Here is a 69,023-nt window from a genome sequence, read left to right on the forward strand (position 1 = left end):
TATATTTAACAGCCCACCCAGCGAAGAAGCTCAAGGCAGAAAAGCAAATGCACTACATATTTGATCTGGAATTTTTGTCGCTGCATGACCAAAATATTTACGAAAAAAAATCACAATTTTCACTTAATTTCTTGTCACAAATGATCATTCATCCCAAAAATTCATTAAGGCGTGTTATAGTTTGAAACATATTAATCTTTTTAATTACCTTTCATTCCTTTCCGCTGTTCAAAGCGCGGTGCAAAACGTATCATGTTATAATACTTTTCATTTTACGCACCCCTCATGACCGATTTCAAGCGATAACTAATAATTCTATATTTTATTTTTTCTGCAGATGGGAAGGAATAAGAACAAAAATAAGAATGTGGGCGCTTCCAAGAATAAGGGCGGCAATTCAAAAAAGCGTGAGCAGCAGGAAGAATGGGAGGACGAAGAAATGATGTCGCATGACAGAGTGGACGATCGCGTCGTGAACACCGGCTTATCCTGTGTAAGAAACTCGTATTTTTAATATTACATAGACTTGCTATTCAACGCGCGTGGTTGGAACCACAGGAGGACGTTTTGGAAGCACCAGCTTCCACTGAACGGCAGGAGGAGGACGTTTTGAATGCTTCAGAATCGCAGGCGGAGCCGCCCCTCATTCCCGAGACTGACGAGCATGACGTTACAATCAGTCAGCAGAGTAATAGCAAAGAGAAGGATGAGGGTATGGGGACCGCCGTGCAGAGTACCTTTGCTCCGCAGGTAACATACGCAGGTACCCTGCAGCGGCCGAGCAGCCACAAGGGCAAAAAACTTTCTCAGCAGCAGAAACAAGAGGAAGGAGTAGAAGTGGAGGCTGCTACCGAACCACAGAAGACGCATGACAAAGTGGAAGGTCGCGTGGTGGCCAACGCGGTAAAAAACGTGTGGAATTTTGATCTTAGATTTTCTTCTAATATTTGAACTGTGTGTTTGTAATCGTAGGAGGACTCTTTGCAGAATGCTTCTAAATCGCAGGAGAAGCCGCCCCTCATTCCCAAGACTGACGAGCATGACGTTACAATCAGTCAGCAGATGGGCAAGAGTAATAGTAAAAAGAAGGAGGGTATGGGGACCGCCGTGCAGAGTGAGCAACCTACTCGGCGGGTTACCTTTGCTCCGCAGGTAACATACGCAGGTACCCTGCAGCGGCCGAGCAGCAACAAGGGCAACAAACAGCCTCAGCAGCAGAAACAAGAGGAAAAAGTGGAGGCTACTTCTGAACCACAGAAGACGCATGACAAAGTGGAAGGTCGCGTCTTGGACAGCGGCTCATCCTGTGTAAGAAACCCGCATTTTTAATCTTATAGAGTTTGCTTTTCAACGCGCGTGGTTGGAACCACAGGAGGACGTTTTGGAAGTACCAGCCTCCACTGAACGGCAGGAGGAGGACGTTTTAAATGCTTCTAAATCGCAGGACGAGCCACCCCTCACTCCCAAGACTGTCGAGCCGCCTCCCAGTTCCGCGCATGGTTTGGCCAACCAGCGTGTCATTAAATCCGACGAACCATCAGTAATTCAATAATATTTATCACATATTAAGTGTTTTCCTCCAGTCAAGTCTATGTAGTTATTCTGTGATATTAATGTGTTCTATTTTTTATGAGAAACAGGAGGAAGAACCTCATTCTGGAGAATCGCAAACGCCAACATCAGAAGGCGAGGAATTGACTTTAGCTCATCTTCAGTCGAATCTACATCACTTGTTGCATGCGTTTATGTGTCGGCACAGAGACATCAACAGGATAGTAGCCGATCCAGCCAAGGTAAAACTGCCGCTGGGCGCACCTATAATATTATAAACTGGACAAAATTTAACTTTTTTATTTGCGCAGTGCGTGCACCGATGCCGCGAATTGAAGATGCTGTTGAAGCACATCATAACGCAATGCGAAGCGAAGAAGGACGAGCGTTGTGATTATTGGGTATACTGCTTGGATTATCGCAATTTGTTACGTCACTGGATTATGTGCAACTATTCAGAGTGTGCATTATGTTGGTCTGAGCAAGTAAGGCAAATAACTGACAAATACGACTTGGCGACAAAGGATATTTTGGCTGCCAATAAGTAATTTTAATTTTAATGCTATTTTTCTTAAAGACTCACTGAAACTACGTTTTTTCCAATCAATTCCTGACGGACGAAATAGGTGATTTAAATAATTATTCTCATCGAAAAATTTGTTGTGACGTGCGAGCAGTGGCTACTGCGCAAGCGTTACTCCTCAAATGTCACAGCTGCCAATGCTTTGCATCTGAGAGGGGGTGACGCTTGCGCAGTAGCAATCAAAAGGTTCACGCGCTGCGCGCACTTAAGAAACCTGCGCGTTTTGCTTTGCGCCTCTGCTCGATATATTTGCTCGAAATATTACTTACCCCACCCATTCGACCCTCACGAATCGATTGGAATAAACGAAAAGCTAGGTTTTAGTTGCTCTTTAAAAGGGTTTTTCCTTAGTGACTGGAAATAATCTTGTTGATTATGTTCGTGGCGTAATTTTGTTGATCTTTTGATTAAAACGACCTGGCTCCCATACTACCTTTTATATTATATTTTCAATTATATATTGTGTGCAGTCAAATAAAATTTTACACTATGTGAACTGCATTTATTTTGTTTTATTTGTTGATTATTATAACTCGATCCTTATCCTTTATATATATGCTCTTAAAATTCACTACTTCGTGTGCTTTAAACGAAAATCAAGTCCAGCCAATCGCTGTGAAGTATCGGGAAAGCTTTTTCATAAAATTGATTTTCACGTTCCTATAATATGTAATTTGGCTGGTCCAAACACAGTTTTAACACACAAAAGAAATTATTTCAAGCAGCAGAGGAATGCTCTAAATTGCAACGGTAATGCCGTAAAATTGAGAGGATACGTTGGCCGCTTCGAACACCAATGGCTTTCGCAAAAAAGATGGTGAAGTTCAAAGCCACCAACAGATGGCGCCACACCATTAGCTCTAATAATAAATTTAATTTTAAGGCACTTTCGCTGCCATTTCAAGACTAAATCCTGTCATCGTGAGTTCTTCACTTAATATAATATTTATTTTTCTTTCGACGTGCCGCAACCCCAAATCAATTTAGCCAATCGCTGTAGAAACGTTGGTAAATATTTTTCATGTTTGAAAAAGTAGTTTTTCACGCCAGCTCAACAAAAGACTGGTATCAGAAATTTCCAAAATCCTAAATTTCACCCTGATTTTCCGGGAAAATGGCCACGCACATACCAAAAAGTCAAAATGGTGCCGATCAAAAATTTTAAAGCTCTCGTGCGTGTTTCTCTATATCTGATGTCTAATTAAATCTTTGCAAAACTCAAAACAAACAAAATTGCAACGTCCAAAGGTTGAAGATCGAAATATTCCCGATTTTCCCATCGCGCCGCTGAAGCCAAACGGTACACGCAGTGCGAAGTGGTTGCAGCGGCAGCGGTGAGATGGCGTGCGCGTCTCTACCGGCACCGGAGGCGCCGTCAGTCAGAGCGGGAGTGCGACCAGCACGAACCACGAGCAGACCGACAGCAGGATGAGGATGGTGTTTTCGCCGGCGCTGCAGCCACAGCACCACCAGCAACAGCAGCAGTCGCAGTCGCAGTGCCGAGGCAGTGTTTTGGCACGAGTCAGCGCAGGACGACGCATGCCGGACATAGTGGCCGCGAGCAACTCGCTGGTGGACGAACGGGCGTGCAACAAACCCAAGGAAAGGGTGAGTCGGACAGCAGCCACCCCCTCGCCCCGACATGCATGCGTTCGAATGAGTCATCGCTGCCCGCACGGGGGGTGTGTAGGGGTGTGTTTTGATTTTATTTTCATTCGATGGATAGCTGCCAGTATGCATTTTTTAAATTATGTAAGGGCAGAAAAGAAGGGGTTTTAAAGGCCGATGAAGTGGGCGATAATCAGCTCTCGTATCGGCATTCTTGAACGCATTTCGTTATCAGTTAATTAGGTATATTGTCATGCTCCGTCACGTAGTTCTCAAGAAAAGGGAATTTTTTAAATTTAATTTCTCACTTTGAAAATGAAGGAAAACACAAAAATGTAAATTTATTTATGTACTGATTTAAATGGGTAATTGAATAATTAATTTTCGCCTTTAAACGGATAATAATGAGAATTAATTATTAAGGCTCGTTGCTCTTGTCTGCGATTTTCGTGCGAAATTCGTCGCTCGCACCCAGCGAACGAGCGCATTAATTCAAAGAATGGAAAGAATGAAAAGGTTTCGCTCCAGCGAAGCATGCTGTTGCCCCGCCAGATCGAAAAATAAAGATGCTGTCAGCCTTGCCTGCGCCTGCCAATGCACTCGCAAATCATCTGTCCTCCAACCCGTACGCTCCAAGTTTATTTACTCACTAAAAGCCTTTCCGATTTTTATATTTGCAATCAAATAGGAATTCAGTTTCAAAATAAGTCACTGCATCGCTCTGGTTGTGTCAAATTCGATCGTGTTTTTACGTGTCTGCGTCTCGAATTACTATCAAAATAATTTTTGTCGTCAAACAAGTGGCATTGTGTCGAATTTGTCAAAATTTTCATGCTAATTAAGCGACGAGCACTGGCCTCGTATTGTAAAATCACCATTTATTACAAATTTTTGGAAATTTTATCTCAAAATTCGCTCACCTTTGGATAGATCGCGATGAGAGGAATCTAAAATAACCAAAAAGATCGTTTATTTTTTCCAGAAATTTGGCTAATTCTGCAGTGTGCCGAGTTGACTTATATATCTAGAGGTGTCAGCCGCGAGATTTAAGGCGGCGGCTGGCGGGACCGGCTTAACCGAATATTTTCACCGGCGGCTCGTGGCTCGCGCGGCTGGCAACATTTTAAACGTCAAGTTTTTTATAGTGCTTTACCACCCGAAGGGCCGCAAGACATTTTGACCCTTTTTCACCGGCGGCTGGCACAGCTTAGCCAGATTCACGGCGGCTGGCGGCTGCCCACGTGACCCAAAATTTGCCAGCTGGCGCGGCGCTGCGCGGCTGGCTGACACATCTAATTAATTCCGAGTGAAATTTTGAATCAATCGAAATTTTACAATGGCCAATTGTGTTCTGAATCGCTTCGCGTGTGAAAAGCTCATTGGTTGCTCATTAGCAGGGCTCTTACTTTTTATTTCCAGCATCTGATATGTATCCCTCGGCTAAAAGTTTGCCTCTTTTTGCTCGGCTGGCCACTTTGCGTGCAAAACCTCCGTCATCGCAGTGCTCTCTGCCATGTGGTGAGAAAACAATGAAATGAACTGCGCTTTGTTGTTTCAACGCTTCAAATTTCACTCAGCCGCGGTGCGAATGAACACGTGCAATCACTTCTACGCCATGCAAATAAAATTCTGCACAACCACTCAATGAATTATTTATGAATGGAAAGGGATGTGCTAAAAATTGGCTTTTTGCTGGTGTCTTGGAAAAAATCAATCAATTTCTAACAGCTCAACGTTTAAATTATTTGATGAAAAATCCGCTCGTTTCTTTTCGGCTGCAAACGGCAAACATTCTGTTGTACACTTCTTAGAAAATATAGCTGTTTTTTATTAAAAAAAAAAACTATACAACTTTACACTGAAAAGCCAGTCTCTGTGAAAAGTGACCAGTAAGTCGCGGGATTTTAAAAAAGAAGGTGTGGCACGTGTCATTTTGCGCGGGAAAATAATAAAATATGGCTCTTTTTCAAGAAGAATTCCCAAGAATTTTGAAATTGAGGCGTAGTTCCCTAGAAAATTACAAAAAGGCGTGGCATGTGTTGAAAAGCGCGGGGAAATCGCAAAATATGACTTATCTTTTCTGAGAACTTGAAGGAATTTTAGAACGGGGACCTGGTTCCCTTTATTTTACAAAAGAAGGCGTGGCATCGTGGCATGGTGTCTTTAAACGCAGGAAAATCGTAAAATTTGACAGACCAGCAGGAATTTTTAAATTGAGGTACTTGGTAAATTTCAAAAGAAGGCGCCGCAAAGTGAAAGAAAATTGTAATATTTGACTTTTTTTATTAAATATCCAGGTTGTTAAATCCTGATTAAAATATAAATTTATTAGTTGTTTAAATAATTGGATTTTGAAACTTGTTAAAAACTTATTTGATGGCCATTTGACAGCGCATATCCGGTAGCAGAAAAAAAAATCAACGATGGGTTTTGCACGTCTCTGAAGAATTGACTGTTTCTCATGGCAAAGTTTCAATTCCATTTCAAAAATCAATTAATTTTACAATCCAAATTTAAAATTTTAAATGATTCAATGTTGCTTAGGGACAGTAAAATTGTTTATTTACTTTTCAAGAGTGATAAACAATTGGTAAATATTTTTTTTATTTAACCCAAACAGTCCATTTTTCGGTATAATCAGGTATAATGAAATCTAGAAAAAGATTTAGTATTCGCTTCAGATTAATTTGAAATGGCTTTCTGACACTTTCAGTTCCTCTTATCTTAAAAAGTTCAACAACTAAAAGAGAAAAAAGCTGAACAGTTTTATTGTTTTCGTCTGGGCTTGACGAATGAGTGGTTGAGTGCCTTCGAGTCAAATAAAGAGAACAATAATTCTTTGTAGTTTCTGTTGAGCGTTATTTCAACGTAAACTCGGCAATTTCAACAATTCAATTTGAATATCTGCTGAGAGCCACGGCAGCAGTGAGCAAATTCACAGCTTTGCACTGCTTTCGCAACAAACAAGTACTCAAACTCGTCTCTTTCGGGTGGGTGACTTTGATTAAAGGAAGCAGAAGCAACAGAATCACCGAGAATAAACTCCTTTCTGGTTTCCCGAGTGACGTGCACACTGAGTTGAAAGGAGAGTGTAGTGAACCTGGAGCGTGTCGCGCGGCGTCTCCTGTTTGTGCTCCCAGCCTCCGGAGCGCAGCGCTGCCAAGCGAAAAAAGGTTCATCCGCCTCACTGCCGGATTATTCGCAATTAGAATCGACCAGCTGTCGTCTGAAAGAGCAGCAAATCGGACAAAAAGCAACGGCATAATTGCTGCTGACGTGCGAGTTGAGCTTTTTGTCCGTGTTGCGAGCGAAAATTGTGCTGGTAACCCGAAACTCTCGGCCGCAGAGAGAGCATGCTAATGCTAATGCACCCGAATTAAGTCTAAAAGCCAGACAGAAGTGCCGAGAAGTGGTGCGTCTGCCAGCCTGGTGCATGATGTAACCGTTCGAGTCTGACTCACTGTTTCTTTTCTTCTTTAGAGGGCAACATGTTGCTTTGAACCCCAACACTCAGCACTTGAAACATAACTGGAAAAGTAAATTCAGTCTCGCGCGTGTTCAAAGGCGACACAAATTTGGTTCCCTCTATAAAGAAACATTTTGGGTGCTTATAAAGACAGCGACTTGTAACTTAACATCCGCATTATTGAGATTTCTGGTTTCCTCCGCTGTGTAGCTCTACCTTATTTGAACCATTTTTCCACTTAAAACCACTTAAATCGTCGACTTCCACGAGTTAAATTTTGGAAACATTACCAAGTTACAAAATTAATTTTAAAAAGAAGGCGTAGCACATGTTGCAAAGCTCAGGAAAATCGTTAAATTGGACGTTTTTACATAGAACTCACTGGAATTTTGGAATGGGGGCGTTGGGGGCGTTTGTTCCCCGGAAAATTATAAATAAAGGCGCAGCACCTGAAAATTCGACAGTTTCCTAAAAAAAATTGCAGGTGAAACAGGGACCTGGTTTTCAAAATAAAAAAAGTGTTAAATAGAAGCCATTATGGCACGTCTCGCAAAGTGCGGGAAATTTGAAGCTTTTACTGAGAACTTGTGGGAATTTTAAAATGGGGGCGTGATTTAAGATATATTTATTTATTTATTTATTTTATTTCTATCTGGAGTTCTCTGTTTCCTTATTTAAAGATATTATTTAACAACCATCAAGAATTTCCTATCCTTCTCATCTGTTGAAAAAATATCGGCTATTAGGCTTCCTTTATGAGCGTGAGTTATGCGCTTATCTCAGCTGAATGTGGTTTTTCCGCATTCGACAACAATACTTATAGTAATGAAAGGGCGCGGGCCATTACTTAACTAATCCACATGGCCGCTATAATTAATTTGCTTTGACTACACGAGGAACGAACACATAGTCAGATCCTTATCTCGAATAACTTCTGTGAAACAAACAGAAAGAGGGAAAGTTAACGCGCTGGGAGCATAGATAAACACTATACTGATGTTATCACCACGCTACACACGTGGTTAAGCTGCGAAGGAAATCTAAAAATTTATCTCTCGCCCGGTGAGTTCTACTGCAGTCAAGGGCCAAATTATCAGAGTTCACACAGTTGTTTTGTCAGGCTTTCAAAAACTTCAATATATACATATTTTTGTTAAACAAACGTCAGTTTTAAATATTCTGCAGCGGGTTTTAAAATTTTCGGCTTCTTACGTAGGGCGCAGGGTGTTAAATTCAAACTCAAATGGACGGTTATTTGCGAAAAAAGGCTCCGGACAGTCTTTGTGTCAATTACCCAGCCATTTGTCAAGCCCTGCAAAGTTTTTTTCGAGTGGGCATCAAGGGAAGAGCTAATAAGGCGCCACTAACTCACGCAATTCGCCTCAAGCACGTACTTACGCCGCCCTCTCATTCCTTTTGTTCATCTGCGTGAGAGGAAGTTTGCGTAAAAAAATGCATTCCCTGTTTTTGGCGCTGATCTCATTTAGTTTATTGTTGCACCTGGGCGCTGCCCCTGCCACCCTGCCACGACGGTGTCGTAAAAATGAAAATTGCCGGCGTCGTGCCGTCTGCGTGTGTCGCCCGCCGGCCGGCCGGCGCCGCCGAATCGATAGCCGAGGCGCCTTTGCCGGCTGCTGTCTGTTCCTCACCGTCGTCACCACACTCAGCGAATCGAGAACAATCGACCTTGAACCTGCCTCACACAAGTGAGTGGCCCCCGTCGGGTCTCGGGTGGTGGGTGATTATTTTTGCTCAACAATCGGGATGAAAAGTGGACGGTCGTTAGTCGCAACGGTCGCGCTTACGCGCACTTTTCCTGAGCGAGCTCTCGTGAATTATTTCTCTGCCCCAGATTAAAACAGGGTTCGCACAACTCTCCGTCAGGTTTAAAAAGAAATAAAAGAAAAAATTCCGCCAGAGCCACAAAATCAGGCAACGTGGAACAAAATCCATGGAAACGGTCATTATTAGGGTTGGGTCAGTATAACACCCCCAAAAACCCTTCAGTGCACTAGGGCAGATTAATCCGAGTCAAATGGTGGGCGCTTTTTCATTTCTGACACTTAGAAGCCAAGATTTGGTGTTTACAAAATTTTCCGAGTTTGCAAGGAAGTGCAAAAACGGGAAAAATGACCGCAAATGATTTGTTATGTTCTTTTTTCACCTTGATTTTGGTGTTCACTCGATTTTGTTTGACAAAAGGAATGCAATGGACCACAAGGAGGTGAGAATGAGAAATGGCGTTTGCAAATTGTCCAAATGAACAATTTCAATAATTTTCCCTCAGCACAAGCGTCGCGTTGACATTAACGATTTTCCGCAGGCTGGATCGACGCTGCTTGAATCGTGATTAAATTAGGTGAATGCAGTGCTGGCTGTATCCATGCCGCATATAAATTAAGTAAAACACCGTGCGGTGTTAGACGGTGGCGAGCAGAAATAATAATGCTGTTGCAGGTTTGTCTTTATTTCTCTCTTCTCCTATTCTTCTGCTTCTTCTGCGGCGGTGGCGGCGGCACGGCACCGTAAAATAAACACACGTGAAATTACACTCGCGTGTTCTTCGTTACTCGTTACACTGGGTAATTTCCTTGAGTTTCGACCCGCCACAATACACTGGCTGCCTGCTCCACTGCTCGGGCATGCACCAAACTCGCAAAGCTTTTTATGACAGACACATTGTCGCTGTTTCATGCGCGGTTAAAGCCATGAAAAAATAGAAAAAGAAAAATTGTGCTGTTTTGGCTCGATAAAATTGTCATTCACGACACCATTTAACTAATTATTCAAAAAATAAAATCTTGGTGAAAGCCTTTTTGAACAGATCGAAAATTGATGTTTGAATTAGCACTAGAAATTAAATATTTAACCGTGCCAAACGATTCCTGGGGTCGAATTAGGTTGGGCAGCCGTATCACTTAGGCGACAATTCGATAAACGTCAATTGATTAACGTTAAAACCGATACTTTGGCGGTTTTCGGTCTGACGTAACTAAGAAAACGAAATCAGAGAAGAAAGCGGATCTCTGATTGGTTCCTTGTCGCAGTGCTGGCAGCGCCACAGCGACAGCGAGTCAAGTGACAGCCAGCTTTTTGTAGTTTCCGCTGGCTTTCATTGTGGCGCTGCTGTCTCGCAACTTCCAATCAGAGAACCACTTCCATCTCTGATTGGTCGCCGGCGTTCTTATTCAAATGAAAAACCCGCCAAAGAAACGGTTTTTACATTTTCTTCGAATATCGGCACGTCGTGTCGAATTGTCGACCGAGTGATTCGACTTTCTAGCCTAATTCGACCCTCATTAGCACTGTCAAAAATGAAATTCCAGTGCTTCTTAGAGAAATAACCACGTTTCGAAGATTGTTCCTCATATCCTACAAAGGGTCCAAAAAGATGTAGGACGGTGACGGTTCTTATCACGTGCTTTGCTCTTTTTAATCAAGCTGCAATTCGACCCAGTGACGACGTAAGCTCGTTGCGTGGATTCCAATCAGCCGTGTCGTCGAATCGCAGGACGTCGTTCGTGGGGGGGTATTAAGTGTCCGGACGAACATAAAAATGTTTTCCGTGCTTGGCCAAACACGGATTAGTCCCAGCCAGGACGCATTATCGGCGCCTTATTATCGATCCGACCGATCTCGGATGTCAAATATGCATATCCATGTCAATCGCAGCCACGCCGCCGCCGCCGCTGCTGGGAGACAGACGTATGCCGCCTACGAGACCTAATTTCCCATCTTTGAATTGCACCGGACATGAGGCAGGGCTATATAAAGTGAGCTTCAATTTATTGTTTGCTCATTGGAAATAGTCAATCACTTATTCCTGCTATAAGAATTATAGTTTTTTCATATCGAAAATCACGTCCACTTGCAAACAGCAACCACAAAAGAGGGCGTAACTCACGGGAATTTTGAATGGGGGCTTGGTTAACTAGAAATTAAAAAGAATTGAGCGCGGAAAATTCGTAAAATGCGTCGTTCTTCACCTAAAATCCTGATTTACTGGTTTTCGAAATGCGTCTTCGTAGAAAATGTAAATAAACGTTTGGTCGTTCATACCATTGCGCATGGATATTTTATTTGCACCATCTCCGAGACTTTGGCATGAAACTTATCAGGATATTAGTTTTTATTGCGGTATTTTACGTTTTCTTCGCAGTCATAAAAGAGTGATCTCATCGGCTGCAGAGCACGAGTAAAAATTAAAATATCATTTTTAGTGCGCGTTATTGCTTCCTTCACTCCTCTATCGGTGTTATTTATCCTGCGATAAGAAGGGTAAACGTAAACATCCTGAGCACGCCTAAAAGATGCAGTCTTGAAGAGGAATAAAATTTCAAATTTAAAAAAAACGTGAGCTTTTAACAAATGCTATTGGCGAATAATTTCTAAATACAAAATAAAAGAAGAATTTGTGGCAAACCACATTAGAAATTTCTTTGATCGCATTTACGAGCTATCGAAGAGCAATCTAAGAAATGAAAAGAAAGTTGCCGTTCGTTCCTCTTTCAACGTGTACTTAAGCAAATTGCGCTAAATGCATGCGCGTAGAACAGGTCAAAACAAGAGTCTAACGAAGGAAAGGAAAAACGGAGCAAATTTGGCATCGCATCTCGCGTGCCGACAGCTTCCCGAATTTCTAGTCGGCTGTTCCGCTCGAGTTACGTTTCGCAATGTTGATTGATCACGCCGAGCAACGAGCCAAGAGCTGCACGGACCAAAATTAATCAGGTTCCGTTAGGGCACGTTGCAACTGGTGGAATAATTTAAATATAATTAGCCAGCAGCGGTGTGTCCGGCTGTTTGATTTGAAAACGAATCATCGCACGCTCGGTGCACTCGGCGGTGTGCGTATACGAATACGAACTGAGGAGTCAACGAACTCTTTTTTTCTCTCTCTCGCTCTCCGCACGCTGCTGCTGCTTGCTTGCTTTTTGGGCAGACGCGGCGCAACGGGGATGACTCACCCCTGGCTGCTGGTGCTTTCCCGAGAAAACACCCCGGAGCACTGCAGTATACGCGGAGGTGGGCGGAACTGCCAGCATCGCAGCCGCTCGTTAAACTTGCCCTTTTCGCGACGGGAATTCGCAATGAGCACTGCCAATTTCGCAGCCGGATTTTTTTTACGATTCGCAGCGTGCAAAAAGTAATTTCGTTTTAAGTGCGCGCGCGGGGTACTGTTATGAAGGGCGTGAAAAACTGAGAAGATGCGATCACGAATGTCCTGCTTAATTATCGCTGATCTTGAACAGTCAAAACAACATCATAATACAGTTGAAAACAACTTGCGCAAAATAATAGTCATCTTTACTATTAACTGAAAAATTAAACTGAAGTTTCATAGGAATAATCCAAAAATTTTCGGGGAATTTTCTAAATAACCTAGAAAAATTAAAACTCTAACAAGCCGTCACTTTTTTTTAAGAAACAATTTTCCCATAACACATTTCCATCTGAAATTTTGGAAAATTTGGAAGGAACACATCATTTGATTCATCTCGCTCAACAGTTTCCAAAAATATAAAGTTTTTAGACATCCAACTACTTTTCAAGCAATTTTGGCAGTTTGAATTTCGACCCAACCAAAACTATTCCTTTGCAGATTGTCACCTTTCGCAATGAACTAATTATTTATTAATTATAATGGGAACAAGAGAAATCGATGGCTTGCACAAGCACTGCGTAACTCGTATGACCGTTTTTCCCACGTGATTATTACATTTTGCGCGCTGCAGTGGTAATTGGAGAACGAAAATCGATGCCGACTTTGACTCGGCGGTGTCCATAATGTTGACATTGAACCGTTTCAAAACATTCGTGCGTGCATAATAATCTACGCGGCATATTATGGACGGCGCTGATATGCGTAATTGCCGTTAGGTAAATAGGCGGGTCGAATTTCGTTTCGGTTTGTTATATACCAATCGCGGTAAAACGAAGGAAATCTCATTCCATAATATCCTTGATAAATGTGAAGTAAACATCAATGTATCAATAAATCACCACACAGGTAAAAAATGATAATTCCGAGATTGTGGATAATTTTTTCTAGGAATTCGCTTGCAGCCTATTTAATTGCACTAATTTCACGCTTGGATCTTATTTTAATTAATGCTTTTCTGATTCAAATCTTGGAACTTAATCGTAGACCCATTTTATTCTATGCTACATTTTTCTACTGTTAAATTTTAATTAGTCTTAAAGATTTTAGATTTGTTGGCCAATGCATAACCCTTTGGGTTCAATTCAGGCCTAAATTTTTGAGAAAAATGACTTTTTAAATGGTATGGGGACTGCCTCCCTACTTGAAATCTAATTTATTTCACAAAAAAAGAGTCTCCCCGACAATCTGCCAAGAAAATATGGTCAAGTGTCGGAAATTTTGGATGAAATTGGAAATATTTGAATTTTAGTAGGGGCAAAGTCCTACTAGCTCACACATTTTAGAGCAAATATTTAAAACTAATAATTTGATCAACTTCTTGGTCCCCTGCATCAATCCACTCCAAAGCTAATTATCTGGATGGATTGATTTTTTTCATGGGATTTTGTGGAAAAATTTTTGTTGGTCTGAAATTTAGATTTAGATGGTAGATAAAACACGCCAACTCAACACACGTCAGTCCGTTGTTGAGTTCTTTTGGTCGCGCATCTATAAAAAAATGGAACGGAAATTATAACATATTTTACACGTTTTTAGTTCCCACAAATGAAAATAATTCACATTTTTTACCATAATATTTATGTATCTATTTCGTTCTTTCATGGTGAATTCCAACTTGTAAACAACCTCAATAAAGACAAATAATAACAAATTGCTGGTTAACTCCAATAATTCAGGTTGGAGGCATTTCATTTTATCCTGTTGCCGATACAATCAGCGAGAGCAGTCCCTTTGTGACTTTTTCGCTCAACTTTTCCGCTCTCGTGCATGACACAGCGGCGCATTTCTATTTTTTCCCCCTGGGGTAAGCGATGGCATATCGCACACACACACGGAACACACATCACACGCTACAACAATTATTATGAAATATCGTAAAACAATAAACTGCCAGTAAAAATTTGAAAACAAAGAGGGCACGAACGGTATAATGAACAATGCACGCGTGTATGTAACCCTAGATCGGTCTTTGATTTGACTAAAATTACGCTCCCACGGACGCGGAAACACAAGCCTTTCCAAGCGATACATATGAAAGTCCCCGATGGCACAGACTTTTTTGATTTACGCGCGCGCGAAACGCTGGATGAATTATTCACACAGCCCACTTTGATGCTGGGAAAACACACACACGAGAGACGCTTTTGCTGCTGAACATGCAGCAGTGTCCCTTTGAGAAACCTCATCTGCGGCGCACAACACCTGTTAAATTAACCTTTGAGATTTTGGTCTCTTTGTGTGTGTTTCTTTTCATTTCATCTCACCACTCGGCCAACTATATTATGTCTCAAAAACCTCGAAAGACGCGGGTTACTTTCATGTGGGATGGGAATCATAATCTGGAGGTAGAAAGCTGCAGCTCTGGATTTCACCAGTTAGATGATGAGCATCTCTTGACGAGGCTGATAACATCTCGCTTAAAACTCATGAATGATAATAATAAGCGTTTCAAGATTACTTAAGACTTCCTGATAATAATTTGAAAGTAATTTTGTTAAAGTGCACTATTGATTCTCATAAAATATAAATATTTTCCAAGCATAATTCGAAATCTACCTCTAGCAGGTACTAATTTAACACTAATTAAAAAATCAAGATTTAACACAAAATGGAAAGTACAAAAAATTAGCTTTGAAACCAAACATGCCGCTGGACACAAATAACCGTATTCCGCGAGTTGGTCGAGCGTTGGAAAAATTGCTGAATTCCCGAAACACTCATCTAGAGGGTTCTCTGAACACTGGAGTTGGCTTATCTCGCGGGTATTTTCAAATTGGGGCGTTTTTCCGGGAAATTAAATGAAAATACGGGGAAAGCGTTAAATTTGCTGTTTTATTTACTTAGATTTTCTGTTTGATCGATTTACTGATGTTGCATAAATTATCAAAATACGTCTGAGTGCTTTAAAACTTATAATTCGTGCTCGTTTGATGGCACATACATCAGTTTTGCACATCCTAAGCAATAAATTTCAAATTCACCATTTACTTAAAAAATGAAGTTTTTGAATTTAAGCCCTTAGTGTCCAAAGTTGCCAGGAGATGACGCCACCGGTTACTTGCTATTATAAGGCACGAAATCCTGCCACTGCGCATTCTTCTCTGAAAATACTTTTTTTTATGTGCGAAAAACAACAATCAGTCCAGCCAATCGCAGTGAAAGTGTCTGCAAAGAATATTTAATTGAAAAAAAAAATGATTTTACGTAAATCATTTTGGTGTTGAAACTTTTGCGTCCAAAATCGCAGTGGACGTGCGTTAAAATCTTAATTATTTTGTGCGGTGCCGTCTGTTGGCGGCTTCAAACAATAATTGCTCTCGCCAGTGGTGATTTTTATAAAGCAGGTGCAAGATTAAACTGTCTCCCAGCTTGAGCAGAAAGCACAAGATATACGGCATAAAACACGAAGGATTTGTGGTATTTTTCGTCTTTGTCATTAGATCGGCTGATATTCGGCGCCGCCGCAGCCGCCACGCACAAATCAACCGTAACAATAAAGACATCGCAGCTGATGAACAAACGAGGCAAAAGGGCGTAGTTCCGCGTTCGCATGCAATTCGTGATTCAACAGGATCAGCCTGAAAACTTTTTGTGCCCGTGAAGCCGCACGCACACGCAGGGAACAAAAAACGAAGTAACCTCGCGATAAAAATTATCGCCGAACGAAAGGCGACACTCTCGTGTCTCGGCATAGCCAGAGGTGACGCTTTTGACATACAATCTCAAACAAAGAAATAACCTGAGAAATCGAGACTCGTTTGAACAATCTCGGGCAGAAATAATATGCAAATGGGCCTGGAGGAAGCAGCGCGCATGGAATTTTGGCGTGACACAAACGCACAAGGTTGCGATGGATTTATTCATCCGTCGTGCAAGGCAATTAGATAGAGAAAAGCTTGCAGTGATTTCATTATCCGCTCTGGCTCGTTCTCTGAATGCGCATTCTGTGTTTCCAGCCCAATTATTGCGTCACCGGTCGGTGTGAGTGCGAGCGCCACTCCACCCGCGAAATGCTCATACCCACCCACCCACCAAGCCAGCCAGCCAGCCGCACGGCACGCCAAACGCGCTGAATGGGATGCTGCCTCTGCCGTGCTGCTCCAAAATCGATTGCAACTCGCCCTCGTGGCTCGCAAACAATCCGCCGCATTGCATTCCGCCAGCCACGTCTGCGTATTGGCTAAAAACGCCCTTTGCCAAAGGGGTTTTTGGCTCGAGGTCCCCATAAAAGTGAGGGGATAATGCGAGCTTTAAAATGCCCATTTAAAGATTTGCCAATTTAACACACGGTCCGAATTTCCGATTTTCATTTGGGCATCAAATAATCACGAATTACGTAATTTTAAGATTGCTTTCTTCACTTAAAAACGGCTCTGACCGATTACAAAGTCCAAAACCGTCTGAATATAACGGCCAAAAATTTAAAATTCACTTAAATGTATATATTTTATCTACAAAATAAGATCCTATTTGTATTGAAAAATAAAAACTATAAAAAGTTTTTTTTCAGGATTTTGAAAAATGCTCTCACGCCCAAATTTCAGCTCCTAACGGTCGGATTTTCAAAAACCACACACCACTAGACTATTCTAGACCTCCTCTACCTGAACGAGGTAGTTTAAGGTTTAATCCCTTCAAATCCTTTTTTGCACCCTAAAAATCGGTAAATTGTACAATTTTTGTTGTCGTTCGCACCTCTCTATATACCGAAATTAAGTGTGTATCGCCCTGAAACTACTACAGTACATCATGGAACGTGAAGACGAGTCGAGCAAAATGCAGTTTTAGTAAATACGACTCTTGTAAACCGAGATTTAGCTGTCGCAGTGTTATTGATTATGCAGGTCTTCACAAGAAAACACGTTTTATCCAAATCTAAGTTTCTAAAAGCATCAGATTTAATAAAAATTTGACTCTTCATAATCTCCCCTAGATAGCTGAAGCAGTCAAAATATGTCATCTATTTTTCAACCCCTAAAGGCCAACCCCATGCAGTGAGGTGCAAACGACAAAATATTTGTAAAATTTTACGCATATTTTTTGTGCAAGTAGGAGGTTCAAGGGTTGGCACCCGACATTCTAGATAAGGTTATTGAGACTAGTCTAGTTGTGTGCGGTTTTTCAAAATCCGATCGACAGTTAAATCTGAGATTTAAACCGTTTTTTGGAGGACGCAAATAATACTACACGGTCTTATTTTAAATAACAAAATTCTGCATCGTCGACTACCGCAATACACGATTTTAACGGCGTTTCTAAGTTATCTGCATTCTTTTAAGGCAAGGCAAATTTAACCTATTAATATTCAGTACGTACAACAATTGCATTCATATTCAAAGTAGGATGATTGCAATCTATTGCAAAACTTGACTATTTGCGGAAAACAAACCGAAAATTCCCCGTGCGGCCGCCATACCAATTTCTGAGCATGACGCATTATTTCCAATTCCAATTATTATATTCTTGTGATATTGTATTTTGTAGAAAAGCGTTTAATTTGATTATTTGTTTTTCACTTTTAGTTGTGAGAGTTTTGCTGTTTTAGACACCAGAAGGCATGACCAACCTGCAGGTATCTGTCCATTTTATTTTTTGTTCTGTGTTGAGATTTGTGCTGTACGTTGTCCCGTGTGCTGGTTTATTTTTTGTCCACCCTCTCTTCCAGCTGGCATTCCGAGGGGTCCGCAGCTCCAAGTTCCGCCATGTGTACGGTCAGCCTGTGCGAAGGGAGCGCAGCTACGACAACATCAAAATCACGCGCAATGCGCACGACGCGCTTTTCTGCGCCGTGAACCCAAAATTCGTGGCCATTGTCACAGAGGTTGCCGGCGGAGGAGCCTTTGTTGTCCTCCCCCTTTCTCAGGTGACCTCAGCATTTATTCCAAATTAAACCAATTTAATTATAGGAATATCGGTCATTCTTGACAGCTTCAATCGATTACTGAGGGTCAAATTGGGTTAGACAGCCGCATTTGGTGGTTTTTCGTGTCTAATTAGACCCTTAAGAACCGATTGGCAGTGTCAAAATAAAGTTGCAGTGCTAATTTAACGTGTATTGTGGCCGCAAAATTTCAGACTGGCCGTCAGGAGTTCAACGCAGGCCGGGTTGTTGGACACTCTGGACCTGTTCTGGACGTCAAATGGGACCCTTTCAACGACAACATTATCGCTTCAGCTTCGGAAGACTGTTCGGTGAGTGCTTTTTGCTTTTCAGATAAATCTAAGGATTCGACCCTTAAATTTTTTTATTTGACAATTTTAGCGATTTACCCAAACTAAAAATCTCAAAGTTTAGGTTTGGATTTAGGTTTATGCACATACCTAATGAATGAACAAAAAATTGCTTCAAAATTCTCATGTTTGGAGCTTCAGAACTCTTTTTTTGTTGCATTAAACCAGAAGAAATTTTTCGCCAAAATATTTATCTCATGAGTTTGTAGAGGAAAATTTATTAGGGTTCATAAGTGAAGAAATTTCAAAGAAATTAAGAATCAAGGACTGCACCATACTAGAACGAGTGTGGGGAAGCAGTATTTTTAATTCAATTAATTTCGCAAAAGTCAAAATCACAAAATTATCTCACTTTGTAGTACAAAATTTATTGCGTGTCCATTTCTCATTGGCTAAGTCCATCACGTTTGCACTACAACTGATCTCCGGCCGACGCTGGAGCTTTCTTTGAGTCACTTAAGCCGTACAAGTCTTTTAACCCGCTCTTCTCCTTTTTGTACACGGCCAGTTCGTCCTTGAACTGTTCAAAGAGCGTTTTGAGCTGATCCAGTTTGTCCTTGAGCTTCTGCTTTTGGAGCCTGACGATGGGGCCAAAGGTGGAAGGGTAGTCACCCGACTCCATGCCGTGCAGCTGCACGCCCAGGTACTCGAGCTCCAATTTGCCTTTCATCACGGCGGCAGTCAGTTTTTCTCTTCGCATTTCCAGGATGCGAATTTTTTCACTTGCGCGCATCGACTTTACAAGCGCTCTTTGTTTATCGATGCGACGACGTTTGTTGTTGTTGAAAGTCTTAAACTCCTGAAAATCAAATCAAATTCAAGTGAGTCTCAAATTAAAAATGTAGAACCTGGTGTCGAGTGCAAATCGACCATTTTCTTCCAAGTGAACAGCCTATTTTCATGCCAGCGATTATTTTGTACATATAGAGAAACAAAAAGGCTTCAAACCTCCCAAGGAACTTTCTGTCGGGCAGCAATAGAGGAGGTCACCGAATTTTGAGGGGCAGGGTTGGTTGAAGGCACGGTCGGCTCAGCTGCAGCTGGCGCCGTACTTTGTGCGGCAGCTGTTGGTTGGGTCGGTTGGGGGGTTCGGCTGATGACAGTCTCGTTGGGACGAATATACATGTTGAGGTTGGGCACCGGTGGGTCCTCCGAGTCACGGACCACCATGAGAAGTCTGTTAACATTGCCCATCCTTGGCGGCTGGCCATCCCCCCTTTCCTCGAGGCGCTGAACCGAAAGAATGGGCACCAACCGGACCTGGTTTGGTGCGTTCGCTCTCTGGAGAAAGAAAATCACATAATACATACACTTTCCAGGAAATAATTTTAAATGTACACTCACCATCAGTAGGGGTCTCAGTGGTCGATGCAGCAGTTCCTCAACTTCTTCGTCCATGCCGCTGGCTTTTAAGTGACCACGAATTCTGCGTGTGGCGCGAAATGCTGGAGAAAAAGGGCAAATTAGTGTTGATAAACGGGAAAAATTAAAGCCGGTTACTTTTGGTTTGAGAGCTGCCGTAGATGTAAACATTCAAGCGCCGTGGTCACGTTCTGTCAGTTTCGGAAACTCTACTGAATTCTGTTTGCTGTTTGAGGCGTCAGGTGATTGGATTGGCTCTTTGTAATAGTTTGTTTGCTCACCGCTAGAGGCCAGTGTTCCCCTGATGGTAAAATAGGCAGGCAATGGATGGGGGAGTGGGGGTAAGGCGGGAGGGAATCTTGGAGCTGGGAATGAACGAGATTCATAACATTATCTTGTTCTGCAGCTCCTGAAATCTTTTGACAAAACTTCCATCACATATGTATTATTAATTTTCTTGCTATGCAGACCAAATTAATCAAACCAACAGTTCTTCAACTCGAGGGTAGTGAATTTTAGACGAGTTTTTCTCAGTGTAATGTGATTATTGTAGCAAAATACCCAAAATACTTCAGTTTCGCCATGATAACATAATCCTAATATAGGTCGCTCACTGCCCAGTTGCCTCTTGGCACGGGTCTTAAGATTTCGATGAAATTTGGTGGATGTGTTGCCTTATAGTGAACCTGTGAATATACGGTCAAAATACAAAAAATTGCATAAATATTTTATAGGGGCTCAAAGATTGCTACGTTCGCGTGATTTTAAATAAAGGTGAATTTTTTACTTTAGTTGTGAGTGAGATGAATTGAAAAAAATTGGCGTTATAATTTAAACGCCAAGCAACTTGGCCAGGTTGAAAAACTGCCTAAGACAAGAGGTCAAGGTCCTTAAAATCAGTTCAAATATTTCAAAAAATTACTGGAATTTTTTAGGTCGTTCCTCATTTTTAGATAGTATTTCTAATTAAGGTAAAAAATATTTTCACAAATTGTATTTTTCAAAGAATAATTGTGCCTTTTAAGAACTTATTTCTTATCTCATTATTTGTTAATAAGAAAATCTCGCACTTTTTATTTCTTACGTCATGTTTTTTTTTTTAATTTCAGGTGAAGCTGTGGCACATCAAGGACGAAGGTTTTTCCGACCACCTTGAGGACTGGTTGGCCGAGCTGAGAGGCCACCGGCGACGCGTCACACAGGTTTTACATGCCCAGATCGTTCGGCAGTTTGTATATCAACCTGTTTTGCCAGATTGAGTGGCACCCGGTGGCGCAGTCGGTCTTGTTCAGCGCCGGAGCCGATGGTTTGGTGGTCGTGTGGACAGTGGCCAACGGAGGGGCCATCCTCAACGTCATCGACTGCCACCCAGAGGCCATCCAGTGCCTCTCTTTGAACCGCGATGGAAGTCTTATTGCCACCACTTGTCGAGACAGAAAGCTGAGGTATAATTTGAAAAAAAAAAAATCAATTTTTTTTAAATATAATTCTGCTCTCAGAGTGATTGAGCCGAGGACGGGTGCTGTGGTGTCATCTGGCGAGTGCCACGAAGGCATCAAACCGTGCAAAGTAGTTTTCCTCGGCGATTCCGGCCGGCTTCTCACCACCGGATTTTCGAGACACTCGGATAGACAGTATGCCGTTTGGGACCAAGACGACTTAAGCGAGCCTCTGACCAAGGAAATCATCGATTCATCTTCAGGCGTGCTTTTCCCTTACTACGACCACGACACTCAGATCGTATACCTTGCCGGAAAAGTGAGATAATATAGTGTTTCAATCATTAATAAATTCATATTTACGGGTTTTGGAAAACTTTGATAAGACTGTATTGCACTTCACGTGTGGTAATTTAAAAAAATGATGCGTGATTTGGATTCTTTTCGCCATGCCTGATCGAACTGACACCAAATTTGATGTCCTAGGTCGAGGTCAAAGGTCTCTTTTATTAATTTTATGTTCTAATATTGAAATTCCGGAATTTTAAAAGTTTACCTTAAATTTATCCCATGGTATGCGTGATATTGCGTGAAAATTTCATAGTTTTATTTAGCTATGAAAAATTTCCACTAAAAAACTCGAAACCCCCCGAATATTTCTACTTTTTCGTGTTTTGCATTCATTTGTTCTCGGATTCGAACCATCAGGAATGCAAAAACTAGCCACCGTTAAACTTGTCTCGGCCTTTCCCTCATCAGCCAAAGGGTTAAGGAGGTTCTTTGCCTACCCTTTACCCCAAAAATTGCTATATTTCTACCCCCTTGAAAAAAGTAAAAAGTTTTGGATTTTTTATTAATGATATTGTGGGACTGCTTTAATATTGAAATAAGGAATGGGAGTTTTGGATAGTTTAAAACATTTTCAAGCCCTGAGAAAGAACATTTTTGCTACTTTTGTGGTAGGAGTGTCCAAAGGGGTGAACCCTTTAGCTGGTCAGGGGAGATCAATAGGAGTCTAAAGGTGGGTAGTTTTTGCAATGGAGTTGCCAATATTTGCAAACTGGAAAAAAGTACGGAAATTCGTGTTTTTCAAAATTAACAGTGGTGAGACCTTTTAGGTCACCAAATTTCGATTTGGCTTGGCGAGAGGAATCCAAGGCACATTTTGTTTTTTAAATTGCACCGGGAGTAGAGGAGATTTCAAAAGGTCGTCTCTAAAATTGTCTCGTATAACCTGAAAAATTAATATTTTATTGGCCTGATGCTTATTTTGTCCTCTTACCCGTGGCATTTTTTATTCGATAGGCATTGATCGTCATTTAATTAAACACTGAACCCAAAATAAAAATAATTCCTAGGGTGATGGCAACATCCGCTACTACGAAGTGACCCCAAACGCGCCGTACCTGCATTACCTGAACCAGTTTCTGTCCGGCTACCCTCAAAGGGGTCTGGGCGTGATGCCAAAGCGCGGCCTGGACGTGCGTCAGTGCGAAATCTTTCGGTTCTACAAGCTGCACGCGACGAAAAACCTGTGCGAGCCCGTCTCGATGATTGTGCCTCGAAAAGTAAGTTCTGTAAGTGTGCACTCGTTTCGTTTCGTCCGCTTTTCGTTTCTGCTTTTACATTCGAGGGGTCGGGATGCCGGAATTCTTTCAAATGACGCCTCTGTTTGTTCCAACAGAGCGAGCAGTTCCAAGAGGACTTGTTCCCTGACACCGCAGCTGCCAAACCGGGTCTCACGGCCGACGAATGGGCGTCGGGCAGGAACAAGCAGCCCATTTTGATGTCCATGAAGACTGGAGACGTCAAGGGAGGGCCCGTGCAGCACACGCAGAATAACAAGGTGTCGCCGAGTAAAAATAACAAGAAGCCTGTTCTTGAGGAGAAGACTAACTCGGCCAACAACGTAATTTCCAACAACAAAAAGAAATTCGCATTCCTCTCACAAGAGACCATTCCCGACTATAGACCAATTGAGGTGAGATCATGCTGCCTTTATTTTCGTTTTGAAATGTAGTAAACCGTTTTTGAATTTCCACTCCAAAGAAGGAAAGATTTAATTCAAGTACAAACAAGTCCAGTTGATTCTGGATAACTTATTTTCTGCTTGAAATAAACTGCATTTTCAACGCATTGTTGGCATGGGGGTATTGGTATACTCAGAATTGGCCGAAATTTGTTGGAGCAGGGGTTGAATTGAATTTCTCAAGAGGTCTCAGCCACGCCAACCGCTGGTGAAAAGAGTAAAAAATTAAAAAGTGCAGGAGAAAAAAACATTAGATTGACATTTGATATTGTCAGCCGCCGGTAAAAATGGCCAGCGGCCACCGGGTAAAAAATTTGGCTGATTGTAAGCTAGTCCCACCAGCCGCCGCCGTAAATCTCGCGGCTGATACCTCTGTGTTTCTCGAAGCGAAAGAACGCTCGCTTTTGACCAAATTGTTTATCTAAAATATTCCGCCCCCGGGAGACAGCTAGGGGGTGGGTCTCAGCCCCCAACCATGACCTTGATAAGAAAAATTATCCATGAGATCAATCTAATTAGGGTCAAATCCCTTCAAAATCTGCACAATAATGGACTTAAAAAAAAACTTGATTTTTGCCAAAAAAAACATGTTTTTTTATTGGTGCTTTGATTTTCTCGATTTTCTCAAAAAATAAATGAATAAATAATAATAAAATAAAATAAAAAAGCCCATCACCAATATATTATGATATGTTGTTGCCAGGTGTGGGCCCTTTTTGGTTGAAATTTTTTTCCAGATTTTTTTGTCATTTTAAACACCATTTTTTATTTTCCCAATCTAAACAAGTTGAAAATTTTCGAACAAATAAACTATCCTTTTTCAAAAACCGCAATCTTTGGGCCCGTGTAAAACGGGCGATTTTACGGATTTTATTTTATTATACCCTCAACCAAATTTCGCCCAAATCGGAGAACCCATGCCGACAGAATGTTCGTTTCAAATCCCCGAAAAATTAAAAATATAAACTGAAATTCACAGCCCTACAAAATGATGAAACTGGACGCTGTTTATACCACTGGTGGCTTGTTGGATGACATTGTAAACTTGTGTAGGGTCGGTGGACGATACTGGTTGGCGGCGCAGGTTTCAGTGTCGTCAGGGCCACCCTGGCCGTGCTGCTGCATGTTGTCCATTTCTTGATCCGCCCTGGTCCGCCACTTTTGGCCCAAAATGATCAACACCTAATCACTTTCTTTAACAGGGTTTGTCGTTTTTCTGTTGCAACAAACAGCTTGGAAAATAATTGCGCCAGATAACAATAATTCATCTTTGCATATAAAATTCTTAGCTTTAGATTCCCAAGAGGTAAATTGTAAATATAGTATATAAAATACTCAATTCATATGTTCTGCTATGATTTGCTTTGCCCGCTTTTGTCTTTTTGTCGCAACGCAGATTTTAACTTTTCATTTCCTCTCAAGAAGATGCGGGATAACGAAAAGCACAAGGAAAACGAGGAGATGAACGAGAAAAGCCAAAAAACGAGCCAAAACGCCAGGTTCCAGCAGATCCAACAAATGTTTGGCAGCAAACCAAACAGCAACTCCATTTTGGTACCTTTTGCGCAGAGGGAAGGTTTCAAAGAAAAGAAAAGCATTTTCTTGCAGAAGGACCAAAGCATCATGGAAGCGCTTCAGCCAGAAAAGGAAGTCCTTATCATCGACGCGCCCAAGGGGGAGCTTGAGGTGATTTTCATTCAAATATTTAAAAAAAAACAGCTGAGTGCTTCGATTAAAAATGTGTAAAATGAAATAATTGTTGCTGAAATTAACTGATTTTGTTTTCAGCTGAGGAAAGAGTTTCTGCTGAAGTGCGAAGAGGTGGTGCGACTGAAACAGCAAATCGCATCCAGAGACAAGATCATCAAGGAGCTCGAGTCGAAAGTGCACCAACTGAAACTCGCCAAGCTGATCAACTAAAATCTGAAATTACAAACAAAAATATTGCATGTTGCTAGATGATTACAATCATCCAAACTATGAAACCACCAGAGTCGAAGGAATTTCGCTGCCTGTATCCTCACCTTAAGAAAATTGCCTTTTGAACAATTTTTATTTTTTTTCCATTGCTAAGTTTAATTTGTGATGAGCATGTTCGTATTGTATAGGCACACTGCTTCCATGAAATGGCATTTATAGTGAAATCCGGGAATCCTATTTTACTTTTACATATTATAGAGAGCGCACATTATCAGAATTTTGGATAATTTTTTGTAACAATGGATGATGACTTTTATTATATATATAACGATCTAATTGACATGAATAGAATTATTTATAGCTCGTCTTTATTGTATTTTTAAGATCACAAACGATGTGCTTGATAGCAGCTTGTGTATTCTATGTGAAAAGCTTCAAGCTTATTATATAAATTGTGCCGACAAACTAACCCGTGTTTCTGTTACAAAAAAATTATCCCTCAGGAAAATAACTAGTATTTTATAAAAAAAATTTAAAAGTTGTCTGGAATTATTTATGGCGTTTGAAATACTTTTTTTCTACCAAATTAAAGATATTTCTGGTTTCTTCCCGGCGAAAGATTGTAATTTAAGATATTTTTAAATTATTCAATGATCAAGCACCTCTTTCATGCAGCAGGAATATAGCAGAGGAGAAATTTGTTTTTCAGGTTGCTAAAATGGTTCCCTACCATTTAAACCTCCTATATTAAAACAACTCAATTTTTCCGCCCTTTGGTGAAACACTGGGTTTTATAATCTATTAAAATAAATTGAGCAGTTAAATGATTGCAACCAAATGTTTAGTAATTTCACCTTTCTAAACTTTTAGCTAAGTACAACTTGGTTCTTGTAAAATGTTTGCAATTCGATGAAATACAAAGTCATATTATACATTTGCTCCATTCATTGGACTGTACAAGTGCATCAAAAATGTTTTGAGCAGGAAACAGAACATGAAATATGATAGAATTTCCAAGGCAAGCAATAAGAATATGAATGGTAGTTAACAAAAGATAATCGGTTAATTGAGCCACCAAAAAAATGTTCGCAATAATAATAGGAGAGATCGACTCGACCTGCGGACACTAGAATTCACTGCTACTGCGCACTTTTAGTCAGCGACTGCAGCTTCAGTCTGTACTTTTCGGCTTCTTGCTCCTTCTGCTGCAACTGCAGTCTGTATTTATCCGCCTCGCGCTGCGCCTCGGCAAGTTTTTTATGCACCATTTGCAGGTCATCGTCATTGCACTCTTTCCGCAACACCACTTTGTTTGGCTTCATCAACCGCAGCGTCTTGGGCAAACTCGCCTCCGAGCTCGAACTGTCCGCCTGCAAATGGGTGAATTTTAATTCAGAAAACTCAGCAGATTGATTAGTTTGATGCTCACATTCAGTCGCTTTACGTTTGTTGTCGTTGTACTAATTATTTTCGGTATCGTGATTGTGGTTGGCGCGTTTCTACCCTTTTGCCCTCCTTGGGACAAGATGTTGATCACCTTTTTCCCTGAAAATTTAAAAAATAGACAACGTTTGATGAGACATATCGATCAGTGGCTCAGTTTTGACATTCAGAGATTAATTTTTGTCCTGGCCTTTGCAATTTATTAACATGGTTAACCATACCAAAAGGAAATAATCAAATCTGATGGAATTTCCAGTGTTGTGCGTGTAAATTTAAAACGTTTCTGAAAAAATAGATAGAATTAATTAAAAAAAAGTTGGGGTTTTCGCGGTTTTCATTTGAAATTCTGCGAAAAAAAATTGAAAAAATGTAACGCAAAAATATTTACCTCAAAAAATAAATTATTTTTATTAAGGAATGATTCTTGAGCAAACACCGACCACAATGTTAAATTCAAACTCCTTAACGCCCCCCCCCCCTATTACAGTAAATCTATATAGTTTTCACTCACTGTGATCTGGTTTATCAGTTTTTATGAGCTAAAACGAGTAGTTTCTGGATTTAGCATAATCAATTAAACCATTATCCCTTGACTACTCTTTAACTCAACCTTTAAATCGCATTGGTTCCTTTTAGCATTAGTTATTTGAACCATTTAATCCTCAAAATTAATGCAACGTACGAAATTTTTCACCATTTCCTCTTTCAACGCTAATCCACCACCTTCAAACCACCCCTTTGTCAAAATTTCTTGGTTTTTATTCAAAATATAGTCGACAGGGTACCAAATTGCTTAGAGGGTGGTTTTGAGGTTGATGTATCAAATAGTTGAATAAAATCAGTCCAGCCTATCAATGCAATGTTTTGTTTGCAGAAAATCTGCTGAGATTTTGATGGAAATTAAGAAAATAAATTCTTGTGAAGGATTTATGGATTGTTATGAACATAGGCATGATTATATAGAAATTGAGGCGAAGAAATGGCACAAATTACATTCTAGGTCCCAAATATGCTTTAAGGGTTGTTTAGGTGTTGAAGAAACAACTGATGATGCTAATTTACTATTCAACACTGCTGACTGGATGCTTCATTTCAAAAAATGCATTATAAAACTGAAAAGAAATTCTGGGTGGCTTTTGTTTTGAAAGGGTTGTAATAAATTAAAAATTGATCCCTTAGGTTAAAATATATGTCATGTATCGATGATTAGAATTGAAAATCAATTTTTTTCTTTAGAAAACTAATCAAATGCCATCATTCCTGATTGAAAATGGGTGTGGCAAAGAGAATTCCAGCGACAATTTTTTTTCCAGATTTTTTTGCTTCACCTAATGCCAAGTTACAACTACACCAACTGCCTATTTTACGATTATTTTCTTTAAGAAATAAAAAACGCAAAGAACATACCAGCAATGGCTGCTAACTGGTCTGCCGTCAGGGTCATTATGCTAGTTCTAGTCTGAGGTTTGACCCTGGCAGCAGCGCCAACAGAGCTTCTCGTGAGGTTGAGCGCCATTTTGCCAGCCTCCGTCAAGACGACCGTTTGCCCACTTTCCATGGCAGACGCAACTATATTGGAATCGTCCACGGGAAGCATCTGAATGCCGTGCGAGCGTAAAAACTGCATGTTGTCTTCGCTCGAGGCAGAACTCCCGCTAGAGGTAGTCTTTTTTTGCTTTTTGTCGCTTAACTTCATCAGATACTTGGTCCCCGTTGAATCTCTTCTAGGAAGCTCTGTGACGAACAATTAATCGGTCAAACGTTCAGAAATGTCCGCCTTTTCAAAGGAAAGCAAACAATACCTTCGATCATTTCCTCGACTTTGTCTGAATATTGGATTAAACTCTCTGCAGCCGTGTCAGCCTCTTCAAGCTGTTGATTCAGGTATTCCGAAGGGTCGTTTTCTAATTTTATTCCTTCCTGCATTTGGAGCACGTATTTTAAAACCAACGTAAGCAGTAAACCTTTGGCTTTCTTACCCGAACTTCAGTATTTTGTAAGGCATCCATAATGTCCTGCCTCCCGCTCTCTAAGGCAATGGACAGAGGCGTTTTTTCGAACTTGCTGATGGCATTGGGATTTGATCCGTACTCCATCAGCCTGACAACAGCTTCGCAGTGGCCTTTCTCCACCGCCCAGTGCAGCGGCGTCATCATAAGCTGAAGAATTTAGTCGTAAAGATTTGCTGAAACACGAAACCGCTTGTATTACCATGTCCGTGGCGTCCACGTCCGCGCCGTTCTCCAGCAACAATTGTACAAGGTTGATGTGGCCCTCGCAAGCAGCGAAATGCAGAGGCGTCCGGTCCACTTTGGTTCGCGCGTCTCGAGAGATGCCGCCGCGCAAAAGCAGGTTGGCCGTCTCAAAGTGTCCGTTCTGCACGGCTAAATGCAGAGCACTGGTGCCCAACTGTCCGTTTGATCAATTATTAATTCCAGCTGCGATAACTCAGCCTCTTTACTCTACCCAATCCGAGGTGAAAGGGGCTCCCTTGGCCATGAGGTTCCTGCACTCTTCCTCGAGGCCGTCCCGCGCAGCCTCCAGCAGCTTTTTGCCCAGCTCGAGTGGCGTGGTGACCGCCGACGACCTGCCGCCGACGGCTGTCGGGTCTACCCTCGACGAGCCTGCTGTTGGACTCAGTTGAATGAACAGCGCCTCCGACTGAAAATTCCAGTTGTGAACGACACACTTGTCCAATATGGGAAGGTTTGTCAACGTACCAGGGGCATTCCTTCGCTGCTGCAGATGTAAGACTGCATCCTGTCCCTACAGCCGCCTCGTCTGCGTTAATCTCAGCATGATTTGCTGCTCATCGGCTGCACCCCGAGACGCTCTGTCCACCGATTGTGATTTATCTCTGCAGAATTCATCCTTGTAAACAATGCTAGAGGGGCGTGTCCGGCGAGGTGAAGCAAAGATACATAAATGGCACGGCGAATTCACGCGACTGTTTTTGGCAAAAGTGTTCACTTCTGCGTTGCGTTTGTTTACACTTAAATAATAAAACTCTGTGCTCAAGTATCTTCATAAATAAGCCATCAGGAACGATTATCTAATCCGTTTCGGCTGGGCTACATGAACTACACATGAGGCTAATATTTGATAAACAGGCCAAGATGCAATGTTAGGACAGCAGCAGTGCTACCAACAGATTTTTATGAATGTGTATCATTAACTAAAATATTTTCCAACCTTAAATTAAAGTAAAGAATTTAATAATGTTAGCTCATTATCTTAAAAGATATTAATATCATGCTTGATCACTATTTTCTAAAGCATGAAAATAGGTATTCTTATACTCTCATTTATAATGTTGGCGACAGTTTTTCATTTTACGCGGCTTTTCCGTCAGAATGGTGATTGGCCGAGCACGCCCCCTATCTTCGACGGCCGATTTCGGCTGTTTCAATACCAAACATTTAGATTCCACGCACTTAAAAAATCGGCCGTAATATCTATTATTTTTTAACCAAAAACCAAATATCCGGGGCTAAAAGTAAAAGAAAACACGACTTTCGCAGTCGCAGTAATGTGGCCCCTACACCCCCCAATGGTTTGATTTTTACAAGTAAGGTCAATCATTCGTTTAAACACGTCGTGTACATATCACTGAAGTGCTCTTAATTAAGTCTATAATCTTTTATTAACTTTGGCAATGAGAGTGATACTAAAAAATTGACATCTCGGCCATGGAGGAATATCTCAGGATATACAGAGTCCACACTCTACGAGCCTGACCTCTCAGAGCTGACAATTATTTGGGAGCACGTGTGAGTAATTTCATTGATGGCGATCAGCTCACTGTTTCAGACGCTGTTTTCATACTGGTGGCCGAGCCCTGTGTATATGCTGGACAGTTCGACCGGACGCAAAGTTGAGAACTTCAAATTCCTCATTCCGATTATTTCCAAGTTTGGTTGGCCGCATGTAAATAACACGGATTTGCCCGGTTGTTGAGCATTTTATCGACAACGTGATCATATTGAAGTTGGACAAAAAAGACCAGGACATTTGGAGGAGTTACAAGCTGCAAATGCGTCGTGCGGTCAAGTTTCTTACGGCAAATGAGAAGCGGACCTAGTGCTTTGCTAGTGCTTAGTCGCATTAACATTCGTCAATTTGTTGGACAAAATTGTAGCAGCGGGCATGAATTTTACAATCGCATTAGATCCATAGAAAATCTGCCTCAAAATTTAAGAGACTTTTTACTGTACAAGTAACCATGAAAAAACTTGAGCTCATGAAGACTGAAATAAATGCAATTAAATCAATTCAAATGGATTTATTTAATTAATTCACAACTTGCTTAGATCAAAGCGTTTTAAGAGAGCGAGAAATATTAGAATAAATTCCAAAACATTATTTTTCAGGGCTCGGGGCCTATTACGAACTTTTTGAATAAACAAATAACTGACAATTCCTACCTCTCAGCTACTGAAGCTTTTGGGCTGCAAAAACGTGTAAGTCTTGGACAGCTGCCCCTTCAGCTTCGCCATTCTGGACATCTTGGCTTCTTTCCTCTCCTTAGCTGGCTTGCTGATGGAAGACGCAACCTGCAAATCAAAAGAAAAACTAAGCATTCCTTCTCATTTAATTTTAAAACTCAACCATCTTCTTCGCAGGAATGTCATCAGGAAAATCATCCTGAGGAGCAGGTTCAGCGTCTTCGTCCGCCCACCTGACGATTTTCAGCTGCACCTGAGGGTCAACATCGCCTGCAGAATCTTCGTCGTTGCAAGGGGTGCTGTAAATCTTCAGATGACAACTCTTGGTTGGAAGGTTGGCTTTGATCAGCGTGAGGGGCCGGTCTTCCTTGCCTGGGGAGTAATTCCATGTGCCAACCAGGGTGCCACGTACACCAGGTAGAGTCTCCTTTGGCTCAGGAGCACCTTTACGCTTCCTGCTGATCTTCATCGGCAGAGAGGCTTCTTTCTCCTCTTCAGAGGCTTTGGGTTCTTGGACCTCTGCTTCATCAGGCTCAGACAGCTCCGCCTCTTGGACCTGACTTTCTTCAGCAACAGGTTCTTTGTCTTCAGATGAAACGGGTTCTTCGGGTAAAGACTCCTATAACGCACATTAGTTTATTTAAAAATGATGATTTTATTAAAATTACTAGCATGGAAACCTTTCAAAATATCAAGTAACTTTCATTAATTGTTTTCGTGATATTTAAAGAACTTGCTAAATTTTCAATTTATTGTCATTATTTTGAATCGAAACCTCCAAAGGTAAGTCATTAATATTTAAAAAGTCATGATAGAACTTATGTACCATCGGAACCTTTTGAGTGCGCGGCTTTCGACTTGCAGGGGACTTGCGCTTCCTGCTGAAGATATAATACTTGTCCTGCGCTTCCTACGCTTCTTCTGAGCTAGTCCATTAACAGGCCCAGTAGCAGTGACAGCTTCTTGGTCTTTCACAGTTGACGATTGTTCTGGCTCTCTGGAATTGAGCGCCATCATTACTTTTTTTATTTTTTTCTCTTCAAATTCAAATATCACTCTCACCCAACTGGCTCTTCATTAGTGGCTGCTGCCTCACTTTCGGCAGCTGGGGACAGGGCTTCAACTGGGCCAACCGCTTCTTCCACTGCCAAATTCGCAGTTTGCTTAGCTGTTTCCATGGGCTCTGCATGGATGGGAAACTTTCGTTCATTGTGATGTTTGGTTTCAGGATCGTGTCCTGCTCCTTCCTTAACACCATCAGGTTGCAAGCCATCCATCATCTGCATTCCAGATTCACTAGCTAAAATAATAAATTCGATTTTACTTAAGGTGAATAATCTTTAAAACAATTGACATACATCCATCTGAACCAGACCTACTGTGCAAGATCAGGCTATCATTGCCCACACACGAAACGTCCGACACCTCCACGTCGTCCAAGAGGGCCTCCATCCGATCATCCAGGTCGCTATCTTTGCTGTCTGAATTTTCAGGGTACACGTTTGGCAGTACTCCTTCCTGGCCTGTGCTGCACTGCTTTGCTAACTATCCAATTCGCCAAAACTGAAACATCAAATCCTAGCAATATTCTCCAGATAAAAAATACCATGCTCTTTGAGCTTTTCGCCTAACGTCACAAGGGATCCCAGCATCCACTTCTCATTGTCAGATCCCTTAGTTTTCTGATTGTGAGCACTACTTGGTGTTGTTGCGAGCTGATTCTCTGTGCGGGCTGTCAAAAGCTTTCTTCGTGGAGTCTAACAAGCCGGTTCATGAATATCTCACATTTTGCATCACATATGACTGCACTTCGTACACATCAGTCCAACTTTCCTCACTCAAATAGTCTGTTAATTTGTTAAAATTATGTTCTGAATGTTTTCTTGAGAAGCTAATTTCATCTTGTCTCTTCTGTAAAGAAATGTCGAATTTAACTCTAACTGTTTTATGATCTGAGAATGGGACGACTTCAACGCAGAATTGGCTTTGATAGTCCAACGTTGTGAACACATGGTCAATTAACGCCATACTTGAGCTTAATTGCTTCTCTTGTTGCAATATTTTTATTAACCATAGGTGAAGATTGTAGTTTTCCATAAGTTTTTCAAGTTTCGTTCCGTTTGCATTTTTATTTAAAAGATCAATATTCAAATCTCCAATTATCATCAGTTCCTTGTTTGGGACCAGGAGAGTCTCAATGCAATCCTCTAAACAATCAAAAAAATTTTCCATCTGCACGTTTGTATTATTTTTCTCGTTGCTAGGTCGATAAATTGCCAACAAGGAGAATGTCAAGTCACTTCCAACTTTAATTTCACATCATGTCGCTTCAAACTTCATTGCGACTGATTTCGTTTTAATATTTTTTATTGCTAGACTGGCTTCTGTGGATGCCAAGACCAAAACTCCACCACGACTTTTGTTTTTTCTAGCAAAATAGTTGATAAGTTTGTAGCCTCTTATGCTGAATTCACCAATCTCTTCAAGACATTATCCAGTGCTCATTTAATATAATAATTGCCGGTTTCTCCATTCCCAGGCTCAACACATAGTCTTCAAATAAAGCATATAATTTGTAGAATTGTTCACTCCCTGGATGATGTGTAGCATGATTCTTAGTTTCTCAGTGTTCTTCGTCATACTATTTTTTGTAGTGGTAACATCCGTGTCATCTTAATTTGCTGCGATCATCAGTTTTATTTATGTTTTTTCTAGTTCTGTCTTGTTGCAGCAGTTTTTTCCTTTTGATTCAGCCGCAGCAACTGCTCTACTATTTATATTAGACCTAAAACCCAGCTTCTTCGGTGTCGGCCTGACTATCCTGGACAAGAACGTCTCGTGCAGTCCGCTCGTCACTGATACAATTGACTCAACAACAGAGGTGACTAAGTTATTCTCCACAAATTCAGTGTTTGATTTCCTTACCCCCGAGTTGCAAGGTTGGCGGGGGGGTTTGGAAGAGTTTGACTTCGATGGGGGCAGCTGGGACAGGCTACCCCCACCGGCAGAGCCTTGCACATGGCTATTTTGATCAGAAGTCACCTCACTTTCATCCGTATAGCTGTTACTTACATCTGAAATTAATGGCGCTTCGGCAGGAAGGATGTCACAGTCTTTATCAACCCTTACCTCGGTGGAGTAAGGTTACCAGGGGGGCGTGATGTGTGTATCAGGCAGGGGCGGCTGGGAAAGGCCACCCCCACTGGCAGAGCCTTTTAAAGTAGTTGACTTCCTTCTGAGCTCAAGAGTGTCATTCCAATTTCGCAGCCTCTTTCCTTTAGGTAACTGGGTTACTTTTTCTCGGTAATTATAGTGTGAGTTTTCAGATCCATCTTTCAGTTTTTGGAGACTTACCCCTTCCATAGGGGCGTGCTGGGGGGGGGGGAGAATGCGTTTTACTTTTTCGAGATGGAAATAAACCAGATCGATGCCTATTGCATATTGGAGAGTTATTTTTTGAGAATAAAAAATACGTATTGAAGGTTATGATCACAAACCATTTTGGTTTCTGACTCCTTGCATTTTACCTTTTGCGATTGAAATAAATCGGATGCCTATTGCACATTGAAGAGTTATTTTTAATGACGAATAAATTATTGCGCAATCAAGGTTACGACATTGTTTGATCGCTTTCTGAGTTTCAATACACAGGAATTCCCATACCACTACTTCCCCCTCTAATAAATTCGTTTGGTGAATGAGTATAAATAATATCTCAGTTTCTTTTCATCGTCACTCAGTTCACGTGATGGCTTTCAAGAAGACAACGTTTCCGAAACCGATGGTTTTGACTCATCTCGGTGAGCCGAGTAACGTGATATTAGATCACTTTTAGTGTGTCGGTAAAACGATAATATATTTTAAAATATAACCAGCCCGTTGGCTCGCATTGTTAAGGCACTCTCAGGAGTGTCAAAGCAATGGGAGGTATTTGAGCTGTTTGGAGATCTAATACTGGCTACCCAATGTCAGAGATGGCAAAAAGTGGTTAGTTTAGTGACTCGAATTGCTCAAATTGCTCGACGGGCTGGGAGGCGCACCGGCGCCGACTCGTTACTTGCTGGTTTGCACCTTTCCAGCATGCGTGATTTGGCTTCACGGGATGAATGTCTAGCATTTCAATGCAGTCCTCGGTGCAGAGGCAAGTGGCCCTTCAGTGGGCTGGGTCCCTGTGCGGCCTGGTGCGCCCATGTTATCGGTTCGCGGTGTTATTGGGACCCGGGTTTCAGCATTCGTGCTAGTGCAGTGCGCGCCCTTCCCGGTCCTCGGACGGACAAGGATAAAAAGAGCAAAAAAAACCTGAAGTTGTGGACATCACACTACATATATTCTCTTATCTGATGGAGGAAACTTTAATGTGAAAACAAGTGCAAACAGTAAAAATAAATATAATGTTGCGAGAGTTAAAAGGTAGTTGTGATTTTCGTCGAACAGAATGTAAATATATTATGAAGAACGTGTGAAAAATGGAAGAAATTTCCCCTTATTGCACATTATTGCATTAAAAACTTCCTGAATTATATGATATAGAGGGTCTATTTCATGAAAATCTATTCAGTTTTTAATCATATTCAATTCAAGTTTTTTTTTTTGCTCTTTTTATCCCTGTACGAGGACCGGGAAGGGCGCGCACTGCACTAGCACGAATGCTGAAACCTGGGTCCCAACAACACCGCGAACGGATAACATGGGCGCACCAGGCCGCACAGGGACCCAGCCCACTCAAGGGCCACTTGCCTCCGCACCGAGGACTGCATTGAAACGCTAGACATTCGTCCCGTGAAGCCAAATCACGCATGCTGGAAATGTGCAAAGCAGCCCGTTGAGCAATTTGAGCAATTCGAGTCACTAAACTAACCACTTTTTGCCATTTCTGACATTGGGTAGCCAGTATTAGATCTCCGAACTGCTCAAATACCTCACATTGCTTTGACACTCCTGAGAGTGCCTTAACAATGCGAGCCATGTTAACCAGATATTCATTTCATGGGTATCATTTTCTTATTTGCACAAATTCTTGTTTTCACCTGGATGTTACCGACAAATGTAAATGTAGTTATTGTAATGCTGATCTGTATAGTATGTACCACATTCTTGATTGTCCTTTAAAACCTTTGACTTTAACCAAAGCTGCCTCATATAAATGCTGGAAATAGTTGTACGCCGTTGGCGTTTAATTAATATTCTATTCTAATCCAGTATTTGTATTTTATATCCAGTATTTTGTATTTTATTGTTTTTAAATAAATTGTAATCTGCACTTTTTTTGTTTTTTTAATTCTGTTAGTTGATTGGTTTGACAGTGGTCAGTAGATATGGGCAGTGGTCGGTAGATAACCTTGTGACCATATATAGGATGGGCAATGGACCTTGTGACTAGACATCAGAGCCAGCCGCGCCGCGCCGCGCCAGCCGACTCAGCCGGTCCTTTTCTCGAGCCGCCAGCCGCCGACCTTTTTAATCGGCTCAGCCGGCTGAGCCGCGCCAGCCACCCATAATTTTTATCTTTTCCATTTTTTCATTTCACGTGCCCCAAAGCTAAAAAAACCTTTGCGCCGTTCTCTGTTTCATGGAAATTTTTCTCAAGTAGTTCGTACTCAATAAGTCGACTGTCTTAAAAAACGCTGTTTTTCTTGTGAGTTGCAAATTTATGTAACTCGCAACCGCATTTTTCCTCCGCAAAATCGCATTTTTTCGGGAAAAACCCCAATGTGCAAAAAACTGTTTAAAGCATTTTTACTGCAATTTTGAGCATTTTTTTTTAAAAACACGTGCATTTTTATGGAAAATTCTCATGATGGATAACCAAAAACAGGGATTTTTACAAAATCAGTATAAAAGCGACTGATGGTTTTTTCAGCTTTTTACTGCGTGAAATATGACTTTTTATGGGTTAAAATCTGTTAAATGCGGGAGACCCCCAAAACTGGGGGTTTGTCGCCAGCTGATTTTTTGCGCATTTTGAAATTGGCGAACTCTGTTCGCAACGTGTTTTTCCAATATGAAAACCGATTTCCCACCTAATTCGCTTCTTTCATCTTAAAATATCATTGTTCTTCATTCCTAAAATATAAACTTAAATTATGGCCATTTGAAAGGAAAAACAAAAATGTGATACAAAAAACTTAATTTTAACATAACTTTGTCGTCCATTTTATAGTAGCTTACCAGGGTTCCCCAATTTCGCAATGTGCAAAAATTAACCACAATTTTTTGCGTATAATACCAGCGGGAAAATCCTCCAGATTTAGGTTTTTCTGCATTTTTTCGAAAAACCCTAATAAGGTCACATTTCGTGTCAAAAGTCAGAAATTTTGGAAAATTACGATGACTGTTGAGTGTTTAAATTTTCGGTCGTTCGGAGGAATTAACCCACCGATTTTTTAAAAATCCCTACTTTTGGTCATCCAGCATCATGAGCATTTTTGAAGTTCTATAAAAATGCATGTGATTCAGAAAAAATCGCAAAGTTTCATAAAAAAAACTCTAAAATATTTTTTAGCAATGTAGTTTGTCTTTACCGGAAAAATGCGGGTTTTTGCGATCGCTGCAGTTTACAGCGTGTTACGCATCGCTTAAGTTGTTAGTTGCGATTTTTGAGTTATGCAGTCTTAAAAAGCACATGAGCCGGCTGCAAGCCAGCCGCCAGCCGAGCCGATGAAATTTTGCCAGCCAGATGGGAATAAGCAAAAGCATATATTATTTATTAAACATTTATACCTGCTTGAAATCCACAACCTTCAAAAGAGCAGACGTCACCATGAACGTAGCCGAATGCAATAGACCAATAACAAATTCGCCGTGACGCTGCCAAGATAAATCTTCAGTAAACCAAAAAGTCCGAGTATTTTCACTTCTGCGCGGCTCCAACCAAACTTGCTGACCGTTCAAAGTAAGACCCATTGTGAGACTTTGGCCTGTAGGTGCAGACTGGAGGTGCTAAGCGGTTTTCCCAGGTAGGCAGCCTATTTATAGGAAGGGCGAAACTCGGCCTAGGACGTCCGTCAGGGTTGGCTGGCCGGCGCCAAAAGGTACGGGAGTTCCAAAAGTTTAGGACGCGTCATTTAGTTGTTATTTAAGGTGCTCGGCTAGAAACGCGTCTTTGGGAGCTGAATTCTTTTGGCTAGAGGCGCGTTTTATTTCTTGGAGTTCCCTCGGCGGAGTGGTTCAGCGCCGCCACAGTTGATCCATATTTTTTCATTGGACTTGGTGTTCTTTGAAGAATAAAATTGATTATTAAAATTTATCCGTGCGCTGATTTTATTTGTCTGAGATTTCTGATTGTATTTTGCTTGTGCTAGTCTTCCTTGGAATTTAAAGAATTGTGATTTGGAGGAATATTGCTATTGAAAATTGCTAGCTTGGCTGGAGAAAGCCCACTTTAGAGTTGCAGGGGAAATTCCTTGAATTTTATTCTAGCAACAGTATATAGGATATTAGGATGCCCATATATAGGATATCCATTGCCCATATATAGGCCGGATGCCCATATAGAGAGTGAAAGGGGGCTGGAATCGGCACTTATTAACTACTCATGATGAGTTTCTCGCTTTCAGGCCACCAATGTTAGCAAAACACTTACGCACTCTTGAATAGCGACGCAAACAGTTTATGTTTCTATTCACACATGATATGGGACACCATTTCGCACATTTACAACATTCCTAAAACCTGCTGAGCTCATTTCGTCTGATAAAAGTTAATATGGAATTAATAAACCTACTAAAATAAATCTAAACCAACAACTTTAATGCAAAAGCTTCTGACTAAAAAGTAAAAAATAATCGTGTGGTTTTGCGTGGGGCATGAAAATGAAAATGTGTGTCTCATTGTCAGTTGATGTGACTGGTACTTTTGCCGTACAGCCAGTCAATGGTCACGAAAACACACTCGGTTTGCAATTCACATTCATTGATGCAGCGGCCGGCGCGGTCGTCGCGGCGGTTTGTTTGTTTGCGATTCCGCCCGCCCAGCCGTTATATGACGTAAATGCGCCGCGCTTCTGTCTTAATGCACTGACCTAGCAGATTAAATTCTGCGCCGTAAACATATTCTAATCATAGAGTCGACTCGAATCTGACTTTCATACGGTTGCTACAAAATGAAGTTAAAGGTGAACTTTATTGTTTAGTTCGAGACAAAATTTCTTGTCTTAAAAGTATAAGCAAAGTTTGATAGGACTTGAGACGATTGACTTTTTTATTCTGTATAGAGCTTCAAATCTTCATGAGCACAGGTATTAAGCTTATTAAACCACACTTGAAACCGTCTTAAAGTGGCTAAAATCATCTAATTTGTTCAGTTTGGAATAAAACTTGTCTTCTATGATGAATTTCTCTTTTAAAAATAGACAATTATAACCGGGGTAGCGAACAAAATGTTGCTGAATTTACTTTGAACGGTCAGCAAGTTTGGTTGGAGCCGCGCAGAAGTGAAAATACTCGGACTTTTTGGTTTACTGAAGATTTATCTTGGCAGCGTCACGGCGAATTTGTTATTGGTCTATTGCATTCGGCTACGTTCATGGTGACGTCTGCTCTTTTGAAGGTTGTGGATTTCAAGCAGGTATAAATGTTTAATAAATAATATATGCTTTTGCTTATTCCCATCTGGCTGGCAAAATTTCATCGGCTCGGCTGGCGGCTGGCTTGCAGCCGGCTCATGTGCTTTTTAAGACTGCATAACTCAAAAATCGCAACTAACAACTTAAGCGATGCGTAACACGCTGTAAACTGCAGCGATCGCAAAAACCCGCATTTTTCCGGTAAAGACAAACTACATTGCTAAAAAATATTTTAGAGTTTTTTTTATGAAACTTTGCGATTTTTTCTGAATCACATGCATTTTTATAGAACTTCAAAAATGCTCATGATGCTGGATGACCAAAAGTAGGGATTTTTAAAAAATCGGTGGGTTAATTCCTCCGAACGACCGAAAATTTAAACACTCAACAGTCATCGTAATTTTCCAAAATTTCTGACTTTTGACACGAAATGTGACCTTATTAGGGTTTTTCGAAAAAATGCAGAAAAACCTAAATCTGGAGGATTTTCCCGCTGGTATTATACGCAAAAAATTGTGGTTAATTTTTGCACATTGCGAAATTGGGGAACCCTGGTAAGCTACTATAAAATGGACGACAAAGTTATGTTAAAATTAAGTTTTTTGTATCACATTTTTGTTTTTCCTTTCAAATGGCCATAATTTAAGTTTATATTTTAGGAATGAAGAACAATGATATTTTAAGATGAAAGAAGCGAATTAGGTGGGAAATCGGTTTTCATATTGGAAAAACACGTTGCGAACAGAGTTCGCCAATTTCAAAATGCGCAAAAAATCAGCTGGCGACAAACCCCCAGTTTTGGGGGTCTCCCGCATTTAACAGATTTTAACCCATAAAAAGTCATATTTCACGCAGTAAAAAGCTGAAAAAACCATCAGTCGCTTTTATACTGATTTTGTAAAAATCCCTGTTTTTGGTTATCCATCATGAGAATTTTCCATAAAAATGCACGTGTTTTTTTAAAAAAAAATGCTCAAAATTGCAGTAAAAATGCTTTAAACAGTTTTTTGCACATTGGGGTTTTTCCCGAAAAAATGCGATTTTGCGGAGGAAAAATGCGGTTGCGAGTTACATAAATTTGCAACTCACAAGAAAAACAGCGTTTTTTAAGACAGTCGACTTATTGAGTACGAACTACTTGAGAAAAATTTCCATGAAACAGAGAACGGCGCAAAGGTTTTTTTAGCTTTGGGGCACGTGAAATGAAAAAATGGAAAAGATAAAAATTATGGGTGGCTGGCGCGGCTCAGCCGGCTGAGCCGATTAAAAAGGTCGGCGGCTGGCGGCTCGAGAAAAGGACCGGCTGAGTCGGCTGGCGCGGCGCGGCGCGGCTGGCTCTGATGTCTACTTACATGAGGCTAAAAATTGTTTATTATTATATCTCTCTTATTATTTTCTTTTTTCTTTGTTGGATAAATTCGAAAAGCAATATTCGATGCTTTACGGAAATTCTGTGAAAAATTAATTTTACCTTTACTTGAAATGAGGAAAAAGGAGAAAAATTTTCAGGTTTAAATTTGTGATAAAATCGGCTTATTAAGCGGCGAGAACTGTGTCCCAACTGAAAATCACAACTTAGGGAATTTTCCTCAATGTTCGCATACCATTGGATAGATAGCAACGAAAGAGATTGAAATCGTGAAATTTGGCAGAATTTGGCATCGGTTCTAATTGTAAAGATAAACTAAATTAAATTTCACTTTGAAACTTACTTTTAATAAAGGACTATAAATAAATTAATATGTAACTCAATAAACTACCTGCTGTAGTCAACAATGCAAAATTTAAAGCTCATATACATACTAGCTATAGCCTATCACTAGAGCTCCAAAATTTGAAAGGACATTTCGCTGTGGCAGCGCATTTTCCCAGTAAATTCTCGCAATGAAACACAAATTGAAGTGTTGCAAAAATTGCTCAATATTTGATGCACAAATAAAAACCCAACCCTATATCGGAGGATGCTATAGTTCCGTGATGGCGTCGAACAGTTGTTTTAAATATGGAAGACACAAGATAGGTTATTGTCCTCTTAAAAAAGCAAAGATTAATCGAAGTGTAAACAGATAAGAGATCAAAAACCGAGAGACCCTATTTGAATACAACATTGTTTTCGATTAAAGAAACTGAATAATTAATTTAAAATGGTTACATTAACAAAGTGAGATGAGACATATTTGATCCAGGGCCAAATTGATGAACTGAAATTAACTTTTGCCTGTTTACTTTTGATTTAAACTGATTGTGACGAGGCTGCAAATGAATTAATTGGGAAACAGGGGCAAAGAGGTGCGGGTTGCGGCACAGCTTTCGATTGGCTTTGAAGATATGCGTCGGATGCGGCTCAATTTGCCTAATTAAGGAGCTCATTAGGGAGGAAGCGCGCAGCCTTGAGTCGGCGCGGTGTCGCGCAGGCTGGCAATATGCAGCCTTGGCTCTGGTCGCGGCGGCGGCTAGCTTTCGTTGATCAATCGCGCGGCTGCGGCGGCGGCGGCGCTCTCATTTGCGCGCTGATTGTTTTTTATTATCAATGAAGCTGTTTTATTGTCGCTCGTAAAAGCGGCAAAAAGCGGCCGCCGCGCGACAGGTGTGCTCCCTTCTCGCCCCGATTACCATTTTTATGAATCGGCCGCTCGGCCAAGAATGAAAGAAAGAAATTACACTGCTTGCTGCCTCCGTTGTTCCTACTCACCGCGTGTTAGCTTATTTATTTATTACAGCCGACGCATTTTATTGGCCAGTCTGCGTGTCTGGCTCGGGGAAAAAAACTCAAAGGGCAGCCGCCGCTGCCGCTGCAAATTTGTTTAATCATCGCAGCCCACCACGGCGAATATTGTTGCACCTCGATTTTTTTTTCATTCCTTCAGACAAACGGCCTGTCATGCTTCATTTGGGTTTCCCGGATTTCTGGAATGTAGAATGTCTCGTCGAGGTAGCAATCGATTGCCGAGGGTTAAATTAGGTTAGACAGCCGAATCACTCGGTCGACAAACGTGTAAAAGCCGTTACTTTGGCGGTTTCTGGCCTGAACGTAGCCACAAGAACGACGGTAACCAATCAGAGAAGGAAGCGGCTTTCTCTGATTGGCCAAATCGAGACTTTTGTTGTCTGTTGCTGTGGCGCTGCAGTTTCGATCTGGCCAACCAGAGGAGAACCGCTCAATCAATTCTCTGATTGGTGTCCTGTGTTCTCTTTGCTAGGTACAAACCAAAAACCGCCAAAGTTTTAGCGGTATTTACGTTTTAGCCGATTTTCTCGAATTGTCGACTGAATAATTCAGTTTTCTAGCCCAATTCGGCCCTCAGGAATCGATTGGCACTGTCATACTGTATGAATGATTCAATTCTGAGATAAACAATTTTGCAGAAAAATCAAACTCGTGTCGAATTAACACATATAAATATGCGAACGAGTGGCCTAAACGCGTTGATCTAAGCGTGCGTCATGTGCATCGATTGAATGAACGCAGTAGGTTGTTTGTTTGTCACTAGAGATTTCCAATGTGACGTGTCTCTATTGTGTGTTGTTATTGTTTTCTCCGTGTCTGTAGCGTGCGGTGGTGACCTCGTGCGATTGAACCCTAACTTGTGCGCAGCTTTTTAGAAAACAACAATTAGAGAGAGAGAGAGAGAGAGAGAGAGAGAGAGAGAGAGAGAGAGAGAGAGAGAGAGAGAGAGAGAGAGAGAGAGAGAGAGCTACAAATATAGCGCAGTGCATTCTGACCCTAGACAACCTTGCCGCCGCCGCGAGACACGTCGCGGCAAACAATTAATAATCGCGCGCTTCGATCGCATTCCTTAGCTTTGCTGATGCTGACTGAGTGAGAGAAGCAACTACTGCGCCTCCGCTGAATGGAGTTAAGCGGATAATACACACACGAGAACGAGAACGACGTAGATCCCCGACGCTGATCTGATCAAGCCAAGGATTTCCTCGCCAGCACGTGGAAGTTTCCACGGATTTCTCCGCTTTTTATCCGAGATAGCCATCAGTGCAATCGCAGGCTCAGCAAAACGTATCATTTCATTCTCTGCGGTATGAATCAAAAGCGCCATGTAACTGCCATTTCATGATGGAATATTAAGCTGCACATGTCATACAAATTCATTACATATTTTCAGGAGAAACAAAACAGTCCTTGGCACCACCATAAAAGTGTTTGTAAAAGAGGATTGACGTCTTAAAAATATACATTTTACGGTTTTTGTGGAACGAATTTGAAAATCTTTGAGACCTCAGTATCTCACCTCGCCATGGTTCAATTTAAATAGCTCTAAGCCTTCTTTGGATTCCTCTCGCCTAGCCCGATCCAACTTTGTAAGTCCCCCTTATTGGCTGACAACAGATTTGATGCCCTAGGTCAAGGTCAAAGGTTAATTACCTCGCAAACAGACGGAATGTATACACTTTGTTTCAATGCTATACTGTTTTTTTCTCTGCGTCTTTTGATTTGACTGATTTGTAAATGCTCATGATACTCTTTGATAAAACTTGCAAAACACGGGAAAGTCTAAAACTATATAGAAAAAATCGGAAGAACATTACATTAAAGCAAGGTACAGTGTCTAAATATTTTACAACAAAAACAACTTTATCGAATTTTAAAACCAGAGCAAGATCAGCTCTGAAAACCATGATAAAAATTAAGTAAAATAATATGTGTACTCTAATTATTTGGTGTCCTAATGTTGCACCTAATTTTCAAGTTCTAGATCGCGGCACGTGTGAAAATGTTTCCTTCCTTCTTTCTTTAATTCACAGCGCCGACAGTTTTGTAAATTGCGTGTATACTGTACACTGATTCGCTTCATGTCTTACAACAAAATAAGTGTACTTGCTGGCGCGCATTGCCGCCCGCGGGCATCTCAAATTCGAAGCTCATTTCTCAGAATAAATTCGCAACAAGGAAACAAATGTTTTAATTGAGGAAAATATACACGGTGTTCTCAGAATTGGCGGCTCGGTTCGGGATTCTAATTAATTGGCTTCAGCATTTTATGGCACAACGGAGATAGCATCTCGTCCCGATTTATTTCCTCCGAAAGGTTGTTTTTCAATTTGGTGACCTAAGATATGCGGATTTAATAATTTCATTTCTATTTTACCAAACAAAAAATAGTATTCATTTCAGGTCGAATGCAAAGTCATTATTTTTTAACGTATTAATAAATCTCGAGCATTTATTTTGATGCGCGGAGGGGACGGAATTCCCATTCAGAGACGATTTGCATCTCACGGCGCGAGCAGTTGAGCGCTTGTTTGTATTTTTATGAATACATCGCAATCTTGAGGGCGCGGCGCGTGTAGTTAGTTACAAAATAAATAAAGCCACTCGAAAGTCTGGTTACTCGCTTCGTCTCTAGTGAGTATAACACAGACACAGCACTCGTATTTTCCATAATAAGAAACTCCCGTCTGCAACACGTCTGTCAAGAAGTATGTAAAACACGAAACGAGCGCTCAATATAAAACTCCGTGAATAACTCTCGCAGTCGGGGATTTTTCATTGAATAAATTGGATAAAAATGGCCGACTTTTTAAAGTGGCGACAGTTGAAAATTATTTGAATTGTTGGATGCAATAAGCAGTTGATCGATAAAAATTTTCTACCTACAACAAAAAGGACCTTTTGCTACATTAAAAATTAAAAATTTTCAAATTTCCTCCAAAATTGCCAGCGCTTGAGCACATTTTCTTAGCAGATTTCGATTCCACTCGTCGAGATCTGTCCAACAGCGTATGACACATTATGGGGAAACTCTCTGTTTTAAAATAAAATAGGATTTCAAAAAGGAGACAGTCAGTAATTTTAAAAGCATTTGCAGCCACTTTTCTAAAAAATGTACAGTCAATTTTGGCTTCAACTGAATCCTAAGGGATGAGTTCATGCATTGGTAACACGTATTTTCCAGGATTTTGCAGTGTTAATCCTCTCCGAATTTAATCAAATTTTGATTCGCATTTTTATTACTAAAAGAACAGCAAAATGGCGATGTTTTTCCGCTAAAATTCGAGATAACAATTTTTCAGACGATATAATAGCTCCAATTATATTATGCTTCGATGAAGTCAGAATTTAAACAAATTTCCACACTTTCTTGAAAAGTATTCGAACTTAAAAAACTTTGCATATTTGCAATATTATTCTTCGATACAAATCGAATGATTTGGCAAAAGTTGGTGATCTGGTCCTAAAATTTGTGACAGAACAGTGCTCTGGGAAATCGAAAGCAGAAATTTAACGGCTTGTGCTAGACTGTTGAATTTTCTGATAACCTTTTCGTAAAATTATGCTTTAATTTATTTGTTGATTACAAAACCTGCAACAGGTAAATAAAAGCCAAATTTTAGAAGGGGTCTTCCAGGAAATTCGAAAGAGAATAAGGTTTACGAAAAAGTCAATATATTTTGTTTTGCTAATAACTGTTTATTTTAATTTGAAAATATTTAAAAATTTTAGCAGACGAGAGAATAATTACGATGCCAGCACAACTTATTTCATCTTAAAACAAATAACGTTTTGAACTCACCATATGTGGACTCTTTGGGTTCTCCTTTTGGAAAGAGACGGAGGAAGCGGCGAATTCGGCTCGACGCGGGGTTGTTTCTCATGCACTCGCGAGAAGTGGCTCAGCAGTCGCCGGGCATTGTAATAATAAAGCGGCGACCGTAGCCGAGACATTTTTAATATGAAAATTCATTTTTATTTCCCGTAGCCTAGATGTGTAAATAGGCATGAAATATGAATGAAGTACTTGACCTGTCTGCCGAGCCTCTCTCTCTCTCTCTCTCTCTCTCTCTCTCTCTCTCTCTCTCTCTCTCTCTCTCTCTCTCTCTCCACGGCAAGAGCTGCGCACAATCAGCCGTGAACGCTGCTGTGCACTTGCTGCTCAGCCACAGCAGCAGCTATTTCAGCCAGCCCTCGTAAAAAGGCTCACTTTCCTGGCCAAATTGCATTGCTTGTGACACCTCGACGGCCGGGCTAATCAGTTAACCGCCGCTCTTGCGCGCTCTCTCTCGCTCTCGGCCTGGCCTGGCATCGCAATCGCTCGCTGATCCGATATTAATAGCGGCTAGACTCGCTGCTCCAGTTTCGTCGTCATCACATCATTTGTTGCTGCTGATGCCAGCTGACTGCTGATTTATCTGCTTTTCTACTGTCCGAAAAAATTATATTTGACCTTACTGAACCCACTGCAAGGATCGGGGGTCTATTTCATTATTTCTTCTGTTGGACGCAAACGCTTTTTAACACCATTTTCTTACACTGCCCCGGCTACCTAAGAGAGCTAATGGCGAGTCGAACGGTGTGCGGTTTTTAAAATGCGACGCTTACAAGATGAGATTTGGTGAAAATCGTATTTTAACTTCATCTCGGGTTCTAAGTGACACAAATACGAAAACTGCACACCGTTCGACTCGTCTTGACATCCCATGAAGCGCTGAATTGGTTTGAGGCAGATAAACACTCCGACTCCGTCGCCCAGTGAGGTGCAAACAGCAGCGAAACACTGAAAAATAAAAAAGGGGGTTGATGGAGGGACACCCCATCAAGAGACCCCTTTAGTAACCTTTTGGAGGCTAAGACGAGCCTAAACGGTAGTCGCTTTTGGAAAATCTTGTCAGCAAGTAAAGAATCAATTTTCGTATAATTAATAGAGGAATAAAATAGGTAATGAAGTCGATTTGAAAGCCAATAATAAACGAAACTCAATACTTTGTGCTGTGATACATTTTCCTTTACAACCAAGCACTGCTTTGACCAGATAAAAAAGGCATTTTCTTGGAATAGATGAAAGGATCGTCAGAAGCGGTCACTCATTGTTAGAAGTCCAGATGTGCATCCCTTAAGGAGACTTTTTTACAACCAGTCATAAAAAATAATGCAGTTCCAGAAAACACAATTAGCTTTGTATTTCTAGCAGAAGATCAGACAACTGACCGTCTATAAATCAGGCAAGACCGATTCATGCGTGAGCTTAGAAAATACAAATAGAAAACTCAAACGTAGATTGATGACCAAGTGAGGGTGCCCGCCTGACCCTTTTTGACAGGACGCTGTAATGCGATAGAGAGTTGGACGGTGTTCCATGCAGCAACCAGTTCAAGAATTTTTGTGCCCGCGTCCGAAAAGGGTCTTGATTAGAAGCTGAGATAAATTTATTCAACGCCAGAAAATGATCCATTTTAAACTTTAAAGTGAAATATTCCAAAAATAAAATAAACTGTTGTTTAATGGACGTAAAAAGAAAAATTGTTTCGTGCATTACACCGACAAAAATATATAATTATATCTTTTGATATTTGTCGTCAATTTTAAGATTTCGATTCGACTAAATTTTGAACTGCCGATTTGTTATCCACTTAATTATCTTTCATGTGTTGTTCGGTTTGACTAATTAAATACCTGAATTCAATTTCATTCAAATCCGTTGACGCTGAATAAAAATATCCTGATTGATCAAACCAAATTTTTCTCCTTCAAATAAATGAATTTTTTCGACTCGCGGATGAGGTCAGTTCACTCACGACTCCTAGGTTTCTCCTTCAGCATTCTAATTCGAATCTATCTAAAATATTCATCGACGCAAGACCACTCATTCATTATACACCCTATATTTCACCATTAGTTCGCAATTTGAATAAAATATTTTCATTTTAAGTTGTTCAGCTCGTTTACATGTGATGCGTGTTCTAAAAGATTAAGAAGAACTCGAAACATTCGATTACGTAACAATCAGTGGTGCGTGCGTCTCTAAAAAGAAGTTAGGGCGCGCGGCTTTTTTCTTGTGATCCGCTAGGTGGGCAATATGCAGATCTGGAATGTGGTGACGGCGACGCCGACGGCGCCAGATGTGCAACAGAAACAACAATGGCACAAGCGATTCTTTCTTTTCGCTCGCTTGCATACGCTCGCGATTCGCGTGGCGCACAAGAGGGAGGAAGGGAGTACGAGCATAGGTTAATTGTGGCCGCGCGACACGACACACTCGTACACGCCGCAGCTGGAAGTGCTCGCGGGTCGCCTCAATCTGCCCGACAAAAATTAACGTCACATATTTTGGTTAGAGTACAATTTTTAAAGGCAAATCCATTGATAAACCAAGAGAGTCAGGTTTTGGCGCATTTTGCGCGCATCCAAAGATACAAAAAATCGATTGGAAAAACAATAATAAATACTTGAGCTGACTCTTCGCGACCAGGGTACCAAAATACACAGCTTTGACAGCTAAAAGAAACTCATTTTCTTAGTAGAGATGAAGTGGTCACTCATTGTATGAGGTCCAGATGTGCATCCCTGAATGAGACTATCTACTTCTTACGACCAGGAAAACACATTTTCTCCTTAAGTCTCCTTAAGGGATGTACATCTGGACCTCACACAGTGATTGGCCATTTCTTACGGCCCTTTTATATTTACCAAGAAAATATGATTTCATGAAACGCTTAATTAATTAACGTGACAATTTCTAGCAGTGCTGATTCATGAACAATTATTACAAGAGAACACAATAAAAAATATTTTTACAGCAGTAATTGTAATGAGACAGACTTTGGATTTTAAAAGGCACTTAAAGCATACAAATTGAGGCACAGACTGTCTGCTAAGGCACAAAAACTTCCCTTATTGGATAAACGTGACGAAAGACTGAATAACCAGGCCCTATAAAAATTGAAGGAGATAAACACGCAGCAATGTTTATGTTCTCTCTTCGTGATAACTCAAATTTATTTTATTGACCGACATTTTTAAAACATTTAAACTTCAAAGTAACAATGCAATGTCCCAGCTCCGGCTCTTGAAATGTTGTTTTGATTAAATAGTAAAAACTGCAAAATTTGTCACAAAAAAATGGTTAAACTCCCAAATCTCAGCTTCTAATGGTTAGATTCTCAAAATCCACATACCGTTAAACTTGTCTCAACCTTTCCTAGATAGCCAATACGGTCTAAGGGTGCCAACCCTTCAACCCCATTTTTAGCATCCTAAATAACGTAATTTTTTTTACAGATTTTTGTTGTGCACAATTCAATACGTAACAAAATTTAACGATTATAACTTTAAAACGACTTCAGTTCATTGTAGGATGTGAAAATGAGTCGAGTTTTTGCAAATGCGGCTCTGAGAACCCAAGATTCAGTTGAAAAATTGTATTTATTTCGACAGCCTCCAAAAGAAAAGACGTTTTCACCAAATCCTCGGCTTCTAATCGTCAGATTTACAAAAACTGCACAATGTTTGACTCGTCATGATTTCCCCTAGATAGCTGAAAAGCAGTTTAAGAGTGCCAACCACATCAACCCCCTTTTCACTGCATCAAAAATTGGTAAATGCATTTTTTCTCTGGTTGGAAGCAAATGAGGCGAATAATTTAGGTTGCGACAGTACAAAGTCGTTTAATTCCATCTCTCCCCTATAGAAAGCTAGTTCCCAGACCTATTCAAAACTAGAAAATCACTGTTTTTTGCATAATTGTAAGAATTTTTAACCGAAGAAAAATTTTAAATTCTAATTAATTGTTTTTTTAAGTTTATAAGCCTTCAAAATTGTAGAAAGGAACTCCTGCAAATGTAAATGCAAAAAAACCGCCGCGGACAGACTTTTTGTCTACGATTTTATCGAGTTCTAGTCTTTCGGATCCTGTTCTTTCGGAACAAACTCAAAATCACCTTTTTCGGACAAATTACCCATGCAGAGAGCCATCCGGGCAGTTGGAGAGTGTGTGTGTGTGTGTGTGTGTGAGAGAGAGAGAGAGAGAGAGAGAGAGAGAGAGAGAGAGAGAGAGAGAGAGAGAGAGAGAGAGAGAGAGAGAGAGAGAGAGAGAGAGAGAGAGAGAGAGAGAGAGAGTCGGGGAAGCCCCACTCCGCGCTGCAGGCGCGTTGCGCGCGAGGAATCCATCCGTGGTCCATTCGAGAGCATCCCTGCTTGTGTGGGGCGCGGCGGGCGCGATATGAACGTGATTCCTTTTTCTTCTCGGCTTTCTCCCACTACCGGCGCCGCAACACCAAGGTATATAAATTGGCAGAAAAAGATGTGGCCGCCGAATCGCAATTTAACTCGCTCACTCGCGGTCCTCTGGTCGACCGGGACACTCTGCGCTCTCTTCGTTTCGCACAGCACGCTTCAATTTTTTGCGGCACGCGGCGCGAATCCCCTTTAGCCAGTCTCTCTCTCTCTCTCTCTCTCTCTCTCTCTCTCTCGCTCACTCTCGTCAGCGGCCGTACACTCACTCTGCCCGCCGCCGTCATGCAATCCGCGCCGCTGCTGCTGCTCAGCGTGGCCGTCGTGGCCGCCGCCCTGCCCACGGCCGCCCTGCCCAGGCCGCCGGCCGAGTCGGACGCCAGGCCTGCCGCCAAGGTGGACAACTCGCTCAGGCCCGACGAGACGATCGCCTCGCAATCAGCCGAACCCATTGATGCGACCACCCCCTACAGCAGCTTAGCCTCCAAGAGGGAACTGTAAGAAACACACTTTTTTATTTTTCCTCCTCATTATGCTGCTCAAATGAAATGTCTGGCTAATATCGGCCGAGAAGGTTTTTTTAATTTTTGTGAGGTTTAAACCGTCCGAATGGGTCCATCGAGAAAATGTCAAATTTAATTATTTCGTAAGTTAATACCGTCGTTATGAATTTAAATGTGTTTCGGAAAATTCAAATAAACTAAAAAACATTTTCTTTAGCTATTGCAGCATTTAAAATTAACTATACTCTCTAAACTGGGAAAATCGGAGAGTTGTATTCCAGAGTTAGGGAATTTAAGACGGTCGACAATTTTTTTCCTATCTGTGATTTAGATTGAACACCAGATGAGCCAAACTTCAGGGCCACACTGACTGAAAACCATCTAAATCTCCTTTGAAGCCCGATAAGCAACTTAGGTATCTTTTTCAATTTTATTGGTCGTTCTGATCAAAAATGGATAGTTAAAAGTTTTTTTAAAAAACCTGTCGAGATACCATCTTTAAACTTTTATTTTTAAAATGTTTATGCAAAAAATTAAAACTCCCGAAAATGTGGTAAGTGAAAATTGCTAGGCAAAATAATCTAAAATTACGAAGCAGATTGAAATTTTGAAACTGCACCAAGGAATTTAATAAAACGAAATTTGAGAAGCTTTGTCATCCACTTTCGTTTTCCACCGGCGTGCTCTCTCATTGGAAACCAAGATTAATCTCGGTGTAAAAGTGCAAACATGGCACGGCGTGCTCACTCAGATTAGCACCCGTCACGTTTCGAGAGCACTTGCTTTGCTTTTCCTCGCCTGGCTATAAACAAAAACGGACGGTGAGTGCAGCAAAAAATGTGTGCCACCACTGCACAAAAGGGTGCAAGTATGTGTCGGGCTTCCGTGCAAAAATCGCCTGCTCTCATTCAACCGACGGATCGAACGCAACTCTCACGTGCACCAGAAAGGGAAAGAGAGAAATGGCTCCTGCAGTTAGACAGCACACTGGTCCGCAGCACACAGGTGTTCGCCCGGTTGCATCCGCGCCAGGCGCCTTTTCACTTTTAATTCCTCCTCGACCGCGAGCCAAATTGGTTCTTTAATTCAATTGCAGAGATCACAATCGGGTTTTCGTAATTTAATCTGTTGCTATTGCGCGCCGAGTGTTTTTCCCCGGCTCGAAGGAGTTGCTTTCTTATTTACTTCCCTTTCTCTGCTCGAGAGAGCACCGGCTGACCGTGATCGAAACTCTGCGCACCGCTCTACGCGAGTTACAGATAAAGATAATACTAGGAGGTCGCAAAGAAAGAGCTTAACTTGATCTCTTTTCCTTAATTACAAATTTTCGATACTGTAAAAAGAGGAATATATTTTTTTATTAATTTAAAAATCCTAGAGAACAGCAAACCTTTTAATTCTTTTAATTTAAAATTTGCATCCAATGTTCTACATGAGAAGCCAGAAAATTTTGCCAAAATATAAGTGGTCCAAAATGGTTTATTTTGCATTTTAAATCAATTGACAACGATAAATTGCGTTTTTCAGATCATTTTATGTCCAGAAGTGGAAAATAATATTAAAAAAGATTTGTTCCCTTTTGAGCATATGACCTCCGCGTTTTTTTAATCTACATCAATTGGAAACAAACATCCTAACATTTTTCTGGAAACCCGCTTGAAAAAGAATATTAAAAATATCTAATTCAGATGTAAGTTCTGTGGCGAGACTTGTGAAAAATATCATATCCAAAAGTGTACAGCAAGAAAACTTACTTTGAGAGAAGCAGCGAAAATGTATAAAAATTGATTAACCTTTAGATGTAGAGTGTTGCACGCATATTTTGCGTTTAATAAACCATTAATAATAAACTATCTAATTCCCTGATCACTTTTCATTAGCCGAAATCAGTCTGCGAGAGGGGGTGGGTGCCGGGTGGGCCGCTGCCGTTGCTGCCGCCGCAAAAGCCGAAAGACTGTGGTCTGGAGCAGTTTGGCGGCGGCTGTGGCGGCGACGGCAGACGGCTTACAAAATATCCGCGAGAGTAATTAGGCGGCAGTTATGGTAGGGTGGGTGAGTTGGTGGGTTGGTGGGCGGTCGGTCGGTCGGGCGGTTATAGATTTTTCAATCGGTCGCCGCGAGAGCGAGAGCAGACACGCGAATCAGCCGCGCGAGACAGACTAGCTGTATAGCAGGGGAAGCTGAAAGCGTATGGATCGGAGGTTGGTTACAAGTGCTCCACGTGTGCGACTTATCTTCCACCTTCAAACGTTCCCGTGCCGCCAGCCCACCCGCCACCCCTCCCGCAAAATGCCCCCACACGCTCTAATTTTATCTTTCTTCTCGTTTTTTTTGCAGAGTGCAAGACTCTTTAAACGGATGGTAAGCGGTTTTTAGAATGAGTCAAGTGTTTTCTTTGTCAGCTGTCACTAACAAACAAACGTCCTGTCCTGTTTCCAATTTTTAATTGCATTAATCTGTATTTGTAGGAATTTTGAATTTCAAACCTTGAATTAGGAAGCAAACAACCCAGATTATAATTGCTAAACTTGATTTTTGTCACCGTTTCTGTCTATACTAATAATTAGAAGAACAAACTAACGGCATATATTTACGTCTTGAGAGCATTTTTATGAATCGTGAACAGACGAATCGGATGCAGTTTTGACCCCGAGCACTTTGCTCCGACACATTGGCGAGCAAACCGCGAGGGTCTGTCACTCACGACCGCAGCCAGCTCGGGCTTGGCTGCCTTCTGGCCGCCGCGCCACGCGGTCTCCGCACGGCCCCATCTCATTTTTGCCGGCATGATTCACCACAACCACACTCGAGTTGAATTATCAAAACAAGTCTGGAAATAAATTTAAATCTTTGCCCAATTTTGGCTTCGGGATTTGAGAATTTCGGCCCATTTAATGAAATTGCAGTCTGGCCAGTCTGCTGATGACAATCGGTCACGCAACTTGTGCAGGGCCACCATAATATTCGCGCGTGAGTGCCGTTGTTGCATGCATTATAGTGCTCTTTTGTGCCTCTGGCCGGCCAGCCGCGGCGCTCTTTCATCTGGCGCGGCGAAGACTCACTTTTACACAGCGCCAGTTTTCACTATCATTTCCACTGGGAAGAGCGCCTTAAAGCTGATCGTCCCTTGTGCACTTGAAGGGCTATTTCTGACCATCTCCCTCATTTTTCGAGCCGTTTGCCCATTGGCGAAACGAAATAAAGTGCATTCGACGCGTCGAGATAGTCGAGCGAGAATGTCGAGAGCCAGGAATGCGTACGCTGCGTCTATTTTCAAGTGGCGCTGATCCACTTTGATTGGATGCCTCTCTATTATCTGCACTCGGCAAAATCAAACTCACCCCCCGGATTTTAAAATAAATAATCCCGAGTGGCCGGCCGCAGCCGAGATTCATTCATTTGAGCGAGTGGAGGGGTTTGCTTGATTCGAATCTCAAGGTCGCCAGACAGACGTGACCGCCCCCCCCCCCCCTCCATCCACCCGCCAGACCTTATTTCCAGTGTAAAATAGTTTTTCAATTCGATTCTAAAACACCATCCCGTTTGTTTAATTAAACTAATTGCGGCTTGATTTGTTGTGCATAAATTAATTAATTAACAACAAAATTGGAATTTTATTTTCGACAGTGTACCAATCGGTCACATTGAACGCCAGCGACCAATCAGAGAGGCGAGTGATTTGACGTGGCTTCTAAGAGCGAGACAGCAGCGCCACAGTGGCAGCCAGCTTGACTCTGGTTGTCTCTGTATCAAAGAACCATCTCTGATTGCTCGCTGACGATCTTGTCGGTTTGTCAATCGCCGGGTGATTCGGCTGCCTATTCAAATTGGACCATTAAGAATTTATTTGCACTGTCAAAAATGAAATTTGTCATTAATGTCTTATTTGAAACAAATTCAACGAAAATATCTTTGGGTTGATTGCAGGGACAAGTTGCGTCGCATCCAGGAGGTAAAGGAGTACATTTACAACTCGACCAGGTCAAACATGGGCACTCCGTACAAGTCGCAGAATATCATGACCACGAACGACTTGAAAAACTTTGTGCTGAGCATGATTCCTGAAACCTCCGGGTTGTACGATCCATCAAAGAAAATCAACAGCTTCTTCCCACTCTGTGAGATTCCCTGGCAAAAAAAATTATTGAGACGCATTTTCACGGGTGTAATCATTTCAGGTTCCCCTCAGCAGAGTAAAAGGGTGGAAGCGACCAAAAACAGTGACGATATGTACATGCAATTCAACCTGACATATCCTCCTTCTTCGCCAGACTCAAAGGTGGCCATTGGCAGCGCCAACCTTCGTCTTTGGAGGATAAATCAGGTAAATGTTTTAATTACTCACCGTTTAGAGCGAAAATTGATGGTGCTTTCGCAGACTGAAAGCAGCGTGAGCGTGGACCCGTGCTCGCCGCACAATCAACAGGTGCGAGGCACGCCGCCCCCGACCAGTTCGACGACGCAGCCAGCCGCCGAGCCCAACAACTCGGCATCCAGCACGAGCACACCCACCACCAGCACAACGAGCGCCCCTATCATTATCAGTGAGCCGAGGGAGGTTTTCATCAGGGTCACCATTACGTACCTTGTTCGGCAGGGAAAGAAGTCAAATAAACGTGAGTTGATGATTTTTTTCTTGTGCCTCAGCAAGCAATTGAACCAATGATTTTATTTTGTAGAAATCCTGGAAATCCGTGTAAGTTTGTAGAACAAGGTCGGGTGAACTGTTTTTATTGGAAATTTGAATTTATTCTTAATACATCCTTCCTTTCTTCGAAAAACTATAAAATTAACAGTTAGGAAAGTTATTAAAAACACAAAGTCTTGTATTTTTTTCTGGGGGGGGGGGGGGGTTTTGCAGTTTATTTGGATTTTTTTTCTCATAATCATCATTTATTGAGCCTGATGAGACCTTTTTTATTGTACTTTTTGCAGTGACGAGATACATCCTGGACAGCAAGATGGTTTCGACCACCGGCGAAGGCTGGGTTGACTTTAACGTTTTGAATGCTGTTAAAGACTGGCAGAATCCAAACAACAACATGGGTCTTTTCGTAGAGGTTGAAGATCAAGAAAAGAAAAAGCTGCCTGCCGCTTCATTCTTCCGCGAGATGAATTGCACTGCTGGTAAGTATTTTTGGAGAATTAAAAAATACTTCGCTAACACTTTCTTCATTATTGCTATATTTTTTTCTGTCAAATTTGCAATAAAAAATTAATACATGGATCTGTTCTAAAAATCTCGAGTTGGCCGTTACTCCAACACGCGTGTGCAATTCTTGTAAATCGAACTTAGTCAAACCAACCAGTCCGTCAAGTGGATACTAATGGGATTTGAATGATTTCGATCGTTACAGGGCCACCCTGACGCCAGGGTTCGAATTCTAACCTTATCTGATGGCCTAGTTTGAGCTCAGGGGTGATCCAAAGCATGTTCCGGGGATAAAAACCAACCGATTCTGCAATTTATATTTTCTCAAAACTCAACTTGAACTAAAATGCAGCAGCCACCTTTCCCCCCAAATGTAACGCGGCCAAGGTTAACAATACCGTCCTCTCCGGTCGCTAGCGCACAGAGGGGTCGAGTTGAACATAAGGCGAATAAAGGTGGCTGCTGCAAAAAATACCCTTTTTCAACCTTTAACCCGCTGTATCTCAACTTTTACCTGCTCTGAAAATGCTGTATATTCACTTTTAGGGCAACATTTAATAGCATACTTGGAAAAATGGCTGTTTTTGAAGTATTTAAATTTTATTAATAAACTGAATATGAACTCAAATTTGGTAAAATTGGAAAAAAATCGATTTTAAAAGTTAATGGGTATCTTTTGACACAAATTTTAATGGTCCTCCAGAGTTCACTCAAATTTTCTGATAAAACTGCATCAAATTAGTCCAGAAAACTTTATTAAATCGACAGCGCCTGCATGCCTAGCAAAAAAATCAAAATGGTGCTCTATACAAAATTGAAATTGGCAGACCAAGTCAAACAACCTGAAATTTGCAAAAAGCGCAGAAAAACTTGTTGCATGTGAAACGCTTCTGTAGTAGAAAGTCTCCGTCTGTATGCAATTGGCACCACGATAATACCGCTGACGAAAAGAAATCGTTTCTGATTCGCAGTCAGCTCGAGGGTGCCAGGTGGCGGCGACAACAGCGCCTCTGCTGACCTCAGTGGAGCACACATGCTCCCGATGATCTCGGTGTGCACCGCCGACCCGAACCACGCCGCCAACACTGACACGCACGCAGCCAACAACAACAACAACCCCCTGAGCAACAAGTCGAATAAGGACCTGCGCAGGTTCCTCTCCATGCTGCAGCAGGAAAACGCGGTCAAGGCGGCGAGCAGCCAGAAGCGGCAGAACCCTGAGGATGAGCAGTTGGAGCAGGTGCAGAACACGGAGGGCCACCAGGAGGGCCAGAACCGGCACCGCCACAACCACAACCACCACCACCGCTTCCACGACGACAGGCCGACGCCGTCGCAACTCCTCGTCGTACCGCTCGTGTTCAAAACCTCCAGGGTGGCTGAGATGGACCAGCAGCCCATCACCATCGAGCAGCTCTTCCAGCGGTAGGCAGTGTTCACAAAAAACTGTCTTTTTTCGGAAGAGTTTAAACCGGTTTTTCCCCCAAGGGTGGGTCTGAATCGGAGGGAACTAAACGACACGCGAGTCGAAGCGATAAATTCTGGAAATCATAGCGCCGTTGCAATTTTCGGAATCGACCTCCGCGTTAGCAAAGAGACCGACCATTTTGTGACATCGTCATCACTGCTCAGGGTGCGTACAATTTTTAAAGGGATTGCTACATTTTCTTTCAAAACCGAACATCAGCAGCCATGACACTGATGACGTCACAAAATGGCCAATCGCACTACTTTGTCCTGAGTTTTTCAGGCTAAACGCTGAGACCGATTATAAAAATTCCAACGCCACACTGATTTTCTGCATTTTGAGCTTCACATACAAGACTTAAATTTTTCGAAATCTATCTGCGCATTAAGATAATTTTTTCCAATTTGACTGGTAAACTCCATGGGAAATTAGTTATTATCTGATTTGATCCAAAATGTAGAGAGTGAGTAAAAAAAATCAGCAAAAACATTCCGGTTTAACCAGTGCCGGTTTAAATTTTGGAACACTTGCGGTAGGCCCACCGCGCGCGCGCACCGCACTCCGCACCCGCGGACAGCCGAGACTGCACCAAGGCTGTCCGCAATTACCTTTGGCACAACTGCTCACCGACGACTCTGACTGCTCGCCAGCACACAAGTTGTGCAACTCGCTCCGCACGCATGCGGCGCGGGCTGCATAACCGGGCTGCCCTGGTTTCTTGTTCACTGTGAGCTGAATCCAAATTGTATTTACTTCGTGTGTGTTATATTTCCAAATGCGAATTTTTCATCTGTCGTAATGGCCAAACGCTGGGCTGTGCAATTTGAGGTTTTTTATATTCAAACAGTTATTTTGGCGGGTGTTGGTGTGAATCTAGCGAAAGTGCCACAAGAACGGCAGCAATCTCTCTGATTGGCCAGATCCAGACACCACCAAAGTAACGGTTTCCACGTTTCTGCCGATTTTCGGCACGTTGTGTCAAATTTCTGACTGGCTAACCTAGTTCGACTCTCAGGTATCAATTGGAAATGTCAAAAATGAAATTCCAGTACTACTTGATCAATTTCGCCGATTCTTTTGCGATAAAAGTTTAATTGTGTCATTCATTTTTCACAGCCCCTATTGCACTAACATATCCAGATTACTCGAGGTTTTAAGCATGTTATATATCAAATAATTTCTAGCATATTTTTTCATTTTGGTCACACTTGAAAAACGGGGAGCACAGAGTCTTCGGCGTTAAATTTCTGATGATGGCCGAGAGTGGTCAGTCGAAGCGCACAATGCAATGTAAATAAAGTATCGATACTTACTCTACAGAGCGCGGAGCATTTTTTAATTTACTTTCCTCGCTAACAAAAGAAACGACAAGGCTTTTTCATGTTGCATATTGTGCTCACATTTCAGTAACAATAATTTTAATGCATGTTCAACAACAAAAGAAACACACACTATTCTCGCTGAAAAAAATTTCCATAGTTGAAATCTATAAATGGATGATTGCACTCTTGGCTCCTCTGACCGAATGTTTTAGAATAATATACACTGTGTTTTCATGTACTTCGAGCGCGCATATCATGTTAATTAAACTGTGTCCTTTTGTCACGAAATAACGCCATATCAGCTGAAAACGTTTTTATCCGCTGACAAATGGGTACTTAATTCTGCCCGGCCCCGAGACCCAATCTCATCACCCGTGTCCGCCATCAAGTTCGACTACTTAATTAGTGTTGCGTTAGAAATTGTAATAGATAAATATACGTATAATACATGTCTAGGATGTTAGGCTATTTTTCTGTTTTCCCGCCCACCCTGCTCTACCTCTGTGAAGCTGTCAATATTCTGACGAGACCGATTTTAAAGCCAAGGAGAGGCAATCCAATTACATGTTGTTTCCCGCAACTCCGCGTGTATACTACATTAGACTGCGTGTACAATTCAGTGTTTCGCGGCGACAAAATTCTTATGTATATCATAAAGAAGTATGTATTATTACATGTCTAGCGTATTAAGAACGAGTATTATATAGTTGAATTGTTTGTTGCCAATAATAAAGTGCATATCAAAATCAGAATCTCTAGAATTTTTCTTTTCACAATCGGAGAGCAATAAAAGCTCAAGGACGAACCTGCACTCTCGGCCATGGATTTGCATAATATACTCGGCAGCATTTTTTACTCCCCGTCAAACGCAAGCATTGGAACGTGCGCGAGTTTCATCTCTCAAACGCGCAAAAAGCGTGCTCGTGCTCAATAATCGAAACGATCCTTTGTTTCAGCCAAACCGAACTTGTAAATCTCAGAGTCAGCCACTTGAACTACTTCCGACGCTAAAATTGCTACTAATTTCCGGTTTGCAACGCTTCTGAAGCAATTAGTCGCAAAATTTTCCGAGCTAAAACATTTTAAACATTTTTTTGGGACAAAATTGTCATGAGGTCAAGCATTGTGTCATCAAAATCTTTCGACAGAATATTCATTTTCACGGATTCTACGCGCGGGACATTTTTGAAAAACTTTTGGAGACCTCATGCAGCAGTGTATCTCATCTCCACGTGCGGTGTCATTTTAATATAGTGTGTGTTTTGGATTCCTCTCACCGAGCCTCATAGAACTAACACCAAATTTTATCTCCAAGATCAACTTCTGTTAATTTCAGTTTCTAATTAAAATTTTGGAAGTGAGCCCAGGATTTTGGAATTTTGAAAATGAGCTAAAAGGTTGTCCCATCACATGTGTGAACTCTGAATATTTCAGATTGGTGCCTTCTTTTTGATTTTCAAGAAATTCTTCTTCGGAACTTGAAAAAAATTATTTTATTTTTTAGCAAATATTGGCAACTCCAAATCTCAAACATCGGGTCCTAACCATCAGAATTGCAAGAAATAAATATAGTTTGACCCGTTTCGACGTTCCCTGACCATGCAGCCGAAGGGTTTGGAAGGGTGCTAACTCTTCTCTTCTTTCAACCCCTCTTCTATAATTTTAATTGTAAAAAAAATACCACTAAGCACGAAAGAATAAAAAAATCCAGTGTTATTTCTAACAAGTAACACAATAATCCCAATCTTCAACTCTCCTTAAATTTGATCAACTACGCGACGCTGCAAAATACTTTCAAATGTTGCCTTGTATCAGTCCACTTTAAAATTAAAATATATGTTTCCATTAATTAATTAATGAATTATATCTTTATTGTTTTTTTGGCGAAGTCATGCATCAGAAATGGTTACATTTCTAAATATATGCCCCCCCCCCAATTGCAATGCACGAACAAGAAATACTAACAAAAATTACAAATCACATGCGAATGCCAAGAATTCACTAAAAAAAATAACTACAATTTAATCTAAAGAAATTTGCAGTAAGTCAATGGGTGCTTTCGAAATCAATTATAAATATTTCAAAATCTAAAAATAAGTTATTATCCTTTGTTTGTTTTTCCACGAGAGTCACATTGTTTATATTTTCACAAATAAAAGAGATTATTGGACAGTATATCTCCTCGTTATTGAAAACGCTCTGATTATTCTATAAAACTAGAATTTCGCCTCATTATATAGCTTTCCTACAGTTAAATTATTCATCCACCTGCTGAGCATAATGTATATAATATAATTATTGGTGCAAGTCAGTGCAGTGAAGAAAACTTATACTGAGTGTTTTTTTGTGACACACATATTAATTTGGCTGTTTTAAAATGATGTTTCGACGTATTCCAAAATCGCACCTGTACATATTTCGGATTAATGGAATAAAAATTATTTAGAATTGAATTGAATTACTGGTTAGTTATTTTCGTTAATTAGATTTTGGATGGTTAAATTTATTGAATTTAACAGTGTTTGGATCAAATAGATATCCTCTGTAAGGTCATTGACCATCCACATGCGCAGCTGGCGCAATTCAACTATCAAGTCTATAATATCCTTGTTAAGAAGGAAGCCGCGAGAGACACCGAGTGTAAATAATAAGGGACATGGAAAATCGGGCACGAACGCGCGGAGGCGTTCGTCTCTCGGCTTGGCAAATCAGACGTGAAAACAGGCAGCTTTTAAATGTAAAGTGACGATCGTTATTATTTGCCAGCTGACCGCTTGGCCGGCCAAGCTTGCCCAACCGACCTTAGGCATTTGAAAATAAAAATAGCTCCTTTATGCCAAGCATCAACAGCCCACTGTTTCTTGCATGCCATGGCCTTGACAGTGAATTCGATTGGGAAGGAAAAAGTGCTGCAGGATTTATCGGGTTAATCCAAGTGGAAAGTGCCTTTTTTACTTTTAAACTGCAGCACCCCGCCCCGGTAGTAAGAAAAAGAATCCGGGTTTCGCCCTATCCGAATAAAAAATATTTCAATATAATTACGCTTGCTACGCCAACTGTAAAAAAGGCCGGGAGATAACTTTTTTTGCAAGTAAAACCACTCTCCGCGATGGATGACTCAGATTTTTCGTCTCTGGACCATCGGCAGCGCAACTCATTGCGTTCCGCGCACGCGACGATCCAACCTTGGCATTGGGGAATCTCGAGGCGACAAGCGCTCGACCGGTTTTCATCGCACTACAAATAACAAATAATAACGCGTGATTCCCAGAATAAGGGCAAATAGGATTCTCGCGTCTGCAGGAAAACGCTTTCTTGTTTTAAAAGAAAAGAATGTGCGCTGCAGATTTCTGAATGAAAACAATAAAACTATATACCTTTTCCCTTCGCTGAATGCGACTTGTTTTACGAGGAATGGAGAGAAGGGGCAGTAAAGATGCTCACCGAGATTGTAAAACATGAAGTGTATTGGTTGCATAAGTGCGATTTTTTTCCTTATTTTACTATACACTCCACAAAGAAATACAGATGCAATATGTGGCGCCTATTTTTTCTAATGATATAATTAACATTTAAAAATTTGTCATAACTCACGAATAGGCATTAAAATTGGTTTAAAATAAAATTAATTCAAGGCACTCTTGATTTTTAAATTGGATCAATTGAGTTTAGTTTTATTAGTTTGATTTCAATTATGGCTTGAATAATATTCTTCGCAAAATGTTTAAAAAAAAATGGGTAATTTACAATGATCTGTGGTTTGATTTCTATTTCTCTGTTAGTAACCTAGCCAACGGAGTGCGAACTATGAGCCAAACATTGTGAAATAAATCATAATTTTACGATTAAGACGCTCGCCTTTTAATCAGCATGCAAGCTTTGGAGTTGATTTTGCCAGAAATTAAAAAAATAGCATTTTCCCAATTTTCATAAAAAAATGCAGTGCATATGTTCACTCTGAAGAAAATCTAGAAATAATTATGTCATACGCACTCTAGAGTGTCATCGGAAGAACAACAAAGTCAGGTAAATAAAAGATCACAATCCCAGGTATACAGACAAATCGAGTGGCTGACTGTGAGTCATCTCGCGGGATGCTCTTATCAAGGATGAAGGCAGGAATCCCCATTTTCTAGTGGGGGCAGAAGGAAGCGCTGCGGAAATGATTGAGGAAGAAAAAAAGGTTGTCCGAGCGGCGGCGGCGTGTCCCCCTCTTCCAGTGGCGATAAAAAGGTGGCGCGGACGGCGCAGAAATCGCACTCGCCAAAATGCAGGGGGACAAGCGGCTGTTTGACTGGAGCGACTACCTCGTGTTCGCCGGCATGTTGGCCGTCTCGGCGGCCATCGGCCTCTACCACGGCTGCCGCCGCCGCGGACAGTCGTCCTCCGAGTTCCTCACGGGAAATGGACAGTTGGGCACGGTGCCGGTCGCTCTCAGCATGTTGGCAAGGTGAGTGTTAATATTTTTTACGTGCTGATCGTTCATTTAATGAATTATATGTTAAATACAAATTCAACAATTGAGTCAGTTAACATTTATTAGGATTTTTTCAATTGGAAACATCTAAAACTATACGCTGTACATGTGCAAATTTTCCGTGCCAAAGTTGAAAATTCAGACTGCAAAATTCGGGTTTGATTTAATTTTTTTTTTAAATTGAATTAATAAAAACAGTAATGATCACATTTGTTAAATTTTAAGCTGTGAAATTAATTAATAAAATCTGAAAATATTTTTCTCTCATCTCCAACAAAATAAATAAAATCGACAGAGTCTGCACCGGTTTGCGTTTGTACGATCTAGTTCATTGTTGGGGTGGTGGAAAAAGATGCGGACGGCGGCGGTACTGACTAAACATTTCGATAAGATAGCCTATAGCTCCTCGCCGACCGTCTGTGTTTGCTCTCTTGCAAACCTTTATTAATTAATTGTGCATTTCCTTTGTGTGCCGCTCGCAACTAAATAATATTGCCGCAGCCGCGATCACAATCGCGCCCTAATGCACAGAGTGCGACACTGAATGCGCTAATTGCTTCTATCAGCTTTGCCAACAAACATTTTTTCATCAAATTAAAATAAATTGCTATCACAATGAGGAAACAAAACGAGAACGTTTCTGCAAGTACTTACTCTTTCGGGACATTTACAGTTTGTATTTATCTTTTGGCTCATTATCCCCTCTTCGGAATGAGATTGTAATTGGAATGGAAATCCCAGAAGCTGATTCTAAATTGTTCCTTCGAATACGGTCAGTCTTAAAAGCATCCCAAGTACAATGAACCAAATGACAATGCCAATCCACGACTTACGATTTTTTTATTCTAACCACAAAGTGGTCTTTTTGTTGGCGAGACTGATGTGAGTTTTAGTTTATTGGAAGCTTAAATCCACATTTAAATAAGATTGCTTATTTCATTTATCCCAAAATAATTTTTTAATAAACTCCCTCTGATGTGTGTTTAAGTTAATTTGAAGCGATTTGTTGCCTGTTCTGAAGGTCTTTTAAATCATTTTTGACCTTAGTGGTGACTCCCCAGCATGTTCTGAGGGAAAAATCCCCCTCTATCAATTTATTTTCTCAAAATTCACCCAATCTTTGAAACACCTGTTTTTTCAACCTTTGGCACTCGGTATCTAAAAAACTGCAAGTTTCACTATCCTGGAAATTTCTAGTCATTTGTCTGGGAAAAATTAAATCTCATACCTAGAAATTGAATGCAAAGTTTGTTTTTTAAATATTCAAAATGTAATTTAATAATTTAAAATTTAAAAAATTTAATTTATAAATACAAAATTTATTTAGTCTATTAAATCCTGTTTTGTTTTACAACTGTAGCGTTTACTCAATCTGTAAAAATTTCCCATTCAAAATATGCCGGGCTGAAGAAAAATAATTGAATTTGTCGCACTTTCAGTTTCCTGTCGTCGATTACGCTGATGGGCCAGCCAGCGGAGGTCTACCTGTTCGGCCCGCAGCTTTGGCTCTTTGGTCTGGCTAGCTTCTTGGCCATTCCTTTCACAGGCTACGTGCTGATCCCTATGTACCACGAGTTGCGACTCACGTCTGCGTTCGAATACATCGGCCGTCGCTTCAACTGCTGGCTCCAGCTCTTCACCTCCACCCTCTTTTCCCTGCAGATGATCGTTTATTTGGCCCTCGTCCTGTACGCGCCTGCCATGGCTCTGCACCAAGGTGAATTTCGGAATGTTCAAAATAAATCTTAATTTTTACATCGAAAGTAAAAACTCAATTATTTGAATTAAAACTCGCAGTTTACAGAACTCGTATAATATTTCTAATCCAAATATTTTACAGTCACTGGAATCAACACCGAAATTGTAGTCACCGCCATGTACCTGGTCTGCATTTTATACACTACCGTCGTGAGTATTTTATTTGTAATTTTCATTCTCCGAAAATTTCTATCCTGGACATTTCATTTAGGGAGGAATGAAAGCAGTGGTGTGGACAGACACCTTTCAAGTTTTGGTTCTCTACTCGTCGATGATGGCCATCCTTTGGAAGGGTACTTCCGACCTGGGCGGCGTCAGTGTGGTTTGGCAAAGAAACGCAGCCGCCAACAGAACTCAGTTTTTCAAGTAAGCGATTTTCCCTTGAATCCAAGCGTTAAATATCTTTATAGAGTGCAACCAGCCAAGCGTTCAATCTTTTTACTCCTCATTTTATTGCCTGAAAAAATTCGACTTGATTTTTTTTGCTTGGTAATTAAATAAACGAGTAAAAAACTGGAGTAATTACAACGCGACCTTGGCGAAGCGGCTTGCTGCTTCATTGTTTAGCAAGTCTCCTGCTGTTCAACGCCTCTTATTATCATTATTTCTTAGCTGGGACACGGATTTAACTGAGCGGTACACCCTGTGGGGCTCGTTTATTGGCGCGGCGTGTCTTCACTGTGCCGTCTACGGCGTCAACCAGTTGCAAGTGCAGAGATACTTGACCGTGCCCACCGTCGAGGCAGCCAGAAAGTGCGAGCAAATTTTTAATTAACATCTATATACAGTATTTTTTATTGTTAATTCAATTTCACAGAATGCTGTGGATTAACGCGTTTGGATGGACTTTCGTCGTTGCTCTGACCGTGTACGCAGGAATGCTTATTTTCGCGCAATACTTTGAGTGCGATCCATTGCTGACTGGCGTAAGTTCTGTATAATGTAAAAGTCGTAACATTTTTTTAACATTTTTTTTATGTTCAGGACGTCAGCAAGCCAGACCAACTTTTCCCTCTCTACGTCATGGACATCTTGGGAACGGTTCCTGGATTCCCGGGACTCTTTGTCGCGGGAATATTCAGCGCCGGTTTGAGGTAAGAATCCGAACCCTGGCGTCAGGGTAGCCGCCTAACGATATAAATAATTCAATTTGCCACTTTATGGCCGCCTGATGGGCTCCGTGTTGGTTCAAATTGCATGATTTGCACGCCGTTTGAACAGGTGCACGAGATTTTGGGCAAATCAGGGCGTTTCCTGAGCGCCTTGGTGGCTTCCAAAGGGTCTAATTGCACATATTCTGAAAGCTCTTTACTTGGCCATTCCAATCTTGCATATCGAACCAATACAGATCCCGCCAAGCGCCGTTAAGATCCCCACACATTTGAATCGAATGATTTGATCTATATTGAGAGGGCTTTTTTTAATATTTCACCCTCCATATCTCACAAAATAAAAATTATTCTACTTTCTTGAAATTTCCTAGACGTGTTACCCACACTTAGGGCACTACTTTATCCCATACTCAGAGATAAAAATAAAAATAAATCAATATAACAATTTCTGAAATTTGGAAAATTGAAAAAAAACTGATTTATGTTTAAAAATTGTAAAGTGGGCAACTTTTGGCATCATTAAAGCTCGAGATATTCTCATGATTGTGAACGCCGAAAGGTCTGTTTCTCCAGATTTCAGCCCGATTTTCCGGAAATTGACTTTCAAAAATTCCAGAGACTGCTAAATCAAAACTCTCTTGGAAAAAATTAGCTGGAGTTGCAAGCGTCGAAATCTCCATTTGAATATTTGTTTCAGCACGGTTTCAACAGGTGTCAACTCACTCGCAGCCATCTGGCTGGCAGAGATAAACGGGGTCTTTCTGAAAGAGCACATGGACGAGAAAAGGGCCGCAATCGCGGTCAAGGTGCTCGCCCTGGTCTTCGGACTTGCGTCCTTCTTCCTGGTTTTCCTGGTGCCTTACATGGGAGGACTCGTTCCGGTAATTTAAATCCACAATTATTATTTTTAAATTTTTTGAATAATTTTTCCCTCTCCCTCAGGTCGCAGTCTCGCTGTCTAGCTTCTTTTCTGGCGCCTTGCTCGGCGTTTTCCTCCTTGGCATTTACTGTCCCTGGGCCAATGCATTTGTAGGTGTGCAAAATATGAAATGTACCGTTGCTCTATCAATTTTTTAAAATTCAGGGCGTCGGAGCCGGATTGGTAGCTGGCGTCGCCCTTGTTGGTGGAATGACTATCGGCTCTCAGATTGCGGTTGAAAGTGGTCAGACGCTGTTCACCCCTTTGGCCACGAGTGTCGAGGGATGTAGCAACTCCACGTTTGATTCGACAATTTCGCTTATAATGAGGTATGTTTAAATATGTCAAAATTAAAATGAAGGTCGAAATTTCCACTTGCAACTTACCAAGGGCTCCCGCCGCGCATACACCTTTTAATCCATCTTTTAGTTTTTTCTGCCACAATTTCTTGATACGTGGTTGGATTTAAAATAAAACCTTTAATTTTTTTAAATCTGCTCAGCGAGACGAATGTGATGATGGTAGCGATTTTCATTCTTCTACAAAAGTTCGGGATTTGCCAATAATTTCAAGCAGAAAAGTATTTTTGAAAAATCCCGTGCAGAGTTTTAATTTACCCAAATTATAATTATTTGACAACTTTGAAATGAGACTAACTGCGAATTGAAATTGCCGCAGCGAGCCAAAAGAAGAGGCGCACTTTCTGCTTCGAATCTCGTTCCTGTGGTACTCGCTCCTGGCCACGGTGGCCACCGTTTTGGTCGGCCTGCTGGTGAGTTTGGTGACGCGGGATCGAAGCCCCGTGTTGCCTTCGGGCTCCCGTTTGCTGAACCAGGCGGCGGTCATCTACAGCAACAAGGAGCACCACATGACACAGGTCAGCGCTCCTTTGCTCTTGCAGCCCAACGAGCATAGTCTGTTGCCACTCGTTTAGAGATCTCGACCTTACGACATAGTTTACTGTAGTCCAATGAGGAGATGAAGAAGACTTGCCTTTTTACCAAATGTGTGTGTGTGTGTTTTAGTTTGCTTGTTTTTTGTGACTTTGAATGTTGTTTATTTTAGAGTTAGTTAATTGTGCTTAAAATTTCTCTGTTTGCGGTTATGCCGTATTGTACGAGAAATAATAGTTGTCGACTACTGGATGTGCATTTATTTTGACTATTATATTACTTAAGAAAATTAAATGTTAGCGATGTGCGCTTGCATCGTAGAAGTGTAGAGAGCAATCGGAAGTTTGAATAATAAAAAAGATACGCCCCAAATACCCTGCCAATAGTTTTTATTCTTAATCTTGAAATGCTTACAAGGGATCGCTCCTATTAATCCGAAATATATGGTGTTTTTTCGGTACAATTCAATAAGTGTTTGATTAAAGATGGCAATTTTTCAAAAGAATATGGCTACCGTGATTTATGCTTTGCTAAATCAGAGTCAAATTTTTAACAAAATTCAATCTACCAAAGTGGTCTCGGATTTAAGAAAAGTCGTATTTTTTTGGAAGAAACTCATTTAATATTTTTAAGCTATAATTAATAAATCAAG

The 69,023-nt window shown here is 41.2% G+C and overlaps 6 protein-coding genes and 1 long non-coding RNA gene across 18 annotated transcripts in view; 4 read left to right on the forward strand and 3 right to left on the reverse strand.

The window, feature by feature from the left end:
• The first annotated feature begins 3,543 nt into the window (after positions 1-3,543).
• LOC135935386 (coronin-2B-like) lies at positions 3,544-25,818 on the forward strand. 7 transcript variants are annotated; one of them, XM_065477664.1, is made up of 11 exons: positions 3,545-3,742; positions 18,038-18,235; positions 18,448-18,564; positions 21,075-21,167; positions 21,220-21,410; positions 21,465-21,723; positions 22,763-22,981; positions 23,089-23,385; positions 24,856-24,987; positions 25,042-25,119; positions 25,222-25,818. In XM_065477664.1, the coding sequence occupies exons 1-11, from the start codon at positions 3,563-3,565 to the stop codon at positions 25,351-25,353; spliced, it is 1,896 nt and encodes a 631-aa protein (XP_065333736.1). In that variant the 5' UTR covers positions 3,545-3,562; the 3' UTR covers positions 25,354-25,818. The 7 variants fall into 7 exon arrangements, with proteins under 7 accessions (XP_065333731.1, XP_065333735.1, XP_065333736.1 ...); XM_065477665.1 differs by having other exon boundaries at positions 3,546-3,742; positions 24,859-24,987; XM_065477666.1 differs by adding an exon at positions 17,895-17,944 and having other exon boundaries at positions 3,601-3,742; positions 24,856-25,119.
• LOC135935674 (uncharacterized) lies at positions 18,857-20,201 on the reverse strand. Its single transcript, XM_065478169.1, has 4 exons — positions 20,104-20,201; positions 19,948-20,048; positions 19,552-19,884; positions 18,857-19,402 (listed from the first exon to the last, which is right to left on the reverse strand). Exons 2-4 carry the CDS (start codon positions 19,999-20,001, stop codon positions 19,016-19,018), a joined length of 774 nt encoding a protein of 257 aa, XP_065334241.1. The 5' UTR covers positions 20,002-20,048; positions 20,104-20,201; the 3' UTR covers positions 18,857-19,015.
• Positions 25,819-26,172: 354 nt separating the features above from the next.
• On the reverse strand, positions 26,173-29,920 carry Atac3 (Ada2a-containing complex component 3). The gene is made up of 8 exons (XM_065477668.1): positions 29,517-29,920; positions 29,263-29,457; positions 29,008-29,205; positions 28,776-28,955; positions 28,599-28,716; positions 28,204-28,530; positions 26,783-26,898; positions 26,173-26,723 (listed from the first exon to the last, which is right to left on the reverse strand). The coding sequence occupies exons 1-8, from the start codon at positions 29,553-29,555 to the stop codon at positions 26,493-26,495; spliced, it is 1,404 nt and encodes a 467-aa protein (XP_065333740.1). The 5' UTR covers positions 29,556-29,920; the 3' UTR covers positions 26,173-26,492.
• Positions 29,921-30,164: 244 nt separating this feature from the next.
• Positions 30,165-31,067, forward strand: LOC135937239 (uncharacterized). The gene is made up of 2 exons (XR_010574483.1): positions 30,165-30,364; positions 30,607-31,067. It is a non-coding gene; the product is annotated as an uncharacterized LOC135937239 (long non-coding RNA).
• Positions 31,061-32,811, reverse strand: LOC135937238 (uncharacterized). Of its 2 annotated transcripts, none has more exons than XM_065480348.1 (5): positions 32,600-32,811; positions 32,304-32,541; positions 32,077-32,238; positions 31,405-31,860; positions 31,061-31,349 (listed from the first exon to the last, which is right to left on the reverse strand). In XM_065480348.1, the coding sequence occupies exons 1-4, from the start codon at positions 32,691-32,693 to the stop codon at positions 31,707-31,709; spliced, it is 648 nt and encodes a 215-aa protein (XP_065336420.1). In that variant the 5' UTR covers positions 32,694-32,811; the 3' UTR covers positions 31,061-31,349; positions 31,405-31,706. The 2 variants fall into 2 exon arrangements, with proteins under 2 accessions (XP_065336420.1, XP_065336419.1); XM_065480347.1 differs by having other exon boundaries at positions 32,068-32,238; positions 32,600-32,809.
• A 17,832-nt stretch (positions 32,812-50,643) lies between these two features.
• On the forward strand, positions 50,644-59,964 carry LOC135936182 (uncharacterized). 3 transcript variants are annotated; one of them, XM_065478907.1, is made up of 7 exons: positions 50,644-51,264; positions 53,608-53,631; positions 55,198-55,388; positions 55,449-55,594; positions 55,649-55,886; positions 56,206-56,397; positions 57,394-59,964. In XM_065478907.1, the coding sequence occupies exons 1-7, from the start codon at positions 51,053-51,055 to the stop codon at positions 57,849-57,851; spliced, it is 1,461 nt and encodes a 486-aa protein (XP_065334979.1). In that variant the 5' UTR covers positions 50,644-51,052; the 3' UTR covers positions 57,852-59,964. The 3 variants fall into 3 exon arrangements, with proteins under 3 accessions (XP_065334979.1, XP_065334980.1, XP_065334981.1); XM_065478909.1 differs by lacking the exon at positions 50,644-51,264 and adding an exon at positions 53,374-53,471; XM_065478908.1 differs by lacking the exon at positions 53,608-53,631 and having other exon boundaries at positions 50,646-51,264.
• Positions 59,965-63,448: 3,484 nt separating this feature from the next.
• The window catches only part of LOC135936850 (sodium-coupled monocarboxylate transporter 1-like), a 6,088-nt gene continuing 513 nt past the window's right edge, over positions 63,449-69,023 (forward strand). Inside the window, exons 1-11 of one of the 3 annotated variants that reach the window (XM_065479837.1) lie at positions 63,449-63,662; positions 65,129-65,406; positions 65,530-65,597; positions 65,659-65,813; positions 66,060-66,200; positions 66,265-66,373; positions 66,432-66,541; positions 67,257-67,440; positions 67,502-67,588; positions 67,644-67,807; positions 68,157-68,355. In XM_065479837.1, coding sequence (XP_065335909.1) covers positions 63,481-63,662; positions 65,129-65,406; positions 65,530-65,597; positions 65,659-65,813; positions 66,060-66,200; positions 66,265-66,373; positions 66,432-66,541; positions 67,257-67,440; positions 67,502-67,588; positions 67,644-67,807; positions 68,157-68,355 — 1,677 coding nt within the window. In that variant the 5' untranslated portion in view covers positions 63,449-63,480. Of the gene's footprint in view, positions 63,663-65,128; positions 65,407-65,529; positions 65,598-65,658; positions 65,814-66,059; positions 66,201-66,264; positions 66,374-66,431; positions 66,542-67,256; positions 67,441-67,501; positions 67,589-67,643; positions 67,808-68,152; positions 68,744-69,023 lie in introns of those variants that run through there. The other 2 variants (XM_065479836.1, XM_065479838.1) reach the window with 2 other exon arrangements.

The sequence above is a fragment of the Cloeon dipterum genome, chromosome 2, assembly GCF_949628265.1.
Source record: "Cloeon dipterum chromosome 2, ieCloDipt1.1, whole genome shotgun sequence".
Lineage (NCBI taxonomy): Eukaryota > Metazoa > Arthropoda > Insecta > Ephemeroptera > Baetidae > Cloeon > Cloeon dipterum.

Coding starts and splice junctions, on each gene's coding strand:
- LOC135935674 (XM_065478169.1), bottom strand. CDS start 20,001: ATGGACGAAGAAGTTGAGGAACTGCTGCATCGACCACTGAGACCCCTA. Junction 19,885..19,947: donor CACTGAGACCCCTACTGATG/GTGAGTGTACAT, acceptor TTCTTTCTCCAG/AGAGCGAACGCACCAAACCA. Junction 19,403..19,551: donor GACAGAAAGTTCCTTGGGAG/GTTTGAAGCCTT, acceptor TTTGATTTTCAG/GAGTTTAAGACTTTCAACAA.
- LOC135936182 (XM_065478907.1), top strand. CDS start 51,053: ATGCAATCCGCGCCGCTGCTGCTGCTCAGCGTGGCCGTCGTGGCCGCC. Junction 51,265..53,607: donor TTAGCCTCCAAGAGGGAACT/GTAAGAAACACA, acceptor TTTTTTTTGCAG/AGTGCAAGACTCTTTAAACG. Junction 56,398..57,393: donor CGAGATGAATTGCACTGCTG/GTAAGTATTTTT, acceptor TCTGATTCGCAG/TCAGCTCGAGGGTGCCAGGT.
- Atac3 (XM_065477668.1), bottom strand. CDS start 29,555: ATGCAGTCTTACATCTGCAGCAGCGAAGGAATGCCCCTG. Junction 29,458..29,516: donor GCAGCGAAGGAATGCCCCTG/GTACGTTGACAA, acceptor TGGAATTTTCAG/TCGGAGGCGCTGTTCATTCA. Junction 28,956..29,007: donor ACGTGGACGCCACGGACATG/GTAATACAAGCG, acceptor TAAATTCTTCAG/CTTATGATGACGCCGCTGCA.
- LOC135935386 (XM_065477659.1), top strand. CDS start 3,563: ATGAGGATGGTGTTTTCGCCGGCGCTGCAGCCACAGCACCACCAGCAA. Junction 3,743..18,037: donor GCAACAAACCCAAGGAAAGG/GTGAGTCGGACA, acceptor CCTCTCTTCCAG/CTGGCATTCCGAGGGGTCCG. Junction 23,386..24,855: donor CCGACTATAGACCAATTGAG/GTGAGATCATGC, acceptor TTTCCTCTCAAG/AAGATGCGGGATAACGAAAA.
- LOC135937238 (XM_065480347.1), bottom strand. CDS start 32,693: ATGGAGGCCCTCTTGGACGACGTGGAGGTGTCGGACGTTTCGTGTGTG. Junction 32,542..32,599: donor TAGGTCTGGTTCAGATGGAT/GTATGTCAATTG, acceptor TTATTATTTTAG/CTAGTGAATCTGGAATGCAG. Junction 32,239..32,303: donor ACTAATGAAGAGCCAGTTGG/GTGAGAGTGATA, acceptor GCTCAATTCCAG/AGAGCCAGAACAATCGTCAA.